Source organism: Mustelus asterias, chromosome 24, assembly GCF_964213995.1.
Source record: "Mustelus asterias chromosome 24, sMusAst1.hap1.1, whole genome shotgun sequence".
NCBI classification, from domain to species: Eukaryota; Metazoa; Chordata; class Chondrichthyes; order Carcharhiniformes; family Triakidae; genus Mustelus; species Mustelus asterias.
Genome location: NC_135824.1, coordinates 12,586,604 through 12,658,692, shown reverse-complemented (window position 1 = coordinate 12,658,692; position 72,089 = coordinate 12,586,604). Strand labels below are relative to the sequence as shown.

The following is a 72,089-nucleotide window of genomic DNA, read 5'->3' as shown; positions in this document are numbered from 1 at the left end:
GTTTTAACTGGACGGGTATATGATCTGAGTAGGCTGTCTCAATTTAAGGAGCACTGTGGCAGGCCATTCATGACGACTCAGATCTGAGCCCACCTGCTCTGCCCATTAACTGGAGGATTAAGTGGTACAGCTCTCGGGGGTTTTAATACCAGTCTGAAAACTGTCGTCTTTACATGAGAATCCATTGACCTATTTTTCTGCTTTTTTTTCCCTTCAGTCAAAGATCAGATGGATTAGCCTGAAGGGCAGGGCCTAGGATACTTGAACATCATTCCGAGCACGGCCCCCAACCCTCCCCATGGGAACTTACTTAGGATAGTCTCAAGTCAATTTCACCTTCTCCTCCCATCCAATTTGTCAGCCTAATCCACGCAGCCTGTTGTAGGCCGCTCCTCTTACGAGTGCCACAACACCCCCCACCCCCTCCCTTGTTTTGTCATTCATAGCTGCTTCATCTCTTTGTCTCAATCTCAGTTGCCAAGCTGTATAGAAATGAGCAAGGCAAGAAAGCTAATGAAATATGTGAGGTGTCTCCCAGTGGTCTTGTCTTTCCAATAAAACAGTGGTTTGCGGCCTTGTTAAACCAGTGAGAGTCATTTGACCTCTTGACCTTTGACCACAGGACACCACTGGGATCGGCAGCCAAATAGACGCGGATTTGAAGTGAAAGCAGCTTGTCCACTGACACTCCCACACTACCACAGGTAATTAATCACTGCCGGAAAACTAGGGAAAAAACTGATTCCAGACGAAAAAAATATAATTGAATTGAACGGAACAAAATCTAACACCTCAAAAGTTTTATTTGATTTGCAATATTTTACATCAGGGGAAATTTAAATGAATAACAAATCAAATTTCTCAAGAGCTAATCATTTGTTATTATTTAAATAGATAATTTATTAATTTTTACCGAGCAGTGAAGAGGTATCTTGTGCAGTCTGGACATATGAATGAAAATTGGTCTCGAAATCTTTGGTCTTATTGTAACCCTTTTTTATTGTTAATAAATAATAATTGTAATTTAAATCATAGAACATAGAACATAGAACATTACAGCGCAGAACAGGCCCTTCGGCCCACGATGTTGCACCGACCAGTTAAAAAAAAAAACTGTGACCCTCCAACCTAAACCAATTTCTTTTCGTCCATGAACCTATCTACGGATCTCTTAAACGCCCCCAAACTAGGCGCATTTACTACTGATGCTGGCAGGGCATTCCAATCCCTCACCACCCTCTGGGTAAAGAACCTACCCCTGACATCGGTTCTATAACTACCCCCCCTCAATTTAAAGCCATGCCCCCTCGTGCTGGATTTCTCCATCAGAGGAAAAAGGCTATCACTATCCACCCTATCTAAACCTCTAATCATCTTATATGTTTCAATAAGATCCCCTCTTAGCCGCCGCCTTTCCAGCGAAAACAATCCCAAATCCCTCAGCCTCTCCTCATAGGATCTCCCCTCCATACCAGGCAACATCCTGGTAAACCTCCTCTGCACCCTCTCCAAAGCCTCCACATCCTTCCTGTAATGTGGGGACCAGAACTGCACACAGTACTCCAAGTGCGGCCGCACCAGAGTTGTGTACAGTTGCAACATAACGCTACGACTCCTAAATTCAATCCCCCTACCAATAAACGCCAAGACACCATATGCCTTCTTAACAACCTTATCTACTTGATTCCCAACTTTCAGGGATCTATGCACACATACACCTAGATCCCTCTGCTCCTCCACACTATTCAAAGTCCTCCCGTTAGCCCTATACTCAACACAACTGTTATTCCTACCAAAGTGAATTACCTCACACTTCTCCGCATTAAACTCCATCCGCCACCTCTCGGCCCAACTTTGCAACCTGTCTAAGTCTTCCTGCAGACTACGACACCCTTCCTCACTGTCTACCACACCACCGACTTTGGTGTCATCAGCAAATTTGCTAATCCACCCAACTATACCCTCATCCAGATCATTAATAAATATTACAAACAGCAGTGGCCCCAAAACAGATCCCTGAGGTACACCACTTGTAACCGCACTCCATGATGAATATTTACTATCAACCACCACCCTCTGTTTCCTATCCGCTAGCCAATTCCTGATCCAATTTCCTAGATCACCCCCAATCCCATACATCTGCATTTTCTGCAGAAGCCTACCATGGTGAACCTTATCAAACGCCTTACTAAAATCCATATATACCACGTCCACTGCCTTGCCCCCATCCACCTCCTTGGTCACTTTCTCAAAAAACTCAATAAGGTTAGTAAGGCACGACCTACCTGCCACAAAACCATGCTGACTATCACCTATCAATTCATTACTCTCCAAATAACTATAAATCCTATCGCTTATAATTTTTTCCAACATCTTGCCGACAACAGAAGTGAGACTCACCGGTCTATAATTCCCGGGGAAGTCTCTGTTCCCCTTCTTAAACAATGGGACAACATTCGCTAACCTCCAATCTTCTGGTACTATACCAGAGGCCAACGACGACCTGAAGATCAGAGCCAGAGGCGCTGCAATCACTTCTCTTGCCTCCCAGAGAATCCTTGGATAAATCCCATCCGGACCAGGGGATTTATCTATTTTCAGACCCTCCAGAATATCCTGCACATCCTCCTTATCAACTGTAATACTGTCTATTCTACTCCCTTGCAACCCAGTGTCCTCCTCAGCTATATTCATGTCCCCTTGCGTGAACACCGAAGAGAAATATTGGTTCAATGCTTCACCAATCTCCTCCGGTTCCACACATAACTTCCCTCTGCCATCTATAACTGGCCCTAAACTTGCCCTAACCAACCTTCTGTTCTTGACATACCTATAGAACGCCTTAGGATTCTCTTTAACCCTATCCGCCAAAGTCTTCTCATGTCCCCTTTTAGCCCTTCTAAGCTCGCTCTTCAACTCCCTCTTAGCCAATCTAAAGCTTTCTAGTGCACTACCCGAGTGCTCACGTCTCATCCGAACATAAGCCTCCTTTTTCTTTTTAACCAACAAAGAAACTTTTTTGGTGCACCACGGTTCCCTAGCCCTACCAATTCCTCCTTGCCTGACAGGGACATACCTATCACAGACTCGCAGTAGCTGCTCCTTGAAAAAACTCCACATGTCGGACGTTCCCAGTCCCTGTAATCTCCTAGTCCAACCTATGTTTCCTAATTCTCTCCTAATAGCCTCATAATTACCCTTCCCCCAGCTAAAACCACTCACCTGAAGAAGGGGCTTGGGGCTCCGAAAGCTTGTGTGGCTTTTGCTACCAAATAAACCTGTTGGACTTTAACCTGGTGTTGTTAAACTTCTTACTATAAAGGGCCCATCTGGAGCCAGATTGTACAGTTTTGGAGCTCAAGGCAAATTGGAGGGACAGCACCTCATCTTCCAGCAAGGCACGTTACAGCCTTCCGGTCTCAATATCAAATTCAACAACCTCAGATTATTAGCTCTACCCCACCGTGATCCCTTTGTTTCCATTTTATTTAATTTTAACTGTTCTCTAACTTCGATTTCTTTATTGTCTTTCTCTATTTTTCTTTCCCCCCCCCCAACCCTTTTCCCGTATGGGGCGGCACGGTGACACAGTGGTTAGAACTGCTGACTCACAGCACCAGGGTCCCGGGTTTGAATCCTGGCTTGGGCCACTGCCTGTGTGGAGTTTGCACGGTTTCCCAGTGTCTGCGTGGATTTCCTCCCACAGTCCAAAAATATGCAGGTAAGTTAGATTGGCCATGGTAAATGTGTAGGGTTACTGGGATAGGATGGGGGGTGGGTAAGGATGCTCTGTCAGAGAGTTGGTGCAGACTTGATGGGCCGAATGTCCTCCTCCTGCACTGTCGGATTCTATGGATTCTATGTTGTCATTTTCATCTAACGCATATGGAATGTAACCTGGAAATTATTGTTTGGCTTAATGTTGACAAAATTTTAACCTGCATTCAAACAATGTTATCCCTGTGCTTGGTGCTATGGTGCATATGGAGCTTTGCCCTGCTTCTAACCTGTACCATACTTGGCCTAGGAGTGCTTCGTATGGCAGTGTCAGCGGAACCTTACTCTGAATTTAATAAGTGCTAAATCAGGCAGCATGGTGGCACAGTGGTTAGCACTGCTACCTCACAGCGCCAGGGACCTGGGTTCGATTCCTGGCTTGGGTCACTGGCTGTGTGGAGTTTGCACATTCTCCCCGTGACTGGGTGGGTTTCCTCCGGGTGCCCTGATTTCCTCCCATAGTCCAAAGATGTGCAGGTTGGGTGCATTGACCTTGTTAAATTCTCCTTCAGTGTACTCGAACAGGCACCAGAGTGTGACGACTAGGGGATTTTCACAATAACTTCATTACAGTGTGAATGTAAACCTCGTTGTGACTAATAAATAAATAATCTAAGCTGGACATGTTTAATGGGGCAGTGTTGGGGAAGCTTTATGCTGTAACTCACAAGTGTTAATTCAACCTGGGTATACCTGATGGACAGTATAGGAAGCACTTCACTCTTCATATCAATTTGTGCTGTACCTCACCAGTGTTTTGTTCATTTTGGTAAACACATCACACAAGATGGCATTTTTGTTACAGTGGATCCTATCATACAACACCTAAGCTTGTCCATAGGTTAGAAATGAGAAACACTTCTGGCTGAATTTTCCATGGAGTTAGTTTTGGAGGAGGAAGGGATGTGGAGATTTAGAACGCTGGCTGTCGGACCAGCTCCACAAAGTCTTCCTGCCTCTGTGCAGCTTTCCTGCAAGGATGTTCCCATGATTAGTGGTCATGGTAAGGTTTCTGATAGAACTTGCCACCCATCTCATGCTTGTCCCCATCAGCCTCCCAATATCACTTTGTGCCTTCCCTCTGGAAGTCCTTAATCTCCCCTCATTACCCTGGACCCCGACACTCTCCAAATGATCATGTCAACTCCCCCCGCCGCTGCCCACTTCCCTGAGCTAAGCCCATCATCATCTTCCCTTTTACCCTAGACCCTCTCTTCATCATTCTTAGCGTTCATAGAATCATAGAATCCCTACAGTGCAGAAGGAGGCCATTCGGCCCATCAAATCTGCACCGACAACAATCCTACCCAGGCCCCACTCCCGCAACCCCACACATCCATCCCACTAATCCCTCTGATTTACGCATCCCAGGACATCAAGGGACAATTTAGCATGGCCAATCAACCTAACCCACATATCTTTGGAAACCAGAGCACCCGGAGAAAACCCATGCAGACACGGGGAGAACATGCAAACTCCACACAGACAGTGACCCAAGCCAGGAATCGAACCCAGGTCTCTGGAGCTGTGAGGCAGCAGAGCTAACCACTGTGCCACCGTGCCGCCCCTTCTCAGATGCCATGACCCGGTCTATGAGAACTTTGATTATCCTAATGCAATGACGTCAATGAGGCCACTTGGAATATGAACACCCTGACTGAGCACATTATTGCCTGCCCAATCAGGGAGTCTTTTCTGTATATATAACTGGGAGTGTCCGGTCTCCTGGCATTCTGGATGCTGACACAGAGCCTGTAACACTCTGTGAACTATAATAGAGCTTGTAAATAAAAGGGAATCTGGTGAAGGGACACCGGCCTCTGCTGACTTATTCCACCTAACCACAGACTATACCTGCCTCCTTATTAAATCAATCTCCCCCTGTGACTGTGAGCATTCCCTCTGCCATTGAACACTATGAGATAGACCCATGTGTGGACAGTACTGAACCCGCCCTTTCGACCCCTCATTTTCTTACCTTGGTCGACAGTCCCCAGCACACACAGGATGTCCGGCCCTTCACTCTCCCACTCCTCCATGCCCCCCAAGCCCATTTCACACCCTCCCCCTTCCAAACACCCCCGACCCTTGATTGGGCCCAACCCTCCAGGCAAGCTGCCATCTCCAGCTGCCCCGCCTTGTGCTGTCAGCAAGGAAAACTGCCGACCTTAGACAGAGCTGCACGAAAACAACTGGTACACGCCACCTTCAAGTGAACATGAAGAGGGTGCCACAAGATCCTTGTGCGCCGCTAACTTTAACCTGATGGTAGGAAGTCACTTAAAAAGTTTAACACCAATGAGCATTGATGGCTTGCAAGTGCATTACCAATAGGAACGCACCAAGAGACAACATGAGGTCTGACTGGCGACAAACATGCGGCTCACATGACGGGTGGGATTTTACAACCTTGCTCGAGCGAGACTGGAAAACCTCACCCGATGATAACAGACATTTCTATTGTCCGTCCCTTGCCTGCTCTGATTTTGTGGCGGGCGGGGTGGTAGAATTCTGGCGGACATCTCCGCCTGTCAGGACATCAAAATTTCTGCCCCGGCGAAATTTGGTCATAGTGGAGGAAGTCATCCGCTGTGATGAGTGCTGGTAAATATACTGTATGAAAATGTAGACTGCACTGGGGTACCTTTGAACTTGTAATTAGCTCTGCTGCCTCACAGCGCCAGGGACCTGGGTTCAATTTCCGACTTGGGTCACTGTCTGGGTGGAGTCTGTATGTTCTCCCCGTGTCTGCGTGGGTTTCCTCCGGGTGCCCCGGTTTCCTCCCACAGTCCAAAGGATGTGTTGGTTAGGTGCATTGGCCATGCTAAATTCTCCCTCAGTGTAGCCGAACAGGCGCCAGAGTGTGGCGACAAGGGGATTTTCACAGTAACTTCATTGCAGTGTTAATGTAAGCCTGCTTGTGACACTAATAAATAAACTTTAAAAACTTTTATAATGTTTGAAATGATACTTGAAACTTGTACATCTGATGTGCTAAGTGTAATTTTACAAGATGTATCCCATCCTTACAGGCTCCATAAAATTCTCCCTCACGTGTTGCAGTGAAAAAAATACATTTTATTAAGTACTTCTCTTGAAAGTAATATCCTTTACAAATATACAAATCCTGATTTGTGAAAACAGTACGATATATTTAAGTTCAGAAACTTGCTTTCAAAGTACATATATATCGTATAAATTTTGAAAGTTAAACTTCAATCATATCACGTTTCCTTTTAAAAGTGTTTTGTATTTTGTGCTCAGAACTAAATAATGTTGATTGGAGTTGCATTTGCCACAAACTATAATTAATAAAGAAACTATAATTAATAAAGAAACTAAAGAATGCATTCAGGCAAGGATAGTAGATTCCACCAATTAATTCTATTGCTTGTAAAGCCTCCTCCACATACCGACAAAGCAAAGATCCCAGATTCAGACTTTGACCTTGTGGACAGCACGGTGGCACAGTGGTTAGCACTGCTGCCTCACAGCGCCAGGGGCCCAGGTTCGATTCCTGGCTTGGGTCACTGTCTGTGTGGAGTTTGTACATTCTCCCTGTGTCTGCGTGGGTTTCCTCCGCATGGTCTGGTTTCCTCCCACAGTCCGAAAGGCGTGCTGGTTAGGTGCATTGACCCGAACAGGTGCCAGAGGTGGCGACGAGGGGAATTTCACAATAACTTCATTGCAGTGTTAATGTAAGCCTTACTTGTGACTAATAAATGTTGATTTGTGCTGAGTTGGCTGATTTTCACCAATAAGCTTCCATTGGAGGCACTGACCTCAGGGGTCAGCGTCTCAGGACTGGGATGGGATGTGTGTCAGAGTTAGGCAGCCAAGGTTCCTGCAGTGACCCTTACTGGAAAGTACTTGAGGATAGACGTCAACTGAAGACAGAACGGAGCTTGGCCATGATGTCTCTCTTGGTTAAACATCTCTTGGTTAGCAGAAAAGATTTACTAAGACGCTACCGGGACTTGATGGTTTGAGTTATAAGGAGAGGCTGGATAGACTGGGACTTTTTTCTTTGGAGCGTAGAAGGCTGAGGGGTGATCTTATAGTGGTCTATAAAATAATGATTAGCGAGATAGTCAATATCTTTTCCCAAAGGTAGGGGAGTCTGAAATTAGAGGGCATAGGTTTAAGGTGAGAGGGGAGAGATACAAAAGTGCTCAGACGGGCAATGTTTTCACACAGAGGGTGGTGAGTGTCTGAAACAAGCTGCCAGAGGCAGTAGTAGAGGCGGGTACAATTTTGTCTTTTAAAAAGCGTTTAGACAGTTACATGGGTAAGATGGGTATAGAGGGATATGGGCCAAATGCAGGCAATTGGGATTAGCTTAGGGGTTTAAAAAAAAAGGGCGGCATGGACAAGTTGGGCCGAAGGGCTTGTTTCCATGCTGGAAACCTCGATGACTCTATGACTGTATCCTACCGACCGACACTCACCCTCTAGATTGATAGCTTAAGAATGGTTTCTTCAGCAAGCTGTCCGAGGGCAGCCACAATCTGTAGCAGCGGAATCTGAGTGAGGGCTGGCAGCAACAATACCATCGCAGGCCACTGCACAATTTGCACCATCGCTCTGCCTCCAAGTGAGCCCAGGTTTTCTGAAAGCCTGCTGAATTTGAACAAATTCAAATGCATTTTGAGCTGGGTTGAGGCCAGTTTATTTTAGACGGCTGTCAAAATAACACCAATCACAAAATCTAGGCAGTGCTTTCTGGAAAAAGATTCAGCCGGAAGGTCGGACTGATGTTTGGAGGCTCCACAATCTCTGTTCACATTAAATTCAAAAGCGATCGACACTGCACACATCAAATTAGTAACCACACAGCACTGAAAAACCCATGCCAGCTAGTCAGACCAATGCATCAGCGTACACCTTTCGTACGTGGTCTGTGCTCCGCTGTGCAATTAGCTCAGTTGGCTGGACGGCTGGTTTGTGATGCAGAGCGACGCCAACAGTGTGGGTTCAATTCTTGTATCGGCTGGGGTTATACCTTCTCAGCCTTGCCCCTGGCCTGAGATGTGGTGATCTTCAGGTTAAATCGCCACCAGTCAGAGTCCTTTTGAAGAGGAAAGCAGCTTACGGTTATCTGGGACTATGGTGACTTTACCTTCACCTATTTACCCCAGTGTCGCCAAACTTATAGCAGCATTATGGAGGAAGAACACCTTTACATCAGAAACGGGCTTGTAAAGAGCTCTTTTAATGAGAATTGCATTGTTAATTATCATTTTGCTACAGATGCCAACTAGAAGAAACTTTTACATTTCCAAATGTAAGGAAAATATAGAAATTGGAGTTCTTCCTAGTTTAAGCATCCATGTATTGAGTAGGATAGGAGATTTGAAGACGCACCATGAAACCTAATTTTAATATACTCTTTGGACTAAACCTAGTGTTGATATGCATCATGGTTATGTCAGGGTCAAGCCTCACCAATGCTGGTTGCTGCCCAGGTATTAGAATCATATGGATTAAGCTCCAAACTGAATGAGGATGTTAGTTTTCCGAGACCCAAAACCACTCTCCCTAATCACAATGATGCCCTTCACGTTATTAAGTCATTTTGGTTTCACTTTCACTATCAGGAGAATTTGTATTGAAGTTAAAATGGTGATAGGGTGATATTAACATCCTGTGTAATCCAATTACAGGCTGTCCCAGAAATACATTTATTAAACTCAAACTTTTCAGCCTGAAACAAAACCTAGCTTAATTCTATTTCAGAGGTGGATTGAGAGCCAACACACAGAATTTTCTTATCTTACTGCGGAATTTCACTTAGTTTAGATTAGCTGATTGTCCTGATCAGAGTCACATTTCCTATGTTGATATCACAAATATGAATGAACCATATGATTCATTCTCGAGCTCAGATGTTATAAGTTAAACCAGCAATTGACAACTATTTCTGTAAACCCTTTCAATTCCACAACACTCTGAGATCAGGCCACTTGCACATCGCTGATTATCTCTGCTCCACCATTGGCATCCATGCCTTCCACTTCTTGGAATTCCCTTCCTTGACCTCACTGTGTCCATATCTCCTTCCTTTCAAGTAACTCCTTGAAATCAGCTACTTTGAAGAAGCTTTTAGTTATCTGTCCTAATGTCTCCTTATATGACTCCATGTCAAAATTTGGTTGTTAATGCTCCTGTGAAGCACTCTGGGACGGCATGGTGGCACAATAGTTCGTACTGCGGCCTCCCAGTGCCAAGCACCTGGGTTCGAGTCCAGCCTTGGGTGACTGTGTGTGTGTGTATAAAGTTTGCACGTTCTCCCCATGTCTGCGTGGGTTTCACCCGAGTGCTCCAGTTTCGTCCCACAGTTCAAAGATGTGCAGGTAGACTGGCCATGCTACATTGCCCCTTAGTGTCCAAAGATCTGTAGGTTAGATGGATTGGCCATGCTAAATTGCCCTGTGGTGTCCAACGATGTGTATTTTAGGTTGATTAGCCATGGTAAATGCATGGGGTTATGGGGAGAGGGCAGGTGGTGGGAGGTTGGGCCTTGTTAGGATGTTCTTTCGGAGAGTTGGTGCAGACTCATTGGGCCGAATGGCCTCCTTCCACATTGTCGGGATTCTATGGGTGATTTACTACATTAAAGGCACTATATAAATGCAAATGAGTGGAGTGATATCACGGTGTTCTATTCCTTCCCTCAACTTGAACGGACCAGTGAGGACAGTCACATCAAAATTATCCACTGTGCCCAACTTGGAACAAGAGGACTGTCAATACAGGTAGAACATTTAAAATAATGGCAAACATTGTCTTTGAATTCATGGCTCTGGTTACTTAGCAAAGCACATCTTTAGAATTTAGTAAGACACACAGAGTACCATGATGTCTTGGCCCAGGGTTGGATATCACTGCAAGGCAACATGAGAGATTTTAATGAGAAAATTTGTCCAGAACTGATTTACATCACAACTTGGTGAGGCTCAAATTTCCTCAATCATGTGAACTATGTCCAATGCCCTCTTCCGGTTATTTGCATGCCCCACTACCATGCTAAAGACCTGACCACACGATTTCCCTATATTCACTCCAGTCTGTATTAGTGTGTAATCACCCTCAACAATTGCAGCACGACCCAAAGTCGCCTGGTTTCGAATTATCCGGAGGAGTTGTGCATTTCTTAGTGTTGAAGCCTTAATTTCTTTGAGGAAATAAGCATTTGAAAGAAAGAAAGAAACCCTACAGTACAGAAAGAGGCCATTCGGCCCATCGAGTCTGCACCGACCACAATCCCACCCAGGCCCTACCCCCATATCCCTACATATTTTATCCGCTAATCCCTCTAATCTACACATCCCAGGACACTAAGGGGCAATTTTAGCATGGCCAATCAACCTAACCCGCACATCTTTGGACTGTGGGAGAAAACCGGAGCACCCGGAGGAAACCCACGCAGACACGAGGAAAATGTGCAAACTCCACACAGACAGTGACCCGAGCCGGGAATCGAACCCAGGTCCCTGGAGCTGTGAAGCAGCAGTGCTAACCACTGTGCTACCGTGCCGCCCGTTGTGCTACCGTGCCGCCCGTTTTGAGAACTATTCAATCTTCCTTGTTTTAAAATACCATATTATACCTTTCTATATAAATAATTTTAACTATTTACTAGAAACTGTAGGATCATCCCTGGAGATTCAAATACTTTTTTCAAACTCTCCTCCAATGAATGATTAACTGATTTCAATTAGTGTTGCAATTGAATGCGTAAGTTGCATCTCTGATTGAACAGTGAATATGTACCATTTCTCAAGGTCACAAACTTCCATTCTTTCCCTCTTTTGTCAACCTAAACACCTCCACAGAGACCTTCCAGGCGCTTATTTCTCCAATTTGCGGAAATGGAGGTCAGAGCAACAAGAGGAGGCCATTCAGCCCATCAAACCTGTTCAGCCATTCAATCAGATCTTGTATTCTACAAAGAGTGGGAATCTGATTGATGCATAAGGCAGGAGAGATTTGGAAGATGTTACAAATTGCAAAAAAAGACTGGCCCAATTCTCCGACACAATTGTAAGGAAGCTCATATGGAACTGTATCATCCAGTTCCAGTTTCTGTTCAATTTTGGCTTTGAATCATAGAATCCTACAGTGCAGAAGGAGGCCATTCAGCCCATCGAGTCTGCACCGACCACAATTCCACCCAGGCCCTATCCCCATAACCCCATGTATTTACCCTAGTTAGTCCCCCTGACACTAAGGGGCAATTTAGCATGGTCAATCCACCGAACCAACACATCTTTGGACTGTGGGAGGAAACCGGAGCACCCGGAGGAAACCCACGCAGACACGGGGAGAACTTGCAAACTCCACACAGACAGTGACCCAAGCTGGGAATCGAACCCGGATCCCTGGCACTGCGAGACAGCAGTGCTAACCCCACTGTGCCACCCTAAAATGAAATCACACTTGCGCTTCTCAACTATTTCCACTTGTCAGACGCTGACATGGTGAAGAATTCCAGTTTTTCTATTATTATCCACTTTAATAGGATGTTTTCAAAACAACTGTTTCAGAGGGGTGAATTTTATATTTTTCCGCTCAGAATGAGTGATCCATTCTCACCCTACGTCAAGTTTATTGATTGTGGGGCTGGAGGAAGTGCCCCTCAGAGTCGGTGGGTGGGAGGAGCACCTTGATTGAGGAATACTGACTGACGTTTCCCTGCCGTTTACCAACACACCCATTGTTTTTTTTTAAACTGGGGCCCGAGTTAAGTGGACACCAACCGGTGAGTCAGGCGGGTGTAGACGCTCCTTCTTACACAACCCATGAGGATCAGGCATTCTCCCCAACACAAGAGCTTCGCACAATGTCCTCCCAGCCCTCAGCTGTGAGCAAGCACTCTGCATCCTCTTCCTGGCCCAGTGAAACACCTGCTTTGAGGTTAAAAATTGACCACTCTCTGTCCAGCCATTTTGAATATATTTTGAATTTAAGTTTGCGTTTCCGTTGTAACAATCAGGTGAACGGGCTCAGTGGAAAATTTGGCACACAATCACCCATTGGCAAGATTGGCACAGTGACTGATGTGAATTTCGGTGTAATTTACACGTGTTATCCAAGAAGTTCCGGGTTTTCCAGGGCACAGGACTGAGGAACAGAATGATCAGACACCGATTGGAGTAGACATCTGTTGCAAAACCAGCTGGGAAAGTGTTGTGGTCAGAGACCTGCTTGGCCATGAGTCAATTGACTTCCATTCAGATGACTTATGCTGCAATCTGAACCTGGTCTGAACCGGGGAACAAGCATTGTGGCACAGTGGTTAGCACTGCTGCCTCACAGCACCAGGGACCCAGGTTCTATTCCAGCCTTGGGTGACTGACTGTGTGGAGTTTGCACACTCTCCCCGTGTATGCGTGGGTTTCCTCCAGGTGCTCCGGTTTCCTCCCACAATCCAAAGATGTGCAGGTTAGGTAGATTGGCCATGCTAAATTGCCCCAAAATGTGTACTTTAGGGGGTAAATAGGGGGTTATGGGAATAGGCCTGGGTGGGATGCTCTGACAGAGAATTGGTGCAGACCCAATGGGCTGAATGGCCCCCTTCTGCACTGTAGGGATTCTATGAGTCTAACTGCAACACGCCAAGGTTCCTTCCCCTGATCATTCTCCATTGATACCCAATGGAAAAGGTGTAATAACATACTTCAAACAGAAGGGACAAGGGATTCTGCAGTGGCGCAAGTTAGGATGCTGGTTTCCTGTCACCTGTTTATTGCTCTATGATAAAATTTGACACTTGCCCTCCCTGCCTGAATAAGTGTGTGGAATTTAAGTGAGAACAAACTGAGCTCATTTTTGGCGTCAAGAAGGCTGGTTGTCATTACAACACCTTTTAGAAACTCTTAGCCAACTTCAGTAACCATGAGGTGCTTTAGGTGGTGAAAGGCGCTATATAAATTTCCGACATTCACTGTGCAATCTCCCATCTGTGAACGTCAGGTCAGAGGCTGCCCCCTGTGCCCCGGCAAGAGTCGGCACCTTCAATGGAGGAAGATCCAGAGGGGGCTTTACAAAACAACAACAAAAGAGATCAAGAGAGTTGGTGCTGGTGACAGTCGCAGCCCTGTGTCCGAATATATCCGCCCTTGAAAGGCTGCAGGAAAACTGAGCAGTCCTGAGAACAAACGTTCCTGGTGGGTGTTTGCTGAAGGTGGTTCTCCTGGTCCCTGCCACAACATTCCGGGAGGGTCCCAAAGAATTCCATCACCCACTTGCATGGCACGGCGAGGGAAGATGGTATTGCACAGTTCCAGGCTGGGCACAGCGAAGGTGCTGGTTTGAATTGTTCAGTACTTACAGTGGGATCTGACAGAAGCTCTTCTTATGTTTTCTAGCTGTAAAAATGTTTCACAAAATTAAATGGGACGTGCGATCTAAAAGAGGTTAAAAAAAGAAAAAAATAATCATTATATAAACAGAACCATCTTCAATAGGCTGAACACATAATTTCATCCCATCTCTAATCCTTCTTAATACAAATTTGGGCATTTCCTTCGATCTCCCTTCAGATTATAGATTATTTTTCCGAATCCTCCACCCAGTGTCTTTCCTCCCCTAGTCCTTTCTCTAAGCCATTCAGAACTGAACTACACTCCCTTGTGGTGAGCCAGTGAAGCTGCAGCTGTATTATTTATTAAATGTTGACCCTGCCAGTGATGCCCGCAACCAGCTTAAGTCTAAAGTTTATTTTATTAGGGTCACAAGTAGGCTTACATTAACACTGCATTGAAGTTACTGTGAAAATCCCCTAGTTGCCACACTCCGGTGCCTATTCGGGTACACTGAGGGAGAATTTAACATGGCCAAAGCACTCTAACCAGCATGTCTTTCGGACTGTGGGAGGAAACCGGAGCACCCGGAGGAAACCCACGCAGACACGGGGGGAATGTGCAGACTCCACACAGACAGTCACCCAAGCCAGGAATCGAACCCAGGTCCATGGCGCTGTGAGGCAGCAGTGCTGACCATGATGTGGACATTCAAATCTCTTTACCCCAGCACAGTTCCTTATCACTTAGAAGAAATCAGTGATAGCGGTGATACAGAATGAAGCTTTATAAAACAGGATTCTGAGGAGGTGTAACTTCCTCTTTTTCCTGCGATCAGTAATGTTTCAGAGTCACTTTCCAAAGGAATTTGTTGCTTTTCTGCCCACCCCCATTCATGCTTTCATTATCTCCCGACTCGATTCCTGGATCATCTTTCACATTCTACCCTCTTTGACCTTGAGGACATATCCTCTGTCACCTGTATCCTAACTCGCAGGAAGTCACTCTCAATGACCTACATTAGCTCCAAGTTAGGCAGTATCTGGATTCGAAAATTCTCATCCTTGTTTTCAAATTCCTTGCTCCTCCTGTGATCTCCTCCAGTCCCACTCTGCCCCCGTCTCTAATTCTGGCCTCTAGTGCATTCTCAATTATAATAGCTCCACCATTGGTGTCCGTGCTTCAGTTGCCCAGACCCCGCACTCCTGCCACTCCTCCCTCCACATCTTCGCCTCTCTACCTCCCCTTCCTCCATTAAGAAACTCCTTGGGTGGGGTTTTCCATGCCTTCAACCCGTGCCATGCCACCCCGGAGTGTTTCATGATGGCAGAGGGTATCCCTCCGTTGGATGGTGGTGGGATCATGGAATCATAGAATCCCGACAGTGCAGAAGGAGGCCATTTGGCCCATCAAGTGTACACTGACCACAATCCCACCCAGGTCCTATCCCCACAACCCCATATATCCCCTACTAATCCCCCTGACATTAAGGGTCAGTTTACCATGGCCAATCCACCTAACCTGCACATCTTTGGACTGTGGGGTGAAACCGGAGCACCTGGAGGAAACCCATGTAGACATGGGGAGAGCGTGCAAACTCCACGCAGACAGTGACCCGAGGCTGGAATTGAACCAACGTCAATGGGTTCTATGCCCGCCACCCCCGCTCCCCGCGCAGGGGGTTCTCTATGGGTGCGACTGGAAGATCCCACCAGCGAGAATGGCTGGAAAACTCCAGCCCTTAAAATCTACCCCATTGACCAAACCTTTGGTCATCTGACCTATAGGCCGGAATTTTACCGTCCCACCTGCCACGGCAATCGGAGCGGGCGGGGGGCGGACTATGGAAAGGTCCGTTAACCTCGGGTGGGATTTTCCGGTTTCAGGGTCAGCGAGGCCGGAAAATCCCACCCATAACATTTCCTTATGGGAACGAGTGGCGTCTTATCATGCCCTTGTTTCATTATGTTAAAGGGCTTTATAAATATAAATTGTTGTTCTTTTGTCCGTCTGCAGAAAACTGCAGCAAAGAGGAAGTTACACCGGGATCATATTTCTGTCTTATAAAAGGTCATTCTCAGGATGTGGGTGGCTCTGGCACAGTCAACATTTATTACCCATTCCTCGATATCATGAGAGAAGGGGAGCGCAGTGGCACGGTGCTTAGCACTGCTGCATCACAGCGCTAGAGATCCGGCTTGGGTCACTGTCTGTGTGGAGTTTGCACATTCTCCCCGTGTCTGCCTGGGTTTCCTCCGGGTGCTCCGGTTTCCTCCCACAGAACAAAGATGTGCAGGTTAGGTTGATTGGCCGTGCTAAATTGCCCCTTAGTGTCAGAGGGATTAGCAGGGTAAATACATGGGGTTACGGTGATAGGGCCTGGATGGGATTATTGTAGGGATTCTCTGAGCTACGAAACAACCACATTGCTGTTGGTCTGGAGTAACAAGTGGGTCAGACCAGGTAAGGACAGCAGATTTCCTTGGGACATTTGGTAAACCAGATGGGTTTTAAATGACAATTTGACGGCTTTTAGTCACTCTCTCCTCCTTTTACAGGTTTTTGTTACAAATTTCCAAGCTACTGTGATGAGATTTGAACTTCTGCTCCCTGCATGATAACGGCAGGCTTTCCGATGGTTACTCCAGTAAGGTAACCACCTGAATACTTCAATGCTGTATCAGCATTATGTCTGTGCTCAGAAGAGGTCCATTCATACTTCATGAGCATTAACGTAGTGTTAATTGTATATTAATTTTATTTAATTGTATACAGGTGGTCAGCATTAACTGGCGATTCACTCAGATCCTTTTAAATAGACACAGATTGAATCAGTGATGTTGTGTTGAAAGATCCATGCTTACAGTATGTGTGTAGCAGTGCGGTGTGCTTGGCCTACTGGTAATGCCATTGCACTAGTAATCAAGAGACCCTGGCTAATGTTCTGGGGACAAAGAGTTCAAATCCTCCCATAGCTGCTGGAGGAATTCAAATTAAAACAGATCTGGAATTGAAAGCTAGTCTTAGTATTGGTGACCATGAAACTATTGTGAATTGTTGTTTACAAAAAACCATCTGGATAATGAACCACTAATGAATAATAAAGGAAATCTATCTGGTCTGACCTACATGTGACTTCAGATCTTAAGAGTCCCGACAGTGCAGAAGGAGGCCATTCGGCCCATCGAGCCTGCACTGCCAACAATCTCACTGAGGCCCTATCCCTGTAACCCCACGCATTTACCCTAGTTAGTCCCCCTGACACTAAGGGGCAATTTGGCACAGCCAATCCTCCTAACCTGCACATCTTTGGAGTGTGGGAGGAAACCGGAGCACCCGGAGGAAACCCACGCAGACACAAGGAGAACGTGCAAACTCCACACAGTCACCCAAGGCCGGAATTGAACTCAGGTCCTTGGCGCTGTGATGCAGCAGTGCTAACCATTGTGCCACCATGCCACCCATCCATAGCAATGTGGGTAACTCTTAACTGCCCTCTGAAATGGCAGTTCAAGAGGGATTGGGGATGGGAGACAAGTATCAGCTGTTGCTGGAGGATCATCAACTCGGTGAAAGACGCTGTTTGGTCTGCCCAAAACCTGTTGATCTTCCGGTTCAAGGAGTTGTCCCCAATCGAGTGTTGCAGACTGGCACATTCCAACGGCTAGGTCTACATGCTGAGGGGCGCACTAAAGCTCGGGGCAGCTGCCGCAGAGGCGCAATGGGGAAGGTCGCTGCCTAAGACCTTTCAATCACAGTGAACCGAGGGGAGCAGAACCTCCTCGGACTGAATGACTTGCTGAATACTGGCAGTGAATATTCTATGTACCTCAGTTGTACTGACACAGCTGAGTGCAACTTGTTCTCTGTAGACAATCTTTAAAATAACTTTGCAACATTTATAAGGACCATTGTAAAATGTCTGAAACACGGCATGGTGGCACAGTGGTTAGCACTTCTGCCTTTCAGCGCCAGAGACCCGGGTTCGATTCCGGTCTCAGGTCACTGTCTGTGTGGAGTTTGCACATTCTCCCCATGTCATAGAATCACAGAATTATAGAACCATACAGTGCAGAAGGAGGCCATTCTGCCCATCAAGTCTGCACTGACCACAATCCCACCAAGGCCCTATCCCTGTAACCCCACATATTTACCCTAGCTATTCCCCCGACACTAAGGGGCAATTTACCATGGCCAATCCACCTAACCCCCACATCTTTGGACTGTGAAAGGAAACCAGAGCACCCGGAGGAAACCCACGCAGACATGGGGAGAACGTGCAAACTCCACACAGACAGTGAACCAAGCTAGGAATCGAATCCGGGTCTCTGACGCTGTGAGGCAGCAGTGCTAACCACTGTGCCACCCACAATAGAAGCGTCCTTTGATGGATAACTCCCAAAGTGAAGCACATGACACGGGGCACATGGACTTGAACCATGGACCTCTTGATCTGCAATCAAATGCTCTACCACTGAGCTACACCCCCTAATTGCTGACGTGGGTTTCCTCCGGGTACTCCAGTTTCCTTGAACAGTCCAAAGATGTGCAGGTTAGGTGGATTGGCCATGCTAAATTGACCCTAGTGTCGGGATTAGCAGGGTAAATATGTGGGGTTACAGGAATAAGGCCTGGGTGGGATTGTGGTCAGTGCAGGCTCCATGGACCAAATGGTCTCCTTCTGCACTGTAGGGATTCTATGGGATTCTATGATTTCCTTGACTGTATTGAAGTATCTCAGAGTGTTAGTTGGTATATGGAAAGAGTCTGAATATTGTTGTTTTATGGGTGATGGCCATTTTGGAATGTTTGTAAGGTTCTTGTAGATATCTTATGAATAAAGTATATTTTTGGGGGAATAAAAAACAAATGCTTGCCAATGATGCCCACATCCCATGAAAGAATAAATATCAAAACAAAACTTTGTTAATAAACCTAAGCCTAAAGATTGGCTCCAGATCTATCCTGCATCAACTGTCTCTGGTGGAAAGTGACACATGCTCACCTTATGGCTGTACCTCTCCATTTGTGGCAGATTTTGTGGATGGGTTGTTGACAGAATGGATACTGTACAACGCAGCTTCTTCCTCCCCTGGTACCTACAGATTCAAAGATGTTGCCAAGAGTTAAATGGATCGGAAACCATTCTCTCTCAAACAACCTTTGTTGCAGAGATTTGATTGACAAAACATCATTTTCTTCAGCAACTTTCAGGCTTTTACACAGGCCGCCAGCTGGGGTCCTTTTTAGATATCATGGGCCTGTGGAAGGAAGTTCGGTATCTGGAGTAAAGTTCACGGTCGGGGTAGGGCGTGCATGGACACAACACAGAATGGGCTCAATGGGCAGAACGATCTTCCTTTATTCCAGTAAAATAAAAACAAAATTCCACGGATGCTGGAGATGGGAGATAAAATCAGAAAATGCTGGAAAAGCTCAGCAGGTCTGACAGCATCTGAGGAGAGAGGAACAGAGTTAACGTTTTGAGTCCAAGATGGCGCCTCTACAGAACTCTGGGTGGGATTTTCTGGTCCTGGCAGTGGGGGGTGGGGCATCATCGTGGGCAGACGGGACAGGAAAATCTGGAGAGGGGCCTTGGTCACTCTTCAGATTTTCCTCTCCTACCCACAATGGTGCCCATTGGGAGGACCGGAAGATCCCAGCCACTGTTACACTCCCTGTAAATGCTGCCAGACCGGCTGATTTTTACCACTACGTCCCATGTTCCTGGTTTGCCAACATTTTTGGGAGGGAATCAGTGGAATTTAGAGTTTTTCTACAAAATCCTGCAGCAGTAAGTGTCCTGAAGATAACAAACAGCTTCAGTTATCAACAAACATTTAGATGCATTTACCATGTAAATTGGGGCTAACACACTGGGGAGCTCAAGGCTGCCCCTGCTGCTGTATTCAATCAGGTTAAGATGTGGGTGGCGTATGGGGCTTAAGAATTAAATTCAGTTTAGGTGCCAGGCTTGGTTGGATTATTTTACCCCAGGGTGCTAAATGGGCTTCATCATAGGGTGATACAGAAGGGAAGGAGACGATTCTGGAGGCACAGTGGTTAACACTGCTGCCCCACAACGCCAGGGACCCGGGCTCAATTCCGGCCTTGGGTCACTGTCTGTGTGGAGTCTGCAGCTTCTCCCCGTGTCTGCGTGGGTTTCTTCCGGGTGCTCCAGTTTCCTCCCACAGTCCAAAGATGTGCAGGTTAGGTGGATTAGCCATGCTAAATACACGGGGTTGCGGGATAAAGTAAAGTAAAGTAAAGTTTATTTATTAGTCACAAGTAGGCTAACATTGACACTGTAATGAAGTTACTGTGAAAATCCCCTAGTCACCACAATCCGGCACTTGTTTGGGCACACTGAGGGCGAATTTAGCATGGCCAATGCACCTGACCAGCACATCTTTCTGAATGTGGGAGGAAACCAGAGCATCCGGAGTAAACCCATGCAGACACGGAGAGAATGTGCTGACTCCGCACAGACAGTGACCCCAGCCGGGAATTGAACCTGGGTCCTTGGCACAGTGAGGCAGCAGTGCTCTCCGCTGTGCCATCTGCTAGTTACTTAATATGTGACTGTCATTGAAAGATCAGGAATACAAACCTGAAATTCAATGTTATTGAAGCAGTCATTTAACTGAGGCAGTGGATTAACTAGACCAATGGACAGCAGTACAGTGGTTAGCACTGCTGCCTCACAGCGCCAAGGACCCGGGTTCGATTCCTGGCTTGGGTCACTGTCTGTGTGGAGTTTGCACATTCTCCCCGTGTCTGTGTGGGTTTCCTCCGGGTGCTCCATTTTCCTCCCACAGTCTGAAAGACGTGCAGGTTAGGAGCATTGACCCAAACAGGCGCTGGAGTGTGGCAACGAGGGAAATTTCGCAGTAACTTCATTGCATTGTTAATGTCAGCCTACTTGTGACTAATAATTATAAATAAATAACCTAGTTATCAAAATCACACAAAAAAAAACATTTTCCAGTTAAGGCGTTAATAGACCCACTGGTTAACTCTGAGAAGTGCAGAGATGACAGAAAAAAACTTTAAATTTGAGTTTAAAATGTGTCGAGTTACAAAAAAAAGGGGCTATAGTGATGGAGCGGGAGGGGGGGATGGGGCTGACTGGATTGGTCTTTAGAGAGCCAATATAGAATCAATGGGCCGAATGGTCTCCTTCTGTGTCATAATTGTTCGATAACCCACTGAAAGCAAGAGGAGTTACAGCTCCCAGTGTCGGTGATGAGGAATCATATCTCCAGTTTTGCCATTATGTAGGAACTTACCTCCCAGTACACCTCGTCTTCAAAGCAGTTTTCATCCGATGGATCGCCCCAGAATGGCAACTTCAGAATAAAACCTTTGGGGGAGAAATAAACCATCATCAGCGATCAGTGACTTCCAATCAAATTTTGAACTGTTAAATAACTTTCTGGGATAACAGGACTGTAAAGTTTTAAGTTTATTTATTAGTGTCACAAGATTAGCTTACATTAACAGTGCAATGAAGTTACTGTGAGAATTCCCCAGTTGCCACACTCCAGCGTCTGTTCGGATGCGCTGAGGGAGAATTTAGCATGGCCAATGTACCTAGCCAGCACGTCTTTTGGACTGTGGGTGGAAACCAGAGCACCCGGAGGAAACCCACGCAGACACAGGGAGAATGTGCAGACTCCACACAGACAGTGACCCGAGGCCGGAATTGAACCCGGCTCCCTGCCGCTGTGAGGTAGCAGTGCTAACCCACTGTGCCACAAACTATTTATGTGACAGTAAAGTAATGGACTAAAGGATAAGATGAAACAAAGGGGCATTAGCTTCTTTTGGAACATTTGGGCCTATCTTTCCAGATTGCCAACCCTGCAATAGCCTCACCATAGCATCACACAAGGAGACACAAGCTTAAGTGAATGGCAGGTTTAGGATCTGAAGCCAGGAGGAATTTCTTTATAGAGAGGAATAAACAGCAACTGTAACTGGTTAACAGGAAGGGTGGATGAGTCTAAGTACAGCTGTAAGCAGTAACGGAAAGGCGACAAGATTGGTATCAGGAAGAATGGGATCAGATGGAATTTTATATCTAAATGCAATCTTGTCAAAGATTGTGATATGTTAGCATTGTTATTATAGGCTGTTATTCTACTGATTGGAATATTTATCTCAGGCAGAGAATACATTAAATAACAGTTTTTACTCATTCTTTCAATGTGATGTACTTCAGTAAAAAAATTCCTTCTGGGTTTTCATAATTACACTATTGTGTAATGGCACAACAACACCACAGGGTGGCAGCCAAAGTCCAGCCTTTTTGATCTGATTGTTTCTGCAGGAACTCAGTTGTGGTTTTCGAAAGGTGCATGTCCTTAATGAAAATAGATTCAGGCGAATGTTTTACCCAGTATTGCTAACAAACACACAAAGCCATGTCGTAAACATGTTGCCATCCACACCCAGTGCTTTTGCAATTTTTGCGATTCAAATGTCTGCTGAACAAGAGGCTGGAATATGTTCCTTTTTAGTTTTGCGAACGTTATATTCGGAGTAGCTGTTCCACAATGTCTCACCGGGCCTGATTTTACCAACAATTTGTGCCCGTTTTCGGGCGCGAAATCGCGGTAAAATCGGGCGTGAGGCCTTTATCACGATCTGCACCCACGTCCGAGCAAATCGTGACTTTACCGACACCTGATTCGGGCGCGGATCTGTTCCGCGCCCGAATCGGGCGGTCCGACGATTTAAATGCATTAGCATGCATTTAAATTGATTTAATGAACTGCCCGCCCAACTCTACCATCAAATCCCATTTTACCTTCCCGTTCTGGATCCGCGCTTTTAGAGACCTGCAAAATAAAAATCCGAAGCCAACTTTTATTTTGCAGGGGAACCTCCGAAGCGGGTTCAGAGCCTGCAACGGCTCTCTGACCCAGATCATCCTCTGGGAGGCGGGGGGGGGGTGGGTCAGATCATCCTCGGGGGGTGGGGGGGGCTGGTGGAGGAGGAGGGGGGCAGCTCAGATCATCCTCTGGGGAAGGGGGGAGGGAGGTGGGTTGAATGGATCTCTGGGGGGGGGGGGGCGGGGAGGTCCGCTGCCACTCTGTGGGCGATCGGTGGGGAGGGAGGGGGGCAGGGGTGTCCGCTGCCACTCTGCGGGCGATCCCTCCTCCCCACCGGAGGAACGAATCCCTCCTCCCGGAGTGGGGATTCGTTCCTCTGGTGGGGAGGAGGGATCGCCCACAGAGTGGCAGCGGACACCCCTGCCCCCCTCCCTCCCCACCGATCACCCGCAGAGTGGCAGCAGACCCCCCCTGTCTCCCCCCCAGAGATCCATCCGACCTGCCTCCCTCCTCCCCCCCCCCAGAGGATGATCCGACCTGCCCCCTCCTCTTTCCCCTCCCAACCAGAGATACGACTGAGCCGCCCCCTCCTCCTCCCCCCCCGCCACCAGAGATACATCTGAGCTGCTCTCCTCCTCCCCCGCCCCCCCCCCCCCCCCCCCGAGGATGATCTGTGTCAGAGAGCCGCTCTCTCCGCTTTCTGCTTTTTTTTTCCTGCAACTGGTTTTAATGATACATCACACAAACAACTAAATATATGCAAGTCAAATCCACACAAATGTAGTCAGGAACAGGAGGCACAGAATTAATGTGAATGGGTATTGTCTAATTAACATTCAAAGCATTTTCTCCTTGCATTTAAGCCATGTAATAGTAGAAATAAAAACAGGAATCTGTTTTTTCATTCCCTGTATCCTTCCTGTAGAAACACATTTTACTAAAATAAATGGATTAGATCATAAATAACAAACACAACTTATTAATGACATCACAATAATATGTGCATTTGTCAAAGTTCCACTGATGTCAACACCAGTCCAGTGATGGTTGTTTCTAAAATCCAAAATTTTGAAGACTACTTTTTCTTCCAGAATTTGCTATAATTGTCAATTTTAAATTCATCTTCAAATTGCTCCTCTTTCATTCCAGCTCTTTTGGGAACACGTTTGCGCATTCTTGCTTTCCTTTCAGCTTCTGGCAGAAGGGAAGCATCGACTGGCATCATAATAATATTTTTAGGCTCCTTGTATCGGATATTGATAGTGGACCCATCAGGTCGAACCAGCAAAACAGGATACAGCCTGGCACAGACCTGCCTTCCAAAGCGAACTACTGATGTTCTATTTGAATTGTTCCGCCTGGGTACGCTGGACACAGGATACACAGCAGGAAGCAAATCTTTCAGAAACATTTAGCTGTTAAGACGGCACAAACCGCCACAGCCGCGCGCTCCAGCCCAGCGCCCGGGCGGGCTTCATCAAATTTTTTTCGAACTGCGCATGCGCAGTTCAGAGCTCCGATCGTTCCGGCGGCGCTAAGCCCCGCCCACAGCGCGGATCGGACTGGAGCCGGCTGAATGCGTATGGGCGCGCTGGAAAGTGGATTTCGAGGTCGGATCTGTACTACGCCCAGATTCGGCACTTAGAATCAAAATGGTAAAATCAGGCCCACCGTCTCCGTAAGATCATTTAATCAGATGTATGCTTCCTCTCCCAGGAGAAATTGGCCCTTTGCTAGTGTGCAATTGCACAATTGGGCAGAATAGTGGCACAGTGGTTAGCACTGCTGCCTCTCAGCGCCAGGGACCCAGGTTCAATTCACTGTCTGTGGGGAGTCTGCATGTTCTCCCCGTGTCTGCGTGGGTTTCCTCCGGGTGCTCCGATTTCCTCCCACAGTCCAAAAGACATGCTCAACCTAACCCGCACATCCTTGGAGTGTGGGAGGAAACCGAAGGAAATCCTCGCAGACACGGGGACAATATGCAGACTCCACAATGACCCAAGCCAGGAATTGAACCCGGGTCCCTGGCGCTGAGAGACAGCAGTGCTAACCACTGTGCCACCGAGCCACCCCTGCAACTTTAACCTTCGTCCCCCTCATCAACGTGTATAAACTCCACACAGAGTGACCCAAGCCGGGAATCGAACCAGGTCCCTGGAGTTGTGAGGCAGCAATGCTAACCACTGTGCCGCCCCAAGGAGTGGAGCAAAGGCTCCTGGAATAAAAGGGAGAATAGGAACATGGACACAAAGTCATTGATATAAATTGTCAGAAGTTCAGGCCCCAGCACAGGTGAATGAATTTGAATACAAATTGACTATGATCTGTCTCATTGAAGGGATGCATCTGGTGGCTGTGAAAGGCGGTATATAAATGCAGATCTTTCTTTCACAGAATTGCAGAACTTTTACGGCACAGGAGGCCATTCAGTCCATTGTTTCTTTAATGTCCCATTCTCCTGCCTTCCCCCATACCCCTGCACATTGTGCCTATTTGAATAATCATCTAATTTCCCCTTGAAGGCCTCTATTTGATCTACCTCCACCACACTTCCAGGCTGTGCATTCCAGACCCCCACCACTCGCCATATGAAAAAGCTTTTTCTCACATCAGGTTTGTTTCTTTTGCAAACCACTTTGAATTGGTGCCCCTCTCATTCTTGATCCTTTTACCAACGGGAATAGTTTCTCCCTATCTACTCTGTCCAACCCCCTCATGATTTTGAACATCTCTACCAAATCTCCTCTTTAACTGCCTTTTCTCCAAGGAGAACAGTCCCAATCTCTCCAATCTACCCTCGTAATTAAAGTTTCTCATCCCTGGAACCATTCTTGTAAACCTCTTCTGCACTGTCTCCAGTGCGTTCACATCCTTCCTGCAGTGTGTTCCCCCGAATTGTACACAATATTCCAGCTGAGGTCTAACTTGTGTCTTGAATAAGTTCAGCATAGCCTCCTTGTTCTTGTACTCTATGCCCCATCTATAAAGTCCAGAATGCTGCATACTTTTTTAACAGCATTCTCCACCTGTCCTGCTCCATTCAATGATCATGAATCATAGAATCCCTACAGTGCAGAAGGAGGCCATTTGGTCCATTGAGTCTGCACCGACCACAATCCCACCCAGGCCCCACATCCACAACCCCAAGCATCCACCCCAGCCAGTCCCCCTGACACGAAGGGGGCAATTTAGCACGGCCAATCCACCTAACCTGCAAATCTTTGGACTGTGGGAGGAGCACCCAGAGGAAACCCATGCAGACACGGGGAGAATGTGCAAACTCCGCACAGACAGTGACCCAAGCAGGGAATCGAACCCAGGTCCCTGGCGCTGTGAGGCAGCGGTGCTAACCATTGTGCCACCATGCCACCCGTGATCTGTGTATATTCATACACCCAGGTCCCTCTGCTCCTGCATGCCACTTCATAATTTTACACCTTTTTTCACATTGTCCATGTTCGTCCTCCCAAGATGCATCACTTCACCCTTCTCCACATTGAACTTCATCTGCCCCCTACCTGCCCACTCCACCAACTTGCCTACATCTTTTTGAAGTTCCATATTGTCCTCCTCACAGTTTACAATGCTTCCGAGTTTTGTGTCAACCACAAAATTTGGATTTGTCCCCTGCACACCAAGATCTAGATCTTTAATATGCACCAGGAAAAGCAAAGGTCACAATTCCGACCCCTGGAGAACTCCACTACAAACCTTCCTCTAGCCCAAGAAATATCCATTGACCATTACTCGTTGTTTCCTAACACTCAACCAATTTTGTGTCCATGTTGCGACTCTCCCTTTTATTCCAGGTGCCTTTGCTCCACTCCTTGGGGCGGCACAGTGGTTAGCATTGCTGCCTCACAACTCCAGGGACCTGGTTCGATTTCCGGCTTGGGTCACTCTCTGTGTGGAGTTTATACACGTTCTCCCCGTATACGATAAATGGCAGAACCATAAAGGGTGTAGATACGCAGAGGGACCTGGGTGTGCAAGTCCACAGATCCTTGAAGGTGACGTCACAGGTGGAGGAGGTAGTGAATAAGGCATATGGCATGCTTGCCTTTATAGGACGGGGCATAGAGTATAAAAGTTGGGGTCTGATGTTGCAGTTGTATAGAACGTTGGTTCAGCTGCATTTGGAATACTGCACCCAGTTCTGGTCGCCACACTACCAGAAGGACGTGGAGGCTTTAGAGAGAGTGCAGAGGAGATTTACCAGGATGTTGCCTGGTATGTAAAGGCTTTGTTATGAGGAGAGATTGGGTAAACTGGGGTTGTTCTCACTGGAAAGATGGAGGATGAGGGGTGACCTAATAGAGGTGTATAAAATTATGAAAGGCATAGATAGGGTGAACGGTGTGAAGCTCTTTCCCAGATCGGTGGTGACGTTCACGAGGGGTCATAGGTTCAAGGTGAGGGTGGGGAGGTTTAACACGGATATCAGAAGGACGTATTTTACACAGAGGGTGGTGGGGGCCTGGAATGTGCTGTTGGGCAAGGTGGTGGAGGCGGACACACTGGGAACGTTTAAGACTTATCTAGATAGCCACATGAACGGAGTGGGAATGGAGGGATACAAAAGAATGGTCTAGTTTGGACCAGGGAGCGGCGCGGGCTTGGAGGGCCGAAGGGCCTGTTCCTGTGCTGTATTGTTCTTTGTTCTTTGTGTCTGCGTGGGTTTCCTCCGGGGGCTCCGGTTTCCTCCCACACTCCAAAGATGGATTAGGTGGATTGGCTATGCTAAATTGCCCTTTAGTGTCCCGGGATGCATACATTAGAGGGATTAGTGGGGTTACATGGATAGGGCCTGGGTGGGATTGTTGTTGGTGTAGACACGATGGGCCGAATGGCCTCCTTCTGCACTGTAGGGATTCTATGATTCTAATCTATGATTCTATTCCTATAAGCCCTCGACTGTCAGCGTCCTCAAGCTAGTTGACCATGTGTAGCATTTGCTTTCCCTGTGAATCAGCTTCATGCTTGTGGGATTGAGGCTTTGGCTTCATGCTGGCGTTCCCGTCTCAATCAGAATTACCTGCCTCTGATGCCTCCAATTAACAGTGTTAACTGGCCTTTACATTGTGCCCTTCTCGGTCGCTGAACATCAGTCTGGTCCACTCACCTACAATCGTTCCTCCCCCCACACTCAGGAGGAGAGTAACGCAGAGAGCTGCAGCCTGATATCCACCCTGGACACTGGGCGTCCGATCCGCAAACCCGTCCTTGAAACCGAAAGCAACAACTAACCTGAAGGAAGTGAAACAAATGGGTCACAGAATTATACAAAATGGAGCCTTGCACCTCCACTCATTGGGCCCGGCAATGGCAGCCATTGCTGTAGGGACTGGAGTGTCAGCACTCAGCCAAAGGCTCAACACAAACAGCTCCCAGCCAACACGGCACGGTGGCACAGTGGTTAGCACTGCTGCCTCACAGCACCAGGGTCCCAGGTTCAATTCCAGCTTCAGGTCACTATCTGTGCGGAGTCTGCACCTTTTCCCCATGTCTGTGTGGGTTTCCTCCCACACTCCAAAGATGCCTAGGTTAAGTTGATTGGCCGTGCTAAATTGACCCTAATGTCAGGGGTATTGGCAGGACAAATATGTGGGATTACGAGGTTAGGGCCTGGGTGGGATTGTGGTCGGTACAGACTTGGTGGGCCGAATGGCCTCCTTCTGCACTGTAGGGATTCTTTGATGATTCTATGAACACACAGGCTCCCTTAACAGTCCTTCAGCTGGGATTAGCTGATTCAGTGGGAATGGAGGGAGAACTTAAAAAGTTAATATTAGTGTTACAAGTAAGCTTACATTAACATTGCAATGAAGTTACTATAAAAATCCCCTAGTTGCCACACTCTGGCGCCTGTTCGGGTACACTGAGGGAAAATTTAGCATAGCCAATGCACCTAACCAGCACGACTTTTGGACTGTAGGAGGAAACCAGAGCACTCGGAGGAAACCCACGCAGACACGGGGAGAACGTGCAGACTCCGCACAGACAGTAATCCAAACCGGGAATCAAACCCGGGTCCCTGATGCTGTGAGGCAGCAGTGTCAACCACTGTGCCGTCACAGGATCTTTCTGTTTTTTTTATACATAATAAAGGATGTGGCCATCGCTGGCTGGCCAGCATTTATTGCCCTTGAGAAGGTGATGGTGAGCCGTCTTCCTGAACCGCCACAGACCTTGTGGTGTACGTGCGCCCACAGTGCTGTTAGGGAGGGGGCTTCAGGATTTTGACCCAGCGACAGTGGAGGAATGGTGATATATTTGCCCAATTGGGATGGTGAGTGACTTGGACGGGAACGTTCAGGTGGTTACATGGTACTCTACCACACGTAGATGTACATCGACCCACTGTGAAATACAAGGGTCTCACAGAATGCAGTGCCTATATTAAAGTTATTGCTTAATGCGAATGTCCCTCCAGTGATACTGTCATATCTTCAGGCACAGTACAGGTTGGACCTCAGTGAGTCCTCTCACTTACAGTGCTGACCAGCTTACCCTTATTCACAATGTGCCCAATTTCCTACAGTGCCGCCTGCTCCAACTTACCCCTCTTTGCTGTACACTCCCTCAGTCGCAGCAGCAGCAGTCACAGCTCCCACGATAGCTCCAATCACACCCGGAAGAGCATGGAGGTTGTGGATGCCGCAGGTGTCCTGTATCTTAAGATACTTTTCCAGGAATGGCTTAAAACAGACAAATTGCACCATGAGATCTGGCCTGAAGTTTCTTTGTACAGTCAGCAATTCACCCCAGTCAGTCACAATTCAGCTCAGGCCAGCGCGGGCCAGAGTTCAATCAGACACAGGTGTTACCCCATCCATTGCTTTTTTGTAGTTCCAGTTTTAAGTTTATTTATTGGTGTCATAAGAAGGCTTACATTAAATCCACAATGAAGTTACTGTGAAAATCCCCTAGTTGCCACACTCCGGCACCTGTTCAGGTACACTGAGGGAGAATTTAGCACGGCCAATGCACCCAACCAGCACATAGAATCCTGCAGTGCAGAAGGGGGCCATTGAGTCTGCACCGACCACAATCCCATCCAGTCCCAATCCCCATGCATTTACCCTCGCTATTCCGCCTGATACTAAGGGGCAATTTAGCACAGCCAATCCACCTAACCAGCACGTCTCTTGGACTTGTAGGAGGAAACCAGAGCACCCGGAGGAATCCCACGCAAACACGGGGAGAACGTGCAGACTACGCACAGGCAGTGGCCCAAGCTGGGAATCGAACCCAGGTCCCTGGCGTTGTGAGGCAGCAGTGCTAACCACTGTGCCACCGTGCTGCCCTGTTGAGCTTAAGTGTACACTGGACCTCTGATCCAGTGTGCACAGGGTCAGGGGGTTTGGGTCAGTTTGTTCAGAGGGACTTACTCTGACCCACTCTGCCAACATTAAGCACCCAGCTGTCAGCAACCCACTTGGTTCAGGTTGAGGGAAGGGTAGTGCAGCCTAATCTTTGATTTGATTTGATTTATTTTTGCCACATGTATTGGGATAAAAAGTGAAAAGTATTGTTTTTTGTGCGCTATACAAAGCATACCATTCATAGAATAAACAGGGGAGAAGGAAAGGAGAGAGTGCAGAATGTAGTGTTACAGTTATAGCGAGGGTGTAGAGAAAGATCAACTTAATATGAGGTAGGTCCACTCAAAAGTCTGATGGCAGCAGGTAATAAGCTGTTCTTGAGTCTGTTGGTGCATGTTCTCAGACTTTCGTATCTTTTTCCTGATAGAAGAAGGTGGAGGAGAGAATATCTACACTGCAGCAGGAGGATATTCGGCCCTTTGAGCCTGTACTGGCTCATTGTAGGAGCTATAAATTAGTCACACTGCACCACTCTTTCCCCGAAACCTTGCAAGTTTTACCCTTTCAGCTTATAGAGTCATAGAGGTTTACAGCATGGAAACAGGCCCTTCGGCCCAACTTGTCCATGCCACCCTTATTTTTTTTAAAACCCCTAAGCTAATCCCAATTGCCCGCATTTGGCCCATATCCTTCGATACCCATCGTACCCATGTAACTATCTAAATGCTTTTTAAAAGATAAAATTGTACCCGCCTCTACTACTACTTCTGGCAGCTTGTTCCAGACACTCACCACCCTCTGTGTGAAAAAATTGCCCCTCTGGACACTTTTGTATCTCTCCCCTCTCACCTTAAACCTATGCCCTCTAGTTTTAGACTCCCCTACCTTTGGGAAAAGATATTGACTATCTACCTTGTCTGTGCCCCTCATTATTTTATAGACCTCTATAAGGTCACCCCTCAGCCTCCTACGCTCCAGAGAAAGAAGGCCTAGTCTATCCAGCCTCTCCTTATAACTCAATCCAACAAGTCCCGGTAGCATCCCAGTAAATCTTTTCTGTACTCTTTCTAGTTTAATAATATCCTTTCTATAATAGGGTGACCAGAATTGCACACAGTATCCCAAGTGTGTCCTTACCAATGTCTTGTACAACTTCAACAAGACGTCCCAACTCCCGTGTTCATATGCAATTTCCTTTTGAAATGTGCACTTCCCAACATGGGTTCCTGGATGGTGTTCAGGAGCCTGAACCTCCGATTCAATTTCCCCTCTCTAACCAGGAGGGTTTAAACTGATTGTGTGACTCAGTGTGTAGTCCATGCATGGGAAGGGGTTGTATTCAAATTCTTTGGGTGAGATTTTCCGGCCGTGCTCACCCCAAAACCAAAAAATCCTGCCCGAGGTCAATGGCCCTTTGCATGGTACCCCCCACCCCCCCCACCTCGCCCACTACGATTTGCGTGGCAGGCAGGACTGGAAACCTCCCCCCCACCTCACCCGCTACGATTCCCGTGGCAGGCAGGACTGGAAAACTCCCCCCCCACCTCGCCCGCTACGATTCCCGTGGCAGGCAGGACTGGAAACCTCGCCCGCTACGATTCCCGTGGCAGGCAGGACAGAAAAACTCCCCCCTTTGTTTCTAACGTCGTTGCTATCGCTCCTGAAGCTCTGCTTCTGAAGCTGAGATATCGAGACTCACCGACAGGAAGATGAAGCCTAACGTCGACACAGTTCCTGAGATAGTTCCAACAATCAGCGATCCGTAGGGAGTGAGCATCATTTCGGCAGCTGTTCCTAGGGCCACCCCGCCAGCCAGCGTCGCATTCTGCACATGAACCTGGCAAGAGAACAACACACAATTAGCCACTCTTCATGGGTCAGTCCAGATGGCCAGCGTTGCCTGGCTATTCAGTCACTGAGGCATCACAGCCAAGCATGGTCCTGTCCCTACCTGCGACCAATGCATGCACACTTTCACAATTCACATGCTAGGGGATACTCACAGTATCTTAATTGCACTGTTAATGTAAGCCTACTTGTGACACTAATAAACTTTAAAACTTAAAACACATGCAAGCACATACATGAACACACACCAATGCAATGCATGCACATACAGATGTGCACAAGCATACACACATATACACACTTGCACATGCGTGCACGCACACACACCCTTCTATACATACACATACATTTGTAGCACGCACAGATACACACTCTTACTTTTGAGTATGGTCTGGGATAATATCAGGAGCAAGAAAACTAGTTGAATCTCCTCTCCCATCTCCCTGCCCACTTACCCAACAAAAAAGTTTAAAAAAGCCATCCAGCTCCCTCTTTTCTACTCCTGTTCCAGTATCAAGACAATCTCAACCCACTGGAACCAGAAATGGTCATGCAGTCTCTTCCGCCATTGAACTAGATCTTGGCTGATCTGTACCTTGGCTCCCTCTTCCTACACTAGACACCAGTGACTTGGCTCAATGATGTGCTCTAACTCAGTCTTCCTATGGGTGGAGTTGAGACTCATTCCACGTTGGAATCCCAAAGTTGTCGGGGAGACGAGATAGTCATTCCATCAATCTGAGCCAGAAATGAGCCCAACTCCCAGAGGTGGCAGGTGTCAAGGTCAAACTACAACCCTCAGTGAAGTGACATGGTGTTGAATTTGAAGTCTAGTCTTGGCCTGTAAGATTAGGTGCTGTGTTAAACTCCATGATGTGCCTATCCTGGCCAATGAGATGGTTTCTTACCATGTTGATCTTTCCCTTCTTCTCAAAGACACTGGAAATAGCAATGGTGGTGAGGACACTGGCTGCCAGTGAGCAGTAGGTGTTGATGGCGCCACGGTGTTGGGCATCCCCATGGTTTGAAATCGCTGAGTTGAAGCTGGGCCAGAACATCCAGAGGTAGAGGGTGCCTGAGGAAGAGAGTCGAATCTTTATGGTAAATAACCCCTCATCAACCCTTAACACCGGATACCCAACAAGCAATGTGAGCAACTCCCTTCTTCCCACTCAGCCACAATGCTCCACTCTTTGGAACTCAAAGCCACCTCAATTTGATACCACCCTCACTACCCACAAAGACCTCAAAATACCCAACACTTCCACTGTGTTTTTGACCTTCCCACAATTATTCTCCTATTTGCTCCATTCCATCCTCTTTATCTCTCCACCTATGGGCTGATCTTAAGCTGTATTAGGCACGGTGGCACAGTGGTTAGCACTGCTGCACCACAGCTACATGCAGCATGTGGTTCATGTCTGGAATTCACTGGCTGGAAGTATGGTGGAAGTAGATTCAATCGAGGCATTCAAGAGGAAATTAGATGGTTATTCAAATAGACACAATGTGTAGGGGTATGGGGAAAAGGCAGGAGAATGGGACATTGCTGAAACAATGGACCGAATGGCCTCTTGTGCCGTAAAGATTCTGCAATTCTGTGAAAGAAAGATTTGCATTTATATACTGCCTTTCACAACCGCTAGATGCAGCCCTTCAAGCTTGTCCCACCAATTCAGTGAGACAGATCATAGTCAATTTGTATTCTAAATCCATCCACCTATGCTGGGGCCTGAACTTCTTACAATTTATATTAATGACTTTGATGAGGGGGACGAAGGTTAAAGTTGCAGGGGCGGCACGATGGCACAGTGGTTAGCACTGCTGCCTCGCAGCGCCAAGGACCTGGGTTTGATTCCCAGCTTGGGTCACTGTCTGTGTGGAGTTTGCACATTCTCCCTGTGTCTGTGTGCGTTTCCTCCGGGTGCTCCGGTTTCCTCCCACAGTACAAAGATGTGCGGGTTAGGTGCATTGGCTGTGCTAAATTGCCCCTTAGTGTCCCAGGATGTGTAGGTTAGAAGGATTTGCGGGGTAAATTTGTGGGGTTATGGGGATAGGGCCTAAATGGGATTGTTGTCGGTGCAGAACCGATGGGCCGAATGGCCTTCTTCTGCACTGTTGGGATTCTATGATTCTATTCACAGTGCATTGGTGGTGGTGTCAAACTGTTTGACATTGCACAGGCCCTTCTCAGAGTTAGGCCTGACCTACAGAAGTGATTTGAGAATCCCTGGAGGACACAAGGTTTTGCTTCACTGTGAATTCAGGCCATAACACCCAGATTTGAACTGTGCAAATTTAGTGTAGGTATGATTTCAGAACCACCTTGCACCAATAAAGATTACATGGCTTCCAGTGTGGGTGCAAGGGAGATGACGAGGGGGTCCAGAAACAGACCTTAAGCTACAATTCACTCAAAGTAGCAACACAGTTTAATAAGACCATAAAAAGCCAACAAAGTACTGGATGTTCATTTTTCAAATGGATGAAACTAAGAAATAGAGAGGTTATTATTATGGTTATTATTTTTATTTATTAGTGTCACAAGTAGGCTTATATTAACACTGCAATGAAGTTACTGTGAAAATCCCCTAGTTGCCGCACTCCGACACCTGTTCGGGTACACTGAGGGAGAATTTAGCATGGCCAATGCACCTAAGCAGCACATCTTCTGGATTGTGGGAGGAAACTGGAGCACCCGGAGGAAACCCATGCAGATGCAGAGAGAACGTGCAGACTCCACACAGGCAGTGACCCAAGCCAAGAATCGAATCTGGGTCCCTGGCGCTGTGAGGCAGCAGTGCTAACAACTCGTAGAATCCCTACAGTACAGAAGGAGGCCATTTGGCCCATTGAGTCTGTATCAACCACAATCCCACCCAGGCCCCAATCCAATAAGCCTCATTTACCTTGCTAATCGCCCTGAGATTCGGGTCAATTTAGCATGGCCAATCAACTGTGCCACCGTGCCAACCTATGTTCAACTTTATAGAACATTGGCAAGGCCACACTTGGCGTGTAGTGATCATTTTTGGTTTTGGATATAGAGAACATAAGAACATAAGAAATAGGAGCAGGAGTAGGCCATCTAGCCCCTCGAGCCTGTCCCGCCATTCAATAAGATCATGGCTGATCTGAAGTGGATCAGTTCTACTTACCCGCCTGATCCCTATAATTCCCTTACCGATCAGGAATCCATCTATCCGTGATTTAAATATATTCAACGAGGTAGCCTCCACCACTTCAGTGGGCAGAGAATTCCAGAGATTCACCACCCTCTGAGAGAAGAAGTTCCTCCTCAACTCTGTCCTAAACTGACCCCCCTTTATTTTGAGGCTGTGCCCTCTAGTTCTAGTTTCCTTTCTAAGTGGAAAGAATCTCTCCACCTCTACCCTATCCAGCCCCTGCATTATCTTATAGGTCTCTATAAGATCCCCCCTCAGCCTTCTAAATTCCAACGAGTACAAACCCAATCTGCTCAGTCTCTCCTCATAATCAACACTAGAGGCACCGGAGAAGGTGCAAAAAACTAGTTACCAGAATGATACTGAAACGGAGAGGTTGGAGCTATCATAAAAAATTGAACAAGTTGCGGCTCCTTTTTCCAGGAAAGCAAAACCTGTGGGGCGACCATAGGGAGATCTCAAGATTATGAATAGGTTTGATAGAGTAGATGGTAGAGCTGTTTGGACCAGAACTAGGACCCATAAGTATGACTTGGTCACTGATAATAACAACAGGGAATTCAGGAGAAATGTATTGATCCATGAACTCACCACCACAGGGGGGCGTTCAGGTGAATAACACAGATGAGTTCCAGGGAAAGCCACTTGTGGCCAAATTGCCTGCAGAGATTTCACTTTTAGACGCTGAAAGATCTTTAATCAAGCAAAACTGATTTTTGGCCACAGTTGTTTTCTGAGCATGCTGCAATTTCCTGTGGCCAAGTTGGCCTGAGACTTATCAAAAGACACAAGGTATTAAACCATGTCACCCTGTTCCCAAACAAAGAGCTGCAGGGGTTCTTTGTAGACTTCCTGGAGCCAGTATTTCCTTATATGGGCACTGGAATGTGGGCTATGTGCAGTAAGGCATAAACACCATTGGGTCTGATGGGGTCCTGACCCTATCTGCGCTGGCTATATCTGATTGGCCTAATCAAAGGATGCAATTAGTTTCTGATTGATTCATTGGCTGGTTGCCAATGAACTTTTGGGGTATAGGAATGCTAACACAAAGAGCTTCTGTTCAGTGAAAACCTGGGACCAATATTCACAGAAGGCAATGTCTGGAAGGAGAAGACTGATATCCATGCAGCAAAACCCTGGACAGGTTTCATATGCAAGAGGAAATTGGCCTTACGTTAAGTAACGGATAATGAGTATTTAGTTCATGCTTTGCAGGTATTGACTATTTACTACATAGCTACAAAATAAAGAAATTAAACATTTAAAGTCGACGTCTTTATTCACTATTAGAGGTTAAAACACAGGTTTGCACAACATACTTAAACATGGGTTTCCTCTGGATGCTCTGGTTCCCACAAAGAGTGCAGGTTAGGTGGATTGGCCATGCTAAATTATCCCTTAATGTCCAAAGATGTGTAGGTTAGGTGGATTGGCAGGATAAATACGGGAGGATTACAGGGATAGGGCAACGTTAAGATGATCTGTCGGCCTTTTAGTGCAGACCCGATAGGCCGAATGGTCTCCTTCTACACTGTATAAGAACGAGGAGTAGGCCATTTGGCCCCTCGAGCCTGCTCCACCATTTAATAAGATCATGGCTGATCTTTTCATGGACTCAACTCCACTTACCCGCCCACTCACCATATTCTATGGATATGAAGGAGAAAGGAATAGAAAGACAGGTTGATGGAGTTAGATGACGAATGGAAGTTTAAATGGAGCAAAAATACTGCCTTGGACCAGTTGGGCTGATTTGTTTCTAGCTCTAAGTACTTTGTAATATAACCAATTAGAATACTGAACATGGCTGCACTGAGCCACAACAAGTCCATGACCCAACGCGCTCATCCTTTTGTATGCCACATTAAACCATTTCATTTCACCAACTGAATTGGGGAATATGATCCTGAAATGCCAAAAAAAGTCCTTAAATCGAACATAACATTAAAAGGATTTTCTTAATTCAGAAACTTTGAAACAGGAGTTTGGTTGCGGTGTTCAATCTGTAAGTTACGTTTTTCAGCTTTTTCTGAAGGTTTAGGCACCTTCCAAATTTTGACGCTGGGCATCCAAGTCTTAGGGCCACAAGAGGCTTATTGTACCCCAGAAGGTGAATAACCCTTGACCTCTGGATAGCTAATAAGTAAAAGACAAATGAATGAACAAGCAGAGATTACCACAGCAACAAAGTACAGACGCTTGCTTCTTCCTACAATCTTCAGTGTGATAAATTTATTTCCTACTCAAATCCATTCTTTCTCTGGATCTCGGAACACGGTGGCTCCATAATCTTTCGGTCCTCTCTTACCCCTACAATCTATGGCTTTCTAAAAACCCAACCAACCAGAAGTGCTCCATTAGACTATTGTCCTCCTCCCGTAAGCTTTGCCAAGGCCGAAACTCTCGAGACCAAATGGAAAATCACTCACCAACCATGGAGAAGAGGTCAGAGTGATAAACAGATTCGTTCTTCTTTTGATCCAAATTTGGCCGGTACAGGATACGTGTGATCGTGAGTCCAAAATAAGCACCAAACACATGGATCACCATTGAACCCCCAGCATCTTTAGCCTTGGAAAGAAGGAGATTTGTGACACTCTGTGCTGAGTGACTTTTATATATGATTTATGAAAAAGCAATTTCCCCCCCCTTTTTTCCTAAAGTTTGGATCTTACCCAGAACAAGAGCCAGCACACAGGTACTTAATAAACACCAGGAATGGACGGGTTGGCTTCTGAGTAAAGGTTGGACAGGCTAGGCTTGGAGCGGCTGGAGTTTAAAAGAGTAAGAGGGGACTTGATTGAAACCTTTCAGATTCTGAGGGCTATTGACAGGTAGCTGTGGATAGGATGTTTCCTCTTGTGGGAAAATTAGAGCTAGAATCCCTACAGTGCAAAACTAGGCCATTCAGCCCATCAAGTCTGCACCAACCATACTCCCATCCAGGCCCTATTCCTGTAACCCCACATATTTACCCTGCTAATCCCCTGACGCTAGGGTCAATTTAGCATGGCCAATCAACCTAACCCACACATCTTTGGACTGTGGGAGGAAACTGGAGCACCTGGAGGAAATCCATGCAGATACGGGGAGAATGTGCAAACTCCACACAGACAGTAACCCGAGGCCGGAATTGAACCCGGGTCCCTGGCGCTGTGAGGCAGCAGTGCTCACCACTGTGCCACCGTGCTGCCCACACGTAGTTAGCACTGCTTCCTCACAGCATTGGGAAGACTTTAAAAATAGGCAAAGGGGTGAAAGGTTATTGGGAGTAGGCGGGAATGTGGGGTTGAGGTTACAATCAGATCAGCCATAATCTTATTGAATGGCGGAGCAGGCTCGAGGGGTCAAGTGGCTTATTCCTAATTTGTATTTTCATTCCAGATCTGCTTGGAGGCCAACTCAGAGCTGCATACAACATCAACAGCCATTTGACCAGGGTAGAGATGGGCTGCAGGGTTCTCCATTGACCTTAGTGAGAGGGACACGAGGATTTTTTTTTATTCATTCGTGGGACATGGGCGTCGCTGGCTGGCTAACATTTATTGCCCATCCCTAGTTGAGAGTCAACCACATTGCTGTGACTCTGGAGCCACACAAAGCCAGACCAGGTAAGAACAGCAGATTTCCTTCCCTAAAGGACATTAGTGAACCAGATGGGTTTTTACAATAATTGACAATGGTTTCATGGTCATCAGTAGATTCTGAATTTCAGATTTTTAAAATTGAATTCAAATTCCACCATTGGTCATGGTGGGATTCGAACATGGGTCCTCAGAACATTAGCTGAGCCTCTGAATTAATAGTCTAGTGATAATACCACTAGACCATTGAACCATAAAGGGGAAGAAGATGCTGATGAGGGTTTAACAGCACCAAGGGGAGGTAGGGACATGAGAGGAATGAAGTGGGAAACGGCAACCTTGATAACTGGTCAGACATGAGAGATATAAAACTTAATTTGAGATCAGAAAGAATGGTGTGGGTTAAGACTGAGGAGTGTGTTAAGGAGTATGAGAGAATCTGAAGCACAGACAGGTAAATGTTTGTGAGACTAAAACAAATTCAGTCTTTGAGCTGTAGGATTTGATCTGGAATTCCAGTGAATAGAGGCGCTGTCTCTGATGGCATAGCAGGAGAGCAGAAAACTCAGAGAGAGGGGCAGGGCAGGGAAGATCGCAGAGCTAGAGCAGGGGAACAGGGCCACAACAGGAAGGAGCTTGAAAATGTGAATAAAAAGGCCCCTCTGTATCTTTCTTGCCATTTATGCCCAGATATTGGATTCAAGGAATTGGGTTTGTTTTCTCAGGGAAATGCAAAGACTTCGAAGATTACGAAAGGCTTTGCCAAAACCGATCAGGCAAATTTTTCCTTGCGTTGCAAAGCTCAAGCAAGCTACAAATTAGGAATTTCGGGGGAAGGGACTTCAGGAGAAACACATCCAACTAAAAAATAATCAGATCCTCCAGGCTTCAGTCCATTCGGAACACACACCTGCTGAATCCAAACCCAGGGGAGCAATTTTCGTGGAGGCTGCCTCCTACTTGGACCTTCTCCAAGTTCACCGACCAGCTCAGGGCAGAGGGCAGTCTTCCGCTGCTGCCAGTTCAATCACAGGGGCCTCTATAGTCCCATCCTGAGAGTTGGGTGCTCCTGAGGCTGGTAGAAGAATGTGGGGGCAAGTCAAAATGCAGGTGCCCTTGGAGGACTGAAAATGAATAAATTCCTGAGAGGGCGCAGCACACAGGCCCTCGGAACACGGGGGAAATCCCTCCAGTGGCAGAGTTCAGGCCGGGGGACCTGGGAGATGGAGACTCTCTCACCCCAAACTGCTACAGAGAAACCACCTCCACACTTGACAAGGTGGGTGGGGGGATGATGAGGGGAAGGGTGCATCCCAAAATGCCAATGAAAATTTTTAAGAGGACCTAATCGGGACCTTAAATAGGCAGATTGGCTACTAACTAGCCCCAAACAGGAAGATCTGCCCACAAAGTTGTGCAATAAATAATAAGGAGGGGCGCTGAAGTAGACAAGACAATTAGGTTCCTATAAAATGAGATGGGCTTCTGGAAAGGGAAGGACTTGAGGGTAATTGTGAGTAGTTAGGGTTCACCTACCAGAGAGATATAGGCTGGATGCCCCCTAACAATTGTTACCCACTACAAAATATTTCTCATGTTCTATGTGGATAGAGTGGATAGAGCTGTGAAGAAGGCCTATAGTGTGTTAGCTTTTATTAACAGGGGGTTGGAGTTTAAGAGCCGTGGGGTTATGCTGCAACTGTACAGGACCTTGGTGAGACCACATTTGGAATATTGTGTGCAGTTCTGGTCACCTCACTATAAGAAGGATGTGGAAGCGCTGGAAAGAGTGGAGAGGAGATTTACCAGGATGCTGCCTGGTTTGGAGGGTAGGTCTTATGAGGAAAGGTTGAGGGAGCTAGGGCTGTTCTCTCTGGAGCGGAGGAGGTTGAGGGGAGACTTAATAGAGGTTTATAAAATGATGAAGGGGATAGATAGAGTGAACGTTCAAAGACTATTTCCTCGGGTGGATGGAGCTATTACAAGGGGGCATAACTATAGGGTTCATGGTGGGAGATATAGGAAGGATATCAGAGGTAGGTTCTTTACGCAGAGAGTGGTTGGGGTGTGGAATGGACTGCCTGCAGTGATGGTGGAGTCAGACACTTTAGGAACATTTAAGCGGTTATTGGATAGGCACATGGAGCACACCAGGATGATAGGGAGTGGGATAGCTTGATCTTGGTTTCAGATAAAGCTCGGCACAACATCGTGGGCCGAAGGGCCTGTTCTGTGCTGTACTGTTCTATGTTCTATGATCAAAATCTACAGTGAGATTTGTGACAGGAAAGACAAAGGGACAGGTTGGATAACTCACCCCGAGAACATTAAGGAGGATGAATTCATTCACTGCGTACAGAGTCACTTCAAACAGCGACATGATCAACAACTGGACCGGACTGACTTTTCCAAGAACTCCTCCAAATGAGATCAGCACCGAGGCGGCACAGAAATCGGCATTTATCAGACTGGGGAAAGAGAAAGCAAAGGAACAAAATGTCAGGGATGAAGGCACAGGCACTGCAGCAACATCTGATGTCCTTTGAGACAAGGTTAACTATTAACAATGCTTTGTTGAGGGCCGCAACTCAGGCCTTTCCGTTCCTGCATCCATGGACCAGAGATTACTGAAGCTATTGTGTGAATATTTAATGTGCTCCTCGCTGCCATTTTAACCTTTTTAATAAACAGGGAGCACTGTCAGTAGAGCAGGTTGAGAGAAGAATTCAACAAACATGTATAGTAACATAGAAATGATTGTTAATTATGTTACTATGCTTCAATCTCACCATTTACCTTTTGCTCCCTCAATCTCTCTCCCTCTCTGTCTATCATCTCACTAAGTATCCTTTCTAGCTCTTACCATCTCACTCTGGCTTTCTGACTGTAACTTTTCATCTTTCGCATTGTTTTTTTTCATCTCTCTCATCTCGTCTATAGTTCTCTCTCTTTCAATCCATCATACCTCCCTTTCTCCGATTCTTCTTCCCTTATCTCCCTTCTTTCTCTGCCTTGTGTAGTCTCTCTTTCTCAGCCCCAGTGATGCTGGAGGCTGTAGGGTACCAGGTTCAAACCGGTCTAATCCATGAGTATGCAACAGAATTGGGCAGAGCCCATCATGTGATGAACAGTACCCACGGCAGATATAGTCCTGTAGAATCCTTACAGTGCAAAAAGAGGCCATCCAGCCCATCGTGACTGCACTGACTTTCCGAAAGAGTATCCCACCCCGGCCCTCCCCTCCACCCTATCCCTGTAAGCCCACACATTTACCATGGCTAATCCATCTAACCCACACATCTTCGGAGTATGGGAGGAAACCGGAGCACCCGGAGGAAACCCACGCAGACATGGGGAGAACGTGCAAACTCCACACAGACAGTCACCCGAGGCCAGAATCAAACTCAGGTCCCTGAGGCAGCAGTGCTAACCACTGTGCCACCGATTGTATCTCACTGTATTTAGGATCAAGCAATTATGGAATATCAGCGGTCAGTGACATAGACATCTGTATTCATATAGCCTGTGCTCTGAACCAAAGAGTGCCAGCAGTTCTGTCCCTAATAGATTTGTATGGCATCTAGTGCAGCCACCCTCTAGCTAATAATGATCTCATCTGGGGTCAAGAATTTGCCTGAATATATGAAGAGCATTTTCCTTAAATGCAGAGATCATGAAGAGGCTGGAATACATGGACATTTAGCACCCACACAGAAATGCCCTGTTACCATAACCTAAATGGTATTTGCTACCAAATAAACCTGTTGGACTTTAACCTGGTGTTGTTAAAACTCTTACCATAACCTACCCAGTCTAACTCTGTATCCATTCGTTGCTGCCAGTCCAGTGATTGAGTCAGCTTGAGTCACAGGTTTGAGGAATGGTCCTCTCAGTGTGTCATGATCCCAAACATTTTGTGGGTGGCCGGCAACCCTAGCTCCTGTGCAGACAGGAATACCTGTGCCATCCGTGGATGTTATGCTGCCCATTCCTGGTTTCCTAATTCACAATTGCAGTGCCGGATAATTTGAGGATCTTTCCCTTAAATGCTGATATGAAGGGAACGCCAGTGTGAATATGTAACGACTTTAATCAGGCAATTGAGGTGGGCCTGTTGGAATATGAACTCCCTGATTAAGGGCCAAATTGATGGGCCAGTCAGGGAGCCTTTTGCTTTGTATTTAACCAGGAGTGTCAGTTCCTCTGGGACTCCGAGTGCAGGCTGCTAACTGAAAGCGCTCTGTATGCTATTGTCAGACTTGTAAATAAAGGGATTTTGGTGGAGGAGCTTCTGCCTCTGAGGACTTATTACTGAATATAACAACAGGGGTGAATCTCCGAACATTCATGAGAGAATCTATGGATGGAATCTTGAGTGCTGTCTCCGTGTAGAGATGAATTTTGATCCTACTTGGAGAATGGGGACTAATTTCTGAATCCTAACAATCACCTTTCACACCAGTTACCACAAGGTTTGTGTTGATATGTAACGGTTTAAATTCAACGCAAAATCTACTGAATTGAACATGGGCAGATGGTGCAACCATCTCCAGAGGTAGTCTCAACCTCACACCAGCCTCAGTGTAACTGCAATGGCCCATCAGGAAAGGTTTGTAAAGAACAACAGCCTAGAAATGGCAATTGCGGATATTGGGGACAGATATTTCCTCCGACAAACCACTTGTGCTTCCAGGACACTGTTGACTTAAACCAGCCAACCCAACCAAGTAAAATAGCAGACAGACAACGGATTGTCAGGTGAGGCAAATATCTCAAACACTAATAAGTTTACATCTGAATTTATTTAACAAAAAGGAATCTAACAAGTGTCCCACTGCCTTATCTCTATAAAGGTTAAATGTGACTGCAATTTGCCCCCTGCTGGAGGGAATAATATGACAGTCTCCTGTCTCATTGAAAACCCATGGACCACGTTGAGGCATTTGTACCATTGAGAGTCACTACAGCAATCAAAAACTTCCATCCTGCGAGAGAAACCCTTGCCAAGTGAGCAAGTGCAAATTTATTTAAAATCCTGAATACTTCTAATTAAATCTTGGAAGAGAATCATTGTCTTCTTTGGAAGAATCATAGAATCCCCACAGAGCAGAAGAAAGACATTGAGCCGTCACTGACAACAATCCCATCCAGACCCTATCCCCATAACCCCACATATTTACTCTGCTAATCCCCTGACACTAAGGGGCAATTCAGCACGGCCAATCAACCTAACCTGCACATCTTTGGAGTATGGGGGGAAACCGGAGCACCCGGAGGAAACCCATGCAGACATGGGGAGAACGTGCAAACTCCACACAGTCACCAAGCCGGAATCGAACCCGTGTCCCTGGCACTGTGAGGTAGCAGTGCTAACCACCATGCCTCCCTGATTGATAGTAGAGTGGTCTAAATTTCCCCATTATTCCCTCTCAGCCACAAACGCATCTTCCATATCCTTTCTCCCTCCTCCGTGCTCAGTGTTGTGTAACTGGGCCCTGAATTATTGCTCCCAATTTATGGGTCTAAAAGAAGCCCAATGAAACCCAACTTAGCATGGCAGAGACCCATACTCCAGCGACACAGGGATCTGGGTCACTGCTAATTGGTAAGGGTTATTTTTCAATTGGTGCTGAAGGCACAAGTCTCTTCAAGCCCCTATATTCATCTCAGATCCGGGCTCCTCAATTTGTCAGACCGAGTTTTGCATTAGCTGAAACGGGCATTTCTCAGTTGTTGCCCATATTCTACTAAGTGTTTGTAGTCCAACTAAGTTTAAAAGTTCATTTATTAGTCACAAGTAAGGCTTACATTAACACTGCAATGAAGTTACTGTGAAATTCACCTAGTCTTTCCCAATATCAGAAGGAGGCCATTCAGCCTATCGAGTCTGCACCGACCACAATCCCACCCATCCCTGTATCCCCACTTATTTACCCTGCTAGCCCCCTGACACTAATGGTCAATTTAGCATGGGCAATCCACCTAACCCGCACATCTTTGGACTGTGGGAGGAAACCGGAGCACCCGGAGGAAACCCACGCAGACACGGGGAGAACGTGCAAACTCCACACAGGCAGTGACCCAAGCCGAGAATCGAACCCGGGTCCCTGACACTGTGATGCAAACAAGGCTCATACTTGCCTACGTACCTGGAGGTCAGCTTTTATCACTTACCTTTCCACACCGATTTTGATTTTGCCATCACTGAAATCCAGGGAATGAAACCACCCTTGCATTAGCAAAGCCCACTGGAGGCTAAAGGATGCGATGAGGAAATTGAATCCAACGCTTCCAAATCCATATCTCTTCAGGAAGGTCATCAGAAATCCAAATCCCACAAAAATCATCACATGGACATCTTGGAAGACTGAAATCAAAGGAAGAAAATGATCTGAATTCCACCTGGGCTTTTCATAAAGTTCACCAGTAGAAAGTGACTCAGTTGCCATTTCTCACCAGGTACTGCCAGTGGCTGCAGAGTGAGGAAGGTAAAGGGAAGATATTCACACGTTCAGAATATCTTTACATTGAAGTAATGTCCAGTAAGTTCTCACAAACAGCATGTTACAATCATGTTAGTGAACTCCCTTCTCCCTCAATAGTTTTCATGTGAGCAATGCCAGTGTTTGGCTTTATTTTTTTAAATACTTTTCCAATTCAATCAAATCAAATCCAATTCAGAGTCTCAACAAGTTGAGACATTTCAGATCCAGGCTGACAAGACAGGGCGAGCGACCAAACCACCCTGTCCTGGGCCTGATCTACATGAGCCAAGCTGATTGGAGAAGGGGGAGGATCCTCCTCCAAGACTTGAGCTCATTTGCATCTTAGCCAAAAGGCCGAGATGCCGCTTTTAAAAATTGCTTCATATGAAACATATGAAGCCTCAGCGTAACCCAATGACCTCAACCAAGTGCGGCCGACAATGGGGTGCCGACCATACACTTGATCTTAGCCAAAAGGTTTGGCTTTATTAATTTATTTATGGGACATGAGTGTCACTGGCTGGGCCATTATTTATTGCCTGTCTCTAACTACCCTGCATATCAGAGTCAAACACATTGCTGTGGATCTGGAGTCACGTGTAGGTCACACCAGCAAACCAAATGGGTTTTTATAACAATTGTTTCCTGGTCATCATTAGGATTTTAATTATACAGTTCAAATTTCACCATCTACCATGGCAGGATTTGAACCTGGGTCCCTAGATCTTGCTCTGGATTACTAGTCCAGTGACAATACCACTATGGCACTGCCTATCCCTAATTGCCCTTGAAGTTGCCATCCCCCTTAGTCGTTTCAGAGTCAACTATTTTACTATTGGAGAACCAGATGGGTTTTTACAATTCTTTCATCATTAGACTTTTATTTCCAGATTTTTATTGAATTCGAATTCGATTGGGATTCGAATTCGAATTCGATTCGAATTCCATCTGCCGTGGTGGGATTCAAAACCCAGCCCTCAGAGCATTATCTTGGGTTCCTGGATTACTAGTTCAGTGACAATACCACTGCACCACCGTTCCCCCCCACCACCACCCCCCCTCACCCCCCACCACCCCAGTACCCTAGGATACCTCAGGATCTTTTAGAGCCACCTGGGAGGACAAATAGGGCTGTGTAGAACCCTACAGTGCAGAAGGAGGCCAATTGGCCCATCGCGTCTGCACCGACCACAATCCCGCCCAGACCCTATTCCCGTAACCCTACATATTTACCCTGCTAATCCCAATGACATAGGGTCAATTTAACATGGCCAATCAACCTAACCCGCACATCTTTGGACTGTGGGAGGAAACCGGAACACCTGGAGGAAACCCACGCAGACACAAGAAGAATGTGCAAACTCCACACAGTGACCCGAGCCAGAATTAAACCTGGGTCCCTGGCGCTGTGAGGCAGCAGTGCTAACCACTGTGCCACCATGCCATGTATTAACAGCTCATGTAAAAGCTGGCAGCTCAGATTGCATTGCAACGTCAGCTTAGAAGTTGTGTTCACATCATTGGGGTGGGTGGGGACTGAACTGAGCTTTCTGACTAAAGTTGAGAGTGTTACCAGTGAACCACAGCTGAGACCGGAGAACATGGGGGTCAATTCCCCCAGCCCCCTATGCTGCTCAAGTAGCTGAGTGGGCCGGGAGATACCAGTGGGGTCTGTTTCGCGGGCTTCCCGCTGGGTGTCACGGCCTCTCCGGGACCAAGCTTTTCAAGTAATCAGCTCAGCGCCAATTTTTGGAAATCGCGATTTTCGGCACAGAATTCTCCAGGCCTGCTAGCGTCTGCGCCCCCTGCCGGGAATGGTTCACTCCAGTGGGATTTACTCCTGCTCCCCACTAACGGGCAACAGGCGGCCTGGCCCCGCAGGAGGGAGGAGAGGCCATTGAGACCCCCTAGGAGGGCAGGGTAAGGGGGTTAGGATCAGCCTGGCATCCTGGCATCCCAAGGAGCAAACTGACACTGCCCAAGGGGCACCTTGGCACTGCCCACCAGGCATCGGGCAGTGCCAAAGGGGCAGAACCTATTATGGGTGGGGCTGGGTTGGGGCAGGGCCTATTGCCTTATGCAGTTTTTGTTGACATTTCCAGATCCTTCTGAACAAAGATTGCCCAATTCTACCTCCACCCGTCTCTGCAAGTTTGCAGCTAAGCCCCTCATCCAAATTTTTTTATCACCCCCCCCCCCCTTGTTCCTTCTGTTTTCAATTTCCTCGTGGCCCGACTCCCATCTTTCACCCTTCACAGATTACAATTAAACCGGCCCGAACTAAGTGCAGCTCATTCCGTGACCTCACTATTGCCCAATTCAAATTAGCATATTTGTATTCAAATCCCTCTAATGTGCCTGTACCAACATGCGGTGTAAGAGAGAGAAAATTAGCAATTTGACCAGAGAATCCATTCATTAAGCAACACTTAAGAGCTAATATTTACAATCTACACATTTTTTTAAAAAACAACTAACATTTACAATCGACAAAAGTTAAAAAGCCAACATTTACAGTATACAAAATTTAGAAAAACAACCAAGATTTACAGTCTATAAAATAAAAAATAGCTAATATTTACAATCTACAAAAATAGCTAACACTTACAAAGTACAAAATAAAAACAACAGTCAACATTTACGAAACAACCTACAAAAAATAACTAACATTTGCACATACAAAATAAGAAATAGATAATGTTTCCAATTTACATAAAGCAAACTGGATGGAAAAGCAAACAGTGGGAGGACACAGCAGGTACATCTTGAACATTAACCTCGGAGTCAGACTGGTTTTTTTTGCCCCTTCTTAAGACCCGGAGCTAATTATAGAGTTTCAGCCCAGCAATGAATGAATGACTTGACCATTCCAGATCGGGTGATAGAACCCAGGATCCCCCTGATCTGTTGTAGTTCGATATTACAAAACGGGGGGCTCAGCATTGAGCTGGAAGGGGAACTGGTAAGTTTCCCTTCTCCAGCCTTGTACATTGACGAATCCCCCACAAACCTGTTCCCAGCAGATGCAAACAGATAAAAGCAAATGACTGCAGATGCTGGAATCTGAAACCAAAAGAGAAAATGCGGCACGGTAGCACAGTGGTTAGCACTACTGCTTCACAGCGCCAGAGACCCGGGTTTGATTCCCAGCTTGGGTCACTGTCTGTGTGGAGTTTGCACGTTCTCTCCGTGTCTGTGTGGGTTTCCTCGGGGTGCTCCGGTTTACTCCCACATTCTGAAAGACGTACTGGTTAGATGCATTGACCCGAACAGGCGCCGGTCTGTGGCGACTCAGGAATTTCATTGCAGTGTAAGCCTTACTTGTGACTAATAAATAAACTTTAAAATGCTGGAAAATCTCAGCAGGTCTGGCAGCATCTGTAAGGAGAGAAAAGAGCTGACGTTTCGAGTCCAGATGACCCTTTGTCATAGCTCGCAGAATGCAAACATGTACTGAACGGGAGGATTTCTGGTGGGGATTGAGAAAGCGGCAGTGGGGAGGTTTTGGGGGGCTGTTGACTGTACTTACTGGGATACCTGAAGTAGAAATCGTTTTCTATATCGCTGCTGATGTTGTGGGATATTTTGGTTACAATCCAGTGGGCGTCCGATTCTTCATCGTAGCGGATAAAAACTCCAAAGAGAATAATCATCGCCAGCTGCCAGATGAAGCAGATGAGAGGCAACTTCCAACGCATCAAAGTGTTCTTCATCCTTCAGCCCGGCGCGGGGGGGTGGTTGGGGTGTAAGAGAAAACAGCAATTATACTCAACGAAATACACTTTGCGTTAACCTCAGGGGGTGCGGGACAGGAACTGGACTCTCTCTCAGGAGGTGTAGGTGAGTTGGAAGTGACTCCCCATTCTTGCAATCCAGCTATTTATGGAAAGGTTGCACCCACAATGAAAAGGCGGAGACTGGTTGCTAAATTCCTCAAGCAGGATAGAATCTAACCAGGATTAGCTGAAGGCGTCCTCTTTGTCTCATCAGAATCAGAAAAAACAACTTTGATTTATTAATAACAACAATTGGCAACTGAAATTGCACATCTGATAATAAAGTGACAATTCAGAAGTCACTAGTTGGCAAAAAGCAGGCCTGTGATAGGGGAATTTCACAGTAACTTCATTGCAATGTAAGCCTTACTTGTGACTAATAAATAAACTTTAAACGTTAAAATGCTGGAAAATCTCAGCAGGCCTATAATTAAACTTTAAATAAACGTTAAAAGTGATGCAGAGAGGATGATACCTGGCTGGATCCTTGTAATGAAAAAAAAATGTACTTAGAAAGCGCCCAGTTTATAATTCAGAAATTAGACATTTCTGAATTATAGTCACTGCTGTCACACAGGAACCGCGGCAACAAATGAGAGCAGCAAGCTCCCGCCAAAAAGCAAGACTTTTATTTCTTGTTTTAGTGATGATATTTGGGGGATGTGTGTTGGTCGGGGTGGAGGGGGGGGGAGAAACCTCTAACTGTTCTCCGAAATTTGTCCCAGCACTTTTTATAATCACTCCCGGAGGATAGAGTATGAGAGGAGTTTGAATGGGTCAGAGCGTATTATGGATTCGATTGTACACGGGCTGTGGTTTAACATCGAGATATATTCATAGAATTCATAAAATCCTCCAGTGCACAGGAAGACCATTCGGCCCATCGAGTCTGCACAGACCACAATCCCACCCAGGTCCTATCCCCATAACCCCATGCATTTAAAGTTTATCTATTAGTCATAAGTAAGGATTACAGTAACATTGCAATTAAGTTACTGTGAAATTCCCCTAGTCGCCACAGTCCGGCGCCTGTTCTGGTCAATGCATCTAGCCAGTACGTCTTTCAGAACGTGGGAGGAAACTGGAGCACCCAGAGGAAACCCACACAGATACAGGGAGAATTCCTCACTCAGTGACCCAAGCCAGAATTGAACCTGAGTCCCTGGCGCTGTGAGGCAGCAGTGCTAACCACTGTGCCACCGTGCCGTCCACAACTCAATACAACTGTGACACTTTACCCTCCCTACGCTGCACCTGGACTGCCAGCCTGGATTTCTTTGCTGTATTTCTCTAACTTATATGCACAAACGTTTGACTTGGAGATAAAAGGTGCTACCCACTGTGCCATGGCATGAAATGGTAACTTGGTCATGCTGGTTAACATCAGCTGTGGCACAATGGGCATCGCTTGCTTCGGAAGTTGAGGCATCATGTCCCAATTCTAGAGTGGATTAGAGCATAAAAGTCAAATCTGATACCTGCCCCCAATTCAGTACTGTTAGGCTTGCCAACTATGATCAAATATATTTCTGGAGGTTTCATTCACGTGACTTGTCCGCACCCCCAGCCATTAGTTGGTAAAAATATCCATCCTTGTGATGCATTGCCTTCCTACAGCAATTGGAAAGCAAAAACTCTCATTACCCAATCTAATGATGCCTGATTGTTAACAACACAGCATAGCCATACAGCATACTGAAGCGGCACAGTGGTTAGCACTGCTGCCTCACAGCACCAGGGACCCGGATTCTATTCCCAGCTTGGGTCACTGTCTGTGGAGTTTGCACGTTCTCCCCGTGTCTACGTGGGTTTCCTCTGGGTGCTCCGGTTTCCTCCCACAGTCTGAAAGACGTGCTGGTTAGGGTGCATTGACCCGAGCAGGCGCCGGAGTGTGGTGACCATGGGAATTTCACAGTTACTTCATTACAGTGTTAATGTCAGCCTTACTTGTGACTAATAAATAAACTTTACCCCCCCCGCCCACCAATTTTCAATAGCTTTTGAATCTGTTAAGAGAAATGTTCACAGAAAATTACAAAAATGTCTTTTTAATGTCCTGTTGATCTTCAATTCTTAGAGACTCCAGTTTTCCTGGAAGGTTGGCAACCCAAGGGGTGCTGCCTTATGGATAAGGCCCTGTCAGCCCCCTCAACCGCAGGGTGGCACAGTGGTTAGCACTGCTGCCTTACAACGCCAGGGATCCGGGTTCAATTCCGGCCTTGGGTAACAGTCTGTGCGGAGTTTGCATGCTCCCCACGTGTCTGCGTGGATTTCCTCCAGGTGCTCTGGTTTTCTCCCACAGTCCAAAGATGTGCATGGATTGTCCATGCTAAATTGCCCTTTTGTGTCCCAAGTTGTGTAGGTAAGGTGAATTAGGGGTTAAAAGCGGATTAGACGGGGATTGTGTGGGCTTGGGTAAGATGCTGAGTCGGTGCAGAGTTGATGGGCTGAATGGCTTCCTTCTGCACTGTAGGTAATTCTATGATTGTATGAAATTGATCTAAAAGATCGCATGACACTGCTTGAAAAAGGAAGGTGATTTCTCGCTGGTGTCCTGGCTGATAATTATCCTTCAATCAACATCAAACAATTTTTAAAAAATTATTCATTCACGTGACATGGGCGTCGCTGGCTGGCCAGCATTTATTGCCCATCCCTAGGTGCCCTTGGAAGGCAGTTGAGATTCAACCACATTGCTGTGGCTCTGGGGTCACGTAGTTTATTTTTAAGTTTATTTATTAGTCACAAGTAAGACTTTCATTAACAATGCAGTGAAGTTACTGTGAAATTCCCCTAGTTGCCACACTCTGGTGCCTGTCCGCATCAATGCACCGAACAAACACGTCTTTCAGATGGAGGAAACCGGAGTATCCGGAGGAAACCCACGCAGACATGGGGAGAATGTGCAAACTCCACACAGTGACCCAAGCCGGGAATCGAACCCGTGTCCCTGGCACTGTGAGACAGTAGTGCGAACCACTGTGCCACTGTGCCGCTCCTGTAAGCCAGACCGGGTAAGGATGGCAGGTTTCCTTCCGTAAAGAACATTAGTGAACCAGATGGGTTTTCCCAACAATTGGCAATGGTTTCATGGTCATCTTAATTCTCTTTCATTCCCTCACCCTGCAGTATAAATATCTCCCACTTCCTATGCCTTTTAGCTTTGACAAAGGGTCATCTGGACTCAAAATGTCAGCTCTTTTCTTTCCTTACAGATGCTGCCAGACCTGCTGAGATTTTCCAGTATTTTCTCTTTTGGTTAAAAAATACCTAAACCACGCATGTGCGGCTCTTTTCCAGCTATCACATGCGCAGGAGGCCCAAGATTTGTTCACCACAGAGTTGAAGACGGAAGTTAATCTTCGTTTAATTACATGAACTGTGAATCATTTTGACTATTTTTTTACAGCACACCTGGGGAGGTTTCACAGCACACAGTGTTCTCCAGAAAGTTCTCCATTGGCTGGAAAACGCTTTTGTCACCCTGTGGTTGTGCAAGGTGTCACATAAATACATGTTGTTTTCCTGTTATTCTCGCCACAGGTGCTGCCTGACCTGAATGTGTTGGGTCTTTACTGTTTTTGTATCAGAGCAAACAGCAATATCTGCATAACTCCACCAAATCGCCTGCATTTTTTGATCCTCCATGTTCTATTTTGCAGAATGTTTCAATTTCCACATTTTCATCAAAGGGTCCCACGATGCCGAAAACCCCCGCCATTTTCTTACTAATGGAAGTTCTCTGTGTGCACACTTTGCAACACGTTTCCAATGGCTACCTTGATTTATTCTTTGGAATAAAGTGACAACCCAAGCTTCAGCCTATTCTTAAACACACCTAGCTCTCTAATTGCTCTGCCGAGGATTGTTACTCACATCCACCTTGCCCATTATAGCTGGAGCACATGCAAAGAACTTCCAATCAATGTCTTCTTTTCCTGACTTTTCCAATAGACTTGCTCCTTCTGGGTAGCTAGCAAAGTCCTCGTCGCTAGTTTTTATGTTGTATTTTGGAGAATTGACACTGGAAAGCACGGGGAGTTCAAAATAATTGTGCTTTAATAAAATAAAGTTTATTTATTAGTACAAGTAAGGCTAACATTAACACTGCAATGGAGTTACTGTGAAATTCCGCAAGTCGCCACATTCCAGCACCTGTTTGGGTCGATGCACCTAACCAGCATGTCTTTCAGAATGTGGGAGGAAACCATAGCACCCGGAGGAAACCCACGCAGACAATGTGCAAACTCCACACAGACAGTGACCCAAGCCAGGAATCGAACTTGGGTCCCTGGCGCTGTGAAGCAGTGGTGCTAACCACTGTGCTACCGTGCCACCCAGCGTGATATTTACAGGGTGATGGCTGCTTCTTCACTCTGCCAGTTTCCCGTTCTAGTGATCTGTGATGCCACTTCTGGCGAATACATGACTGTATTAATACACAGTACATGGTACAACTACCAAGAATCAATATTAATAAATAACAACATTTTAGTAGGTTGTCTTTAGTGGTCTTGAAAAGAATCTCACCATCTCAGTGGTCATAGTGGGCATCCTTCATGATTCATTTAAACATGTTTCCTATTCTTGAAGTCAACTTAATGGGTCTATAGTTAGCAAATGCAATTAATCACTTTTTATTTGAAGTGACAATGGCTATGTAAACAGCAAACATTACAGTGCCAGTTTTATTCAATGTTGGATGTTCAACAGTGCACATTACCCGTAGAACATAGAACATGCTGAAGTGCATTCACTTTTGCAGAACCCGTGACCTTTTCACCCGCCTCCAATTATAGAATGTTCGAGATGAGCACTAGACATTCAAACTGGTTTACCATTGACTGTAGTCCCAAGATGTTGGGTGAGATAAAAGCAAATATGATAAAATCATGTTCAAGGCCGATGTACTTTTTGAATTTTGGAACGTTTTGATTTGGAGGTATGTCTTACTCAGCCAATGGGAGTCAGAGCTATTTTTTAGATGCTATATTAGAAATTTATGGCATGTAATCTAAATCATAATAACTTCCAGCAAGAGATTATATTTTCCATTTTATTCTTGCAATTTCTTTTAATACATTAAGCAGTGTATAAGTACATTAAGCAGTGAGGCCTCCTTCAGTAGTGTAGGAATTCTATGATTTTAAGATATGTTATGTAGAACCACCGTGCAGTATACAACACCATGTTAGGCATCAGGATAATCTCCTGTGATCCTTGCAATTTGGTTGGGTAGGTGGGTTGAACATCACTACATACATAGTGAGGAATGTTGCCCTTTTATAGGGCTTTAGAAGGCCATTGTTATCCTGTGGACTTAGAAACATAGAAACCCTACAGTGCAGAAGAAGGCCATTCAGCTCATCGAGTCTGCACCAAGAACAATCCCACCCAGGCCCTATCCCCGAAACCCCACATACTTACCCTGCTAATCCCTCTAATATACACATCCCGGGACACTAAGGGGCAATTTAGCATGGCCAACCAACCTAATCTGCAATCTTTGGACTGTGAGAGGAAACCAGAGCACCCGGAGGAAGCCCATGCAGACACGGGGAGAATGTGCAAACTCCACACAGACAGTGACCCAAGCTGGGAATCGAACTGAGGTCCTTGGAGCTGTGAGGTAACAGTGCTAACCACTGTGTCACCATGCCCTCTCTCAGTATGAGTTGGAATAATCTTACCTTCTAGGGGAGTTGACTAGTTGCGCATTGGATTTTCTGGTTTGTGTAGGCTTCAGGGAAGAAAGGTTAAGATCAAGGCGAAAGCATTACGACCTTGAAGGCCGTCGTATCTGAATCGGATTTTTTTGCCACCCCTATTGCAACACACACTGTGCAGCAATCAAAGTTTGATATCTGATTGATTTTTAATTTCTTTGCCCGTGGGGCACTACTGAAAATTTGTACTTGACTTTGATACAATCTATGTTTCAGTGTTGTTAATCATTCCCAGGATTTTGCATTTTATTTCCGCAAGAGTAAAAGTCATTTTTTATTCTATCTACTTATGCAATGATTTGAACTGATTATTCATGTTATGAGCAAATGCTTTCAATCCTTCTGAAGTGGATGTGGTTAAATTGAAATCATTGTTTTATTGCATAGTAATATGTAATGTACGGAGCAACAGATGTGATCAGAGTCACTTACTTCAATTAGCCCTGCTAGGGTTCACATAATGTTTGTCCAGGTCTGAGGGCTTAATCTGTCTTTGTGCAGCCTTATTTTCTAATATTGTGGCAACACTTTTCTTTCTGTGTACCTTTTGGTGTCTGAATTTTGCCTCTCTATGGCAAAACGTTTATCGCATTGTTAATCACTTTCTCACAAACCGACAGAAGTCAAATGGCTTTCAAACACAAATGGCACAGTGGCACAATGGTTAGCACTGCTGCCTCACAGCGCCCGGGATCCGGGTTCAATTCCGGCCTCAGGTGACTGTGTGGAGTTTGCACATTCTCCTCGTGTCTGCGTGGGTTTCCTCCGGGTGCTCCGGTTCCCTCCCACAGTCCAAAGATGTGCATGTTAGGTGGATTGGCCATGGGAAATTGTCCCTTAGTGTCCCAAGATGTTTAGGATAGGGGAAATAGCCATGGTAAATGTGTGGAGTTACGGGTATAGGGTGGGGCTGGGTGGTTGGCCCTGGGTTGGATGCTCTTTCTGAGAGTCAGTGCAGACTCCATGGGCCGAATGGCCTCCTTCTGTAGGGATTCTATGAATCTATGAGGGATATCTTTCTGAATACACAGACGAGTAGATTAATGAATTATTGTTTGATCATTTCCCCATTTAATATATAAACATTTGATATTAACATGGGAGCTTTTTCTCAAGAAGGGCTGTTTTCCTTTTGTGCGTTTGTGCTATTTAACTGAAGTCCATCAAATTGAGAATTAAGAAAGTCGTAAATTATAATTGCAGTTGCACAAATTCAAAATTACCCTCAAATTGTGAGAATATGAATTGCTTTTAAACCCTAGTATTTAAATTATCCCTCCGCCCCAAGGAATTTGTATAGAAAGAAGGTTCGGAAACATAACCAGCATTGAGTGAGTCATAACACCACAACTATTGCCCCAGTGAAGATCAGCTAACCTCAGCAATGATCAGCAATTGAGCCTCACACATGCTCCTCCTGTAGCTTGGTGCTGCGCTGTCTTTCCCTACTTTGTCACCATGAAGTCCATAGGAAAAATTAACAAGTTCCCACTACATCGCCCTTACAAAGCAAAATAAAATAGAAGTAAATTGCCTCAAGACCATTCATCTAATCAAGCTCAACAGGCATCTTATTTCATAGAAATGCTGCATCTTTGAACTACAATATTGAAACAAATCTGACTGATTGGATTACCATAGAGAGCTAGCATGGATTCGATGGGCCAAATGGCTTCCTTCTGTACCATGTTGACTCTATGACAACAACACCTTGCACTTACATAGTGCCTTTAATGTAGTAAAACATTCCAAGGCACTTCACAGGGCAGTTACATGAGGGGATATTAGGACAAATGACCAAACAATTGGTCAAAACAGCTGAATTAAAGGGACCATCCTGATGGAGGAAAGACAGGGAATGGGGTGGAGGGAATGTGGAAGGGGTGAAAACATTTGAGAATTGAATTTTAGAGCCTAGGGCCTCAGCACATGAGGGCACAGCCACCAATGATGGACCGATCAAAATCGGGGAAGCACAAGGTTTGATTTGATTTGATTTATTATTGTCACATGTATTAGTATACAGTGAAAAGTATTGTTTCTTGCGCGCTATACAGACAAAGCTTACTGTTCATAGAGAAGGAAACGAGAGAGTGCAGAATGTAGTGTTACAGTCATAGCTAGGGTGTAGAGAAAGATCAACTTAATGCAAGGTAGGTCCATTCATAAGCCTGATGGCAGCAGGGAAGAAGCTGATCTTGAGTTGGTTGGTATGTGACCTCAGACTTCTGTATCTTTTTCATGATGGAAGAAGGTGGAAGAGATAATGTCTGGGGTGCGTGGGGTCCTTAATTATGCTGGCTGGTTTGCCAAGGCAATGGGAAGTGTAGACAGAGTCAATGGATGGGAGGCTGGTTTGCGTGATGGATTGGGCTACGTTCACGACCTTTTGTAGTTTCTAGAGTCTAGAACTGGAGGAAAACAGAATCTCCTGAAGGGCTGTAAGGCTGGAAAAGACATCAGCGTGATTTTCTGCTCTCCACGTGGCATGTTTGGTGGCCTCAAAGGTGGCCTGCCATTGGGTGGGATGGGATATTCTGGTGCCGCTACTGTCAATGGAGTTTCCAGTTGTTCACACATTCAGCACCAGGGAACCTGTGGCAGGGGCTGAGGGGGGATGGGGATTGGGGGGGGGGGGGGGGTCGCCGTTGATGTGACCAGAAGATTCCGCTGGCATGAACGGTCGGAAAACTCTGCCCATTATCAGAATTTATAATTTCACTTTGGGTGTAGATGCTTTAATCAGATCTCACAGTTCTAGAATTTTCTGTTCCTATGTCGGATTTGCAGTTTCTTCCTCTTTAACGCCAGTAGAAAATGTGTTTAAGATGTTTAAAATTATATCAGTGGGGTTTAAACAATTTCCTTTGGTGGAAGAATCAAGAATGAGGAGACAGAGGGCCCGATTCTTTGGGTCCATTAACCACGAGCGCAAATCCCATCATGGCCACAAAATTTCACGAGAGGTCAAATTCACGCCCAGTAAAGGTGAGAACCTGATTTGAATGAATTCGAATATATGGGTGGCACGGTGGCACAATGGTTAGCACTGCTGCCTCACAGCGCCAGGGATCTGGGTTCAATTCTGGCCTCGGGTGACTGTGTGAAGTTGGCACATTCTCCCCGAGTCTGCGTGGGTTTCCTCCAGGTGTTCCGGTTTCTTCCCATGGTCTAAAGATGTGCGGGTTAGGTGGATTGGCCATGCTAAATCACCCCTTATTGTCAGGGCACAACCAGGATAAAATACATGGGGTTAAGGGTAGGGCCTGGGTGGTTTGTTGTCGGTGCAGACTCGATGGGCCAGATAGTCCCCTTCTGCACTGTAGGGTTCTGTGATCTATTCGTGAGGTTAAAGTCAAATCTTCAGAGCTGATTGAATCTTCCCATCCAACAGCAGGAAACGAATGACCACTGCTTTTTAAAAACAGGAACCAGGTGCCACGACCTCCAAGAGGGAGAAAGGAAGTGAGTACCCTTCTCAACGTTTGCGCCACACGATTGTTCTAGGGCTCAGCAGGTGACCTTTGTGGCATTTTGCGGGTCACAGATGCACTCTATACCAGGGTCTCGGACTACAGTATTCTCAACCTGGACCAGGCCCATCAGGATGAGAAGGCCGCGGGATTTGTCTCCATTGCTGGTCTGCCAAAGGCACAGAGGGCCATTGATGGGAGTCACGTGGTTTTAAGTGCCCCATGACACCAGGGAGTCCTGTCTATCATAGAAAGGTATTCTACTTCCCTAATGTGCAGCTCACGTGTGTTCACCACATGTGTGCATGTTTTGCAAGAAGCACACATGATGGAATCATAGAATCCCAAGAGTGCAGAAGGAGGCCATTCGGCCCATTGAGTCACACAGACCACAATCCCACCCAGGCCCTATTTCCGTAACCCCCACATATTTACCCTGCTAATCAACCTGACACTAGCGTCAATTTAGCATGGCCAATCAACCTAACCCGCACATTTTTGGATGATGTTTTTGTCCTTGGGCTGTCTCAAATCCCTGGGATTTTTGAGGATCAGGGATGGCCTCATTTCTTATACCCACTGAGGTCTTGGCTGATGGTATCTGTGCGGAGGCCTGAGGTTGAGGCAGAGTCCAGTTGAGGCTCACAGTGCCACCCGGTCTGTGATAGAGCAATGCACCAAGCTGCTGAAGATGTGCTTCTGCCGCCTTGACGTGTCCGGTGGAGCCCTTCAATAGAGTCCCCACAGGGTCCTCCGCATCACTGTTGTTTGCTGTGCCCTCCATAACTTGGCATAACAGTGGGGTGGCATCCTCGATGAATAAGACCAGGAGGAGGATGTCTAGGAGGGAGTGGAGAGAGAGGCTGAAGCAGAGCAGGGGGATGGAGACCAGGCGGGTGCAAGGATCTGCATTGACAGGAGGACCAGGGATACCCTCACTGCTTCCCGCTTTGCACACTGGCGCCATCATGTTGTCCGACAGCTCTACAAATCCACTACAGACCTTTGTGACCTCCTCCGTGACCAGGGGAGGGTGCCCACGATAGAAAATCTCATCAGGGTAAGTTTCTATGAGGGGTGCTGGGCCTGGCTTGTCCTTGTGCATGCTGAGCCTGTCAATGCAGGAGGATGATAACCACTCGCAGTGAGGAAAGCTCTGATGCTCCTCAGCTTTTGCTTATGTCTGGCTCCTGTCTGTCTGCTGCTAGCATGCTGACTCTCCAGCTCATGAGCGAGAGAGGGTTGGGGCTGCATCGCTTAGTCCCAAAGCTCCAGAGGGTGAAATGGGTCCAGGTCGAGGGTTCGCTGATTAATGATAGAGATCTTCCAGGATGTATGTTAGTCTTGGTTTGAGCAGGCCTTACCATTCACCTGACATTGAGGGCCTGTGGGAAAAGCTATGTCCATAGAATCATAGAATCCCTACAGTGCAGAAGGAGGCGATTCGGCTCATTGAGCCTGCACCAACAACAATCTCACCCTATCCCCGTAACCCCATATATTTACCGTGTTAATCCCCCTGACACTAATGGACAATTTATCATGGCCAATCCACCTAACTCGCACATCTTTGGGCTGTGGGAGGAAACCGGAGCACCCGGAGGAAACCCACACAGACACGGGGAGAACATGCAAACTCCACACAGACAGTGACCCAAGTCGAGAATTGAAACCGGGTCCCTGGCGCTGTGAAGCAGCAGTGCTAACCACTGTGCCACTGTGCTGCCCTGATGGGATGAGGACCTATCCTAGTGGGAGAAAGGTCAAAGCGAGTGAGGTCTTAAGTTTATGAACAGCAATTGGTTTCAATAAGATGACTTGTGCTTTTGTTACAATTGATTTTGAACCTGATGTCCAATTTCACCCATGCTCACTCTGTGCCCTTAAAACTCCTTCATCTTTTGAGCCATCCCATTGTATCCAAGTGTATTCCCAGGAAACACACCAGAAGTGGTGGTGGCCTGCTACCTTCCACACGCTTATGCCCGAGATGCCCTTGAACGACGTCCTCTGGAGGACATGGACCTGGACGTTTGAGCAGCACTGATGTTGCTGCATCACCCTGTTCTGTCTGCTGCCCCTGTGAAGTGTCAGTGTCAGGAAGAGGGGAGTCAGAAGGGCTGGTCACTCCCAGAGTCTCCTGGGTGGAGGGCCCCGGGATGGGTTCCAGCGCTTCCTCCTCCCTCAGGGTGCTCATGGGCCCCTGGGCTAGTCCATGGGATGGTGTGGCAGATGGAGTGAGCTCCAGAAGCCTCAATGTCACCTGGCACTGCCAGTCCTAGAGGCCTGCCAGTGTCTGAACCATAGTGTTGAAACCCTCTCTGTCTGCACCATGGTCACGATGCCCTCAGCCATGGTGCTCAGGGACTGATCCCTGAGTTGGAGTTCACTAGTCATGGCTCTGATGTCTTGCCCCAAGCTTTCCACTGTGCTTGCCACCTTGCAGTGTTGACCTGGTGCCATGCATCACCGTAACATCTCCTGCAAAGGCTCCAGGACTCCTCCATTCAGCATTGCAGTCATTGAATCATAGAATCATAGAATCAGACAGTGCAGAAGAGGCCTTTCGGCCCATAGAACCATAGAAAATTACAGCTCAGAAACAGGCCTTTTGGCCCTTCTTGTCTGTGCCGAACCATTTTATGCCTAGTCCCACTGACCTGCACTTGGACTATATCCCTCCACACCCCTCTCATCCATGAACCCGTCCAAGTTTTTCTTAAATGTTAAAAGTGACCCCGCATTTACCACTTTATCCGGCAGCTCATTCCACACTCCCACCACTCTCTGCGTGAAGAAGCCCCCCCTAATATTCCCTTTAAACTTTTCTCCTTTCACCCTTAACCCATGCCCTCTGGTTTTTTTCTCCCCTAGCCTCTGCGGAAAAAGCCTGCTTGCATTCACTCTATCTATACCCATCAAAATCTTATACACCTCTATCAAATCTCCCCTAAATCTTCTACGCTCCAGAGAATAAAGTCCCAACCTATTCAATCTCTCTCTGTAACTCAGCTTCTCAAGTCCCGGCAACATCCTTGTGAACCTTCTCTGCACTCTTTCAATCTTATTTACATCCTTCCTGTAACTAGGTGACCAAAACTGTACACAATACTCCAAATTCGGCCTCACCAATGCCTTATATAACCTTACCATAATACTCCAACTTTTATACTCGATACTCCGATTTATAAAGGCCAATGTACCAAAGGCACTCTTTACGACCCTATCCACCTGTGACGTCACTTTTAGGGAACTCTGTACCTGTATTCCCAGATCCCTCTGTTCAACTGCACTCTTCAGAGTCCTACCATTTACCCTGTACGTTCTTCTTTGGTTTGTCCTTCCAAAGTGCAATATCTCACACTTGTCTGCGTTAAATTCCATTTGCCATTTTTCAGCCCATTTTTCTAGTTGGTCCAAATCCCTCTGCAAGCTTTGAAAACCTTCCTCACTGTCCACTAAACCTCCAATCTTTGTATCATCAGCAAACTTGCTGATCCAATTTACAGTAAGAAGTTTAACAACACCAGGTTAAAGTCCAACTTTCTGTTTGTGAACAGAATTCCCACTCACCTGAAGAAGGGGCTCAGAGCCTCGAAAGCTTGTGTGGCTTTTGCTACCAAATAAACCTGTTGGACTTTAACCTGGTGTTGTTAAACTTCTTACTGTGTTTACCCCAGTCCAACGCCGGCATCTCCACATCATGATCCAATTTACCACATTATCATCCAGATCATTGATATAGATGACAAACAACAATGGACCCAACACCGATCCCTGCGGCACACCACTAGTCACAGGCCTCCACTCAGAGAAGCAATCCTCCACAACCACTCTCTGGCTTCTTCCATTGAGCCAGTGTCTTATCCAATTTACTACCTCCCCATGTATACCTAGCGACTGAACCTTCCTAACTAACCTCCCATGAGGGACCTTGTCAAAGGCCTTGCTGAAATCCAGGTAGACAACATCTACCTGGATTCCCTTCATCCTCTCTCAGGGTGCTCATGGGCACTTTCCTGGTAACCTCCTCGAAAAACTCTAATAGATTGGTCAAACATGACCTACCACGCACAAAGCCATGTTGACTCTCCCTAATAAGTCCCTGTCTATCCAAATATTTGTAGATCCTATCCCTTATCACACCTTCCAATAACTTGCCCACCACCGACGTCAAACTTACTGGCCGATAATTTCCTGGATTTCTTTTGGAACCTTTTTTAAACAACGGAACAACATGAGCCACCCTCCAATCATCCGGCACCTCCCCCGTGAATACTGACATTTTAAATATGTCTGCCAGGGCCCCTGCAAGTTCAACACTAGCTTCCCTCAAGGTCCGTGGGAATACCCTGTCCGGTCCTGGGGATTTATCCACTCTGATTTGCCTCAAGACAGCGAGCACCTCCTCCCCTTTAATCTGTAAAGGTTCCATGGCTTCCCTACCAGTTTGCCCTATTTCCGTAGACTCCATGCCCGTTTCCTCAGTAAATACGGATACAAAAAAACCATTTAGTATCTCCCCCATCTCTTTTGGTTCCATACACAGTGTACCACTCTGGTCTTCAAGAGGACCAATTTTATCCCTCACTATCCTTTTGCTCCTAACATACCTATAGAAGCTCTTTGGATTTTCCTTCACTCTGTCTGCCAAAGCAACCTCATGTCTTCTTTTAGCCCTCCTGATTTCCCTCTTAAGTAGCTTCTTGCACTTTTTATACTCCTCGAGCATCTGATGTGTTCCTTGCTGCCTGTACATTTCATACAACTCTCTCTTCCTCTTAATCAGTGTTACAATTTCCCTCGAGAACCAAAGTTCCTTATTCCTATTTACTTTGCCTTTAATCCTGACAGGAACATACAAACTCTGCACTCTCAAAATTTCTCCTTTGAAGGCCTCCCACTTTCCATTTACATCCTTACCAGAGAACAGCCTGTGCCAATCCACACTTCCCAGATCCCTTCTCATTTAATCAAATTTGGCCTTTTTCCAGTTCAGAACTTCAAACCGAGGACCAGATCTATCCTTATCCACGATCAGGTTGAACCTAATGGCATTATGATCACTGGATCCAAAATGTTCCCTCACACTCACATCCATCACCTGCCCTAACTCATTTCCCAATAGGAGATCCAATATCGCATCCTCTCTAGTTGGCACCTCTATATACTGATGTAGAAAATTCTCCTGAACACATTTTACAAACTCTACCCCGTCTAAACCTTTAACAGTATGCGAGTCCCAATCTATATGTGGAAAATTAAAATCCCCTACTATCACAACTTTGTGTTTCTTGCAGTTGTCAGCTATCTCTCCACTGATTTGCTCCTCCAGTTCTCGCTGACTATTGGGTGGTCTATAATACAAGCCCATTAATGTGGTCATACCTTTCCTGTTTCTCAGCTCCACCCATAGGGCCTCTGTAGACAAGCTCCCTAATCTATCCTGCCTGAGTACCGCTGTAACATTTTCCCTGACCAACAATGCCACCCCCCCACCTTTTATCCCTCTGCCTCTATCCCGCCTGAAACATTGGAACCCTGGAACATTGAGCTGCCAGTCCTGCCCCTCCTGTAGCCAAGTTTCACTAATGGCTATAATGTCATATTTCCACGTGTCTATCCATGCCTTCAGCTCATCTGCCTTCCCTACAATACTCCTGGCATTGAAATAGACACACCTCAAAAAATTATTTCCACCACACTCTACCCTTCCATTTGTGATTTTGCTTGAATTAACCTGTCTTTTTACCCCTGCTCCACTCTCTGCTCTGGCACTCTGGTTCCCACCCCCCTGCAAATCTAGTTTAAACGCTCCCCAATAACACTAGCAAATCTCCCTGCAAGTATATTGGTCCCCTTGTAGTTTAGGTGTAACCTGTCTCTCTTGTACAGGTCCCACCTGCCCCAGAAGAGGTCCCAATGATCCAAGAATTGGAAACCCTGCCCCCTGCACCAGTTCCTCAGCCACGTGTTTATCCGCCCAAGCATCCTACTCCTGCCCTCACTGGCATGTGGCTCAGGTAGCAATCCTGAGATTACTACCCTCGGGGTCCTGCTTTTTAACTTCCTTCCAAGCTCTTTGTACTCACTCTTTAGGACCTCCTCACTCTTCCTTCCCACGTCATTGGTACCGACATGTACCATGACATCTGGCTGATCACCTTCCCTCTTTAGAACGCTGTGCACGCGATCAGAGACATCGCTGACCTTGGCACCTGGGAGGCAACAAACCATGCGGGAGTCTCTGTCCCGACCACAGAACCTCCGGTCCGTACCTCTGACCATCGAGTCCCCTATCAGTACTGCTCTCCTCTTCTTCATTCCCCCTCTTTTGCGCTGTAGAACCAGACTCAGTATCAGAGTTCCGGCTGTCGCAGCTTGTCCCAGGTAAAGCATCTGCCACAACAGTATCCAATTCAGTATACCTGTTGTGGAGGGGTATGTCCACTGGGGAACCCTGCTCTGCCTGTCCTTTCACACTGCCATTTCCTCTCCTTACAGTAACCCAATTTCCTGTGCTCTGCTGCTTAGGTGTAACTATCTCCCTAAAGCTACTGTCTATATACGTCTCATTCTCCCGAATTAGGTGGAGGTCATCAAGCTCCTTCTCCAGTTCCCTAACACGCTTAGCTAGCAGCTGCAGCTGAATGCATCTTTTGCAGGTGCTGTCGTCAGGGATACCGGAGGTCTCCCTGATCTCCCACATCCTGCAAGAGGAGCATTCCAACATCTTGCCTGGCATTGTTTTTGCTCTGGGGAAATACAGGAATAAACGTTCTGAAAAGAAAAAATAACCTACTCTCGCCTCTGCCCATTGAGTCCACACCGACACATTAGAAACACCTGAACTCCCACCTAATCCCATCTGCCAGCACTTGGCCCATGGTCCATAGTTGCAGGAATGTCGCTGACAACTCCTCCTGGTATTCCTGGCTCTCGCTTTGCATCTCTGGTAACGGAGGGGTAAATATGTCCAGAGATATGGCACCTGGTTGTGTCCCAGATGTGACCTGGGCTCCAGCAGATTTCCGACTGCCCATTCCCTGGGACATTCCTGTCTCCACCTGATGTGCATCAGAAGTAATGTGGTGCTCACCAGATAGTGACCCAGAAGCCTGTTTGCTAAGTTTGTGCACTGAGGCGATTGTCTCTGGGGTGGTGGATGGTGCGGGTAATAGCTGTGACACATCTTTGCTGTCCTCCTTGCAGATCTCCCCCGAGGTGCTGTCGAGGGCGGAAGTGGCGACTCCGCTCACTTGATACTGGTCATCTGGATGAAGGAGCAGTGGCTCCTCATTTCTCTATTGCAGGCCAACCTTGCTGTCAGTGCAGGGCCATTCCTGAACCACCCTTGCCAGCTCCAAGGGCCCTTTACTCAAAGGGTATCAGGATCCTCAACTTGGGCATCCCATCACCCATCTTCCCTCTCCCACGCCTGATATAGGCTACCTTCTCCCGCAAAGGGGGATATTGTAGCAAGATTCCTGGCAGGGTGGAGGCGGAGGCCAATTGGCATGTGTGGGCACCACACTTAGGCAGGAAGGGATTCTGATGAGGAGTGCCGGGGGCTTTGAGGATGATACTGGGAGACCGCATGCTGGGAATACGTGAGGTGGCAGCTTTTTTACAGTGACATACCAGGGGGGAAGAAAGGGTCAAATGCCAAGGAGAGATGGGGCATGCACCCTTGCAGTTTGTAGAACGTAACTCATTTGTTTCTGACATTGGACCCCTGTCCTCTTTATCTGGCTGCCACCACCTCCAAGGCAACATTCGTCACCTTGCTAAGGGACCTCCTTCCAACCCAAGGGTAGATCGTTGCCAGCCTCTCCCCCACCACATCCAATAGTCTAGTGGGGGCCCCCTCTGAAGACCTGGGAGCTGGTCTAGCTGCCATCCTCCTGGCTCGAATGAGAGGGAGTGCCGTGGAGCCATTTAAATGCAGCGCCCATTTGATTAAAGTGCTCAGATGATCCCCAGGACGGAGAAATCAGATGCTTTGCGCCTCAGGCGCGTTTTTTTACCACGAGGAACAAAACCGTTTTTCAAAGTGCGTCAAGAATGTGTTCCAGATCGCACCACCAGCGTCAGTGGGAATTGCGCCAGTTTCCACTCCAGAAATGACACTTCCCCGGTAATTTCCATCCAGAGTCTTAAAAATAGCACCATTTAGGCGGGAAATTAGGGAAATAATTTTTCCACACAAAGCGCAGTGGAAATCTAAAATTTTGCCTAAGCGCTGTGGATGTTGGGATAATTGGAACCTTCTTCCCTGAGATTGATAGATTTCCGTTCGGGAAGAGTATTAAGTGACATAGGTCCGCAAATAGAGTTGGGGTGCAGATGCATTATGATCGAATTGAATGGTAGAGAAAGCTTGAGGATAGTTTACTCCTGTTCCTATGTTCCTGTGGATGTTTAACTTTGAGGAAGTACTTAGAAAATATCATTTCATTGTCATGGGAACTGAAGTTTAGCCAAGTCATTGTTTAGATAACAAAGGGTTCATAGCAGTATCATGCAAAAGTTGCCACGCCAGTTTTTGCCTGGCACAGGGGAAATGATGGCCCAAAGCCAAACACAGAAAAGCCTACTGAAATATTTACACCCTCCCATTGTGCTTCTGCTTTGGCCTGAACCAGTACAGCCCATAAGTCCATGCTTCAGATCTCGCCGCTCCCCTAACCGAGCTGTTCGAGTATAGCTACAACACTGGCGTCTATCCAGCATTGTGGAAAATTGCCCAAGTATGTCATGTACACAAGAAACAGGAAAACCCAAGCCAACTAATTACCACCCTGTCAGCCTACTCTCAAGCATCAGTGAAATGAATGGGGCCATTAACAATGCTATCAAGTGGCACTTACTTCGCAATAACCTGCTCACTGATGCTCAGTTTAGGTTCCACAGGGTCACTCAGCTCCTGACCTCATTACAGCCTGGATTCAAACACAAAAGAGCTGAATTCCAGAGGGAAGGTGAGAGTGGCTGCCCTTAACATCGAGGCAGCATTTGACTGAGTGTGGCATCAAAGAGCCTGAGCCAAGCTGGAGTCAACGAGAATGAAGAGGAGGGGAGGAATTCCAAAGGTTGTATCCATACCTGGCACAAAGGAAGATGATTGTGATGGTGGAAGATCAATCATCTTAGCTCCAGAACATCACTGCGTGAGTTCCTTGCGGTAATGTCCTTGGCCCAACCATCTTCAGCTGCTTCATCAATGACCTTCCTTTCCTCATGAAATTCAATGGCATTACCATCGCTGAATCCCCCACTATCAACGTCCTGGAGGTTAGCATTGAGCACACATTGAACTGGATGAGCCATATAAATACTACGGCTACATGAGCAGATCAGAGGCTAGAAATCCTGCAGCGAGTAATTCACCTCCTGACTCCCCAAAGCCTGTCCACAATCTAGAAGGCAGAAGTTAGGGTGTGATAGAATACTCTCCAATTGCCTGGGTGAGTGCAACTCCAATGACACTTAAGAAGCTCAACACCATCCAGGACAAAACAGCTTGCTTTGTATCCCGACCACAAACATTTGTGACCTTAGTGTACCTTTATGAGATGTTTTTTTTAAATCACTTTCTCCGCAGACCTTGTCAGTTGTTTTTACATTATGGCACTGGGTTGTCTCTAGAAGTCCTTTAATTGCTACTTAAATGAGGTTTGTTTATTTTTACTTTAGGATCTTTTATGACTCTGCATTGTTAGGAGGCAGATTCATGGCAGGTCATGTGTTTTGAATAGTTTTTTTTCATAGTGGATTCAAGGTTTTTCTTTTGTTTGGCTGGCAGAGCTTTAGTTTTAGAAGGGGCATCGAGCTGAAAAGAAGTGACTCTCTTTCTCTCTCTCTCTCCTGGTGTTCTGGGAAGCACATCCCTGGCCATCACCATTTTGTGCTTGTCATGTTCGGTGTAGCTCACCGAGTCCCTGGTAACATTTTCCAGGAAAACCTTCTGGGTCCCGCGGACCTCCTTATAAAGCAGCCTGGAGATGTGCTTGACACCCCCATGGAGAGCCAGGTGGCGAATGGCCAGCTTGGTGATGCCCAGGATGTTGTCGCGGAACACTTTGCGGAGCCACTTTGCCCAGCGCCTTACCACCTTCCCCTTTACCTGACATGATCTTCACTGAGCAATCAACAAACCACCATCACAAGGACAACTTTGCATAGGCAGCAAATACTGGCCCAGACGGCGACACCCACATCCCATAAATGAACAAAAGAAAATGTTCAAGGTAAGCTCAGTGATCCAGTGAAACAGGTTAATCTTTTAATCATTGTAACATTAACAAATCGCCCAAAACTCTCTCCAAACATAATTAATTAGTTAACCAGGGAGCGCGCGTGTGTGTGTATAAAGTGTACATGTGTGTATGCCTATGTGTGTGGGGGTTGTGTGCACATGTGTGTGTGTCTATGCGTGTGTGTGCATTTGGGTGGGTGTGTGCATATATGTGTGTGCGTGTGCATGTCATGGGTGTGTGTGTGTGTGAATGCATGCTTGTATGTGCGTGTATGGGGATTTGTATGTGTGTGTCTGTGCATGTACGTGGGCATGTACATGTGTGCATGTGCATGTGTGCATGTACACGTGCATGCATAGAGGTGTGTGCATATGTGTGTATGTGTGTGTACGTTGGTGCGTGTGTGTGCATATATGTGTGTGCGTGTGCATGTCATAGGTGTGTGTGTGTGCATGCTTGTATGTGCGTATTTGGGGATTTGTGTGTGTGTATCTGTGCATGTACGTGGGCATGTACATGTGTGCATGTGCGTGTGTGCATGTACACGTGCATGTATAGAGGTGTGTGCATATGTGCATGTGTGTATGTGTGTGTGTGTGCATGTGTGTGTGTGTGTGCACGTGTGTGTGTTCTATATTTCTGGCACTAGGGATGGACTTTAGTCAGTGGCGTCTCACGCCCAGCGGCAGAATTGGAGTTACGCCCTAATATATTACAATGTCATCGTGGGGTACCATGTTGTGCTGTGGGTTTGCTTGATGTCTAAATTCTGAGATAAACAACAAAAACAACAAAGAACAGTACAACACAGGAAACAGGCCCTTCGGCCCTCCAAGCCTGTGCCGCTCCTTGGTCCAACTAGACCAATCGTTTGTATCCCTCCATTCCCAGGCTGCTCATGTGACTATCCAGGTAAGTCTTAAACGATGTCAGCGTGCCTGCCTCCACCACCCTACTTGGCAGCGCATTCCAGGCCCCCACCACTCTCTGTGTAAAAAACATCCCTCTAATATCTGAGTTATACTTCGCCCCTCTCACCTTGAGCCCGTGACCCCTCGTGATCATCACCTCCGACCTGGGAAAAAGCTTCCCACCATTCACCCTATCTATCCCCTTCATAATCTTGTACACCTCTATTAGATCTCCCCTCATTCTCCATCTTTCCAGGGAGAACAACCCCAGTTTACCCAATCTCTCCTCATAGCTAAGACCCTCCATACCAGGCAACATCCTGGTAAACCTTCTCTGCACGTCCTTCTGGTAGTGCGGCGACCAGAACTCGACGCAGTATTCCAAATGTGGCCTAACCAGCGTTCTATACAGCTGCATCATCAGACTCCAGCTTTTATACTCTATACCCCGTCCTATAAAGGCAAGCATACCATATGCCTTCTTCACCACCTTCTCCACCTGTGTTGCCACCTTCAAGGATTTGTGGACTTGCACACCTAGGTCCCTCTGTGTTTCTATACTCTTGATGGCTCTGCCATTTATTGTATAACTCCTCCTTACATTATTTCTTCCAAAATGCATCACTTTGCATTTATCTGGATTAAATTCCATCTGCCACATCTCTGCCCAATTTTCCAGCCTACCTATATCCTGCTGTATTGCCCGACAATGCTCATCGCTATCCGCAAGACACTTGTATGTTTAAACATAAACAGTTTATTGTTAAGCTTTCTTTATCTACAAATCTGTTATTGACATGCTTGGTGCTGTCTCAATGCAGGTGGCTTTCAGCATGTTCTCTCTGAGTTTATTGTCACGTGACCACACTGTGAGCACTGCTATTTTCCAGTCCCATATTTATTCTTGCTCTGCCGAGCACCTTTTCATGACAATGGTTTGCAGACACATAATCTCTTTCTTCTCAAAGCTTTCCTCCCTTCCAACAGGTTATAACTATTTGAGTATAATCTTTACTTGCTATCCCCTCTCGCCCACCTTAAGGGTGAAGTCTTGCCAGGGGACAATGCCCAACCTTGGCCCTCAACTTTCTGGAGCCTCTAGGCAACTCTGCAATCCCAGCATGGAAATACGATCGACAGTTCCGACGCGCCACAGTGAAAAACCGCACCGACCTCCTCAGAAGACAAACACGGGATACGGCGGACAGAATACCCTTCTCATCCAGTACTTCCCCAGAGCGGAGAAGCTACAACATCTTCTCCGGAGCCTTCAACATGTCATCAATGAAGATGAACATCTCGCCAAGGCCATCCCTACACCCCCGCTACTTGCCTTCAAACAACCGCGCAACCTCAAACAGACCATTGTACGCAGCAAACTACCCAGCCTTCAGGAGAACAGTGACCACAACACCACACAACCCTGCCACAGCAACCTCTGCAAGACATGCCAGATCATCGACACGGATGCCATCATCTCACGTGAGAACACCATCAGCTCAGCTTTGCCATCTTGCATATCAATGTCGGATGATCATTTTCAGATCTTATTCTTCTCTTTCTTCAGCAGAACTTTGTCCTTGTCCTTAGCTTTGGTTTCACTGTTGGCCTGGCCTGCCTCCAGCCAAGTCTTAACTTGTTTCAGTTCTGTAATTGTGCTACTCATGTCTTCATTGTCTGCTTGCATCTTGGAAGGTTCGACAGCTTTTCCTTTCAATGCCTCCTCTTTGCCATTCAACGGCTTCTTCAGCTCTTCAGTTTGTATCATATAGCCTTTTGCTTTCTCTTGGAATGTAGAGCATTTCTGAGTCTCCTCTGCCAACTGGCTCATCAGTTCATTCAGAGTGATGTCAAATTAATTTTGCATCTTTTCATAATTCGCCAGTGGAACAAATATTGTCCTGAGGGATTCTTGCACTACGTCACGGCCTTTCAAGAGGTTTTGATTTTCTTTGTGAAGATCACTTGCTTCACCTTGGGGTGGCACGGTGGCACACTGGTTAGCACTGCTGCCTCACAACGCCAAGGATCCGGGTTCAATTCCGGCCTTGGGTCACTGATTGTGCGGAGTCTGCACATTTTCCTCGTGTCTACATGGGTTTCCTCCGGGTGCTCAAATTTCCTCCCACAATCGGAAAGATGTGCCCCTTAGGTGCACTGGCCATGCTAAATTCTCCCTCAGTGTCCCCGAACAGGTGCTGGAGTGTGGCAACGAGGGGATTTCCACAGTAACTTCATTGTAGTGTTAATGTAAGCCGACTTGTGATGCTAATAATTAAACTTAAACAACTGTGGAATTGAGGATTGTTATATCCTCCTGGTACCATTATGCCATCTCTGAAATTTGTTTTTCAAATCTCAAACAGCTTGGTTCATTGAAGATTTCAGTTTATCATGCTTTTTCAAACGTATATACTCAGCTTGAATCTTGTGTTTCAAATAATCCAGTTTCACTCTGATACAAAATGTTTCCTGCAGAACGGCATTATTTACATTTTGCCTGATTTGCTTCTTTTACTTCAGATAGCTTTACTTAATTCCTAGCCATCTGCTCACTCCACTGGAATCCATCTGTCTCCCTCACTTGGCTCTCTTG

At 46.6% G+C, this 72,089-nt stretch overlaps 1 protein-coding gene and 1 non-coding gene across 2 annotated transcripts; both read right to left on the bottom strand.

Moving 5' to 3' along the window:
- Window positions 1-13,969: 13,969 nt before the first annotated feature.
- rhcgb (Rh family, C glycoprotein b) lies at window positions 13,970-49,071 on the bottom strand. The gene is made up of 11 exons (XM_078241013.1): window positions 48,878-49,071; window positions 45,038-45,230; window positions 41,181-41,331; window positions 37,709-37,850; window positions 33,000-33,166; window positions 31,943-32,080; window positions 29,480-29,616; window positions 28,041-28,165; window positions 21,371-21,444; window positions 19,087-19,180; window positions 13,970-14,186 (listed from the first exon to the last, which is right to left on the bottom strand). Exons 1-10 carry the CDS (start codon window positions 49,059-49,061, stop codon window positions 19,088-19,090), a joined length of 1,404 nt encoding a protein of 467 aa, XP_078097139.1. The 5' UTR covers window positions 49,062-49,071; the 3' UTR covers window positions 13,970-14,186; window position 19,087.
- trnac-gca (transfer RNA cysteine (anticodon GCA)) lies at window positions 18,495-18,570 on the bottom strand. Its single transcript has one exon. It is a non-coding gene; the product is annotated as a tRNA-Cys (tRNA).
- Window positions 49,072-72,089: the final 23,018 nt, after the last annotated feature.

Excerpts from the sequence above, each read along its gene's own strand:
- rhcgb (XM_078241013.1), bottom strand. The coding sequence starts at position 49,061 with ATGAAGAACACTTTGATGCGTTGGAAGTTGCCTCTCATCTGCTTCATC. Across the intron at positions 45,231-48,877 it reads TTTCTACTTCAGGTATCCCA|TCTTCCAAGATGTCCATGTG; the intron begins GTAAGTACAGTC and ends CTTTGATTTCAG. Across the intron at positions 21,445-28,040 it reads GGGGGGAGGAACGATTGTAG|GTTTTATTCTGAAGTTGCCA; the intron begins GTGAGTGGACCA and ends TCTCCCCCAAAG.